Here is a 62,562-nt window from a genome sequence, read left to right on the forward strand (position 1 = left end):
CAGATGATCATTTTAGAAACATATAACTAACCAGCATTGTGCCAGGAGTCCGCAGAACAGAGGTGCGTGTCCAGATTCTCTGTCTGGTTCTATGCAAAGTTATTTAAAGTGATCTTCATGAACAAATATTTGAAGTCTTGGCTGAGATCATATAATTTCCATACACTAACATTCAGCTCAACAGGGAATGAAGTCCGTTTTGGTTTAAGCCGGGTTAAACCAAACCAAATTTACTTGACATTTAAACATAGAGGTGGAGCCGTGGAGGAAAGTGTATCCTCAATGTCATATGTAGTCTGTACAGTAGTGGCATTAACAAGTGTCTATGTGTATGTAATGATGAATACTAAAGGTCTACGTTGCACAGATAGATGATAGATAGATAGATAGATAGATAGATAGATAGATAGATAGATAGATAGATAGATAGATAGATAGATAGATAGATAGATAGATATGAGATAGATAGATGATAGATAGATAGATAGATAGATAGATATGAGATAGATAGATATGGGATAGATAGATAGATAGATAGATAGATAGATAGATAGATAGATAGATAGATAGATAGATAGATAGATAGATAGATAGATATGAGATAGATAGATATGGGATAGATAGATAGATAGATAGATATGAGATAGATAGATAGATAGATATGAGATAGATAGATAGATAGATAGATAGATAGATAGATAGATAGATATGAGATAGATAGATAGATAGATAGATAGATAGATAGATAGATAGATAGATAGATAGATAGATAGATAGATAGATAGACAGACAGACAGACAGACAGACAGACAGACTGTGATATAGCCAGTGGTGCCATATTTGCTTTAGTGATGCAATTTTTTGTGAATATGTAGAAAACTGCTGGCCCTAGAGTGCTGGAATCCAATGTAAAACCTTCAAAAGTGCCTGATTTACTTATGTGCCAAATTTGGTACAGATTGGTCAAGTCATTTGGTCATCCATAAAGAACAGACAGATAAAACATTTGCACATGATGATGACATATGAGGAGAAAATACTGTACACTTAATATCTTTTATCTTTAACTTTTATTCAAGTTATTTTACATATAAGTGAGGGTAGAGGAGCTTGTACGGTGCGTGTTACACAGTTATCATCATTTCTTCTTCTTTATGGAGGCCGTCTTGCTGGGGGCTTCAGAAGAGGACATTGTGGTTGTGTTTGTAGATGTTGACTGTTAAACAAAAATATATTAATCTTCTCATACAAGTTATGCTCTGTACTACAGCAACAGTCCAATAGTCAAGCATCCATAGAATTAGCCTTCAGCTTTTCTGGAATATTGGTCATCTGGTTAACGTCTATCTAATAACCCAGGATTTTTTTGTTTGACTAGTGGTTCAACTGTAAGGGGCTGTGCAGGATTACAGAAACATGGCTGCTTGTTTCCAAAAATAGCGCCACACCAGTCCACAGGTTGTGTTCGGTATTGCAGCTCAGTCCCATTTACTTAAGTGGAACTGATATGCAATACCAGACACAACCCATGGATAGGTGTGGTGCTGTTTTTGGAAGAAAGCAGAAATGTTTTTTTTAATCCTGTTCAATTCCTCCCATTAATCCCTTTAAGACCACACAAAATTCTTCATCTTTGCATTCTGGAATTTACAACTTTTTTTGTATGAGTTCTTCTATTCTGGGGTACATATAGGTTAGTGTTCAGTCTAAATGGCATTTTTTGGGGGGATAAGCACAAAATTATGTTGTTTGGGTCTTTACGTGGTTTTTCCAATGAAACTGGTCATGTTCTGTACCTAAGATGGTAACTCATGTTTTTACAATCTGTGGGATATGTTAGAGCAAGCAAAAGGAAATAAATGTTGTGATCAGACTTGCTGGCAAACAGGACCACCATCAGGGCAGGATAAGTAATACTACCATCATGGTCCCAGCTATTTAATCTACAGATGGGGTTTATTTGTCTCTACGCTCCTCTTTAGGAGAAGCTTTACAAATGTCCCCCATAACATGTCTTTATAGAGGGAGAATCCAGCCCTATGTATCTGAAGAAAAGGGAGAGCCTGCAGCTCACACACAGTGAGGAAAAGCAGGAGAGGGGAGAGTTCAGTCCTATATAACTCAAGAAGAGGGAGAGCCTGCAGCTTACACACAGTGAGAGGATGACAAGGAGAGGTGGGTGAGTGCCCAGCCCTATATAACTGAAGAAGAGGGAGAGTCCACTGTTTACACACAGTGAGAGGATGAGCAGGAGAGGGGAGAACCCAGCCCCTTATAACTGAAGAAGAGGGAGAGCCCACTGCTTACACACAGTGAGAGGATCAGCAGGAGAGGGGAGAGCCCAGCCCCTTATAACTGAAGAAGAGGGAGAGTCCACTGCTTACACACAGTGAGAGGTTTAGCAGGAGAGGGGAGAGCCCAGCCCCTTATAACAGAAGAAGAGGGAGAGTCCACTGCTTACACACAGTGAGAGGATCAGCAGGAGAGCGGAGAGCCCAGCCCCTTATAACAGAAGAAGAGGGAGAGTCCACTGCTTACACACAGTGAGAGGATCAGCAGGAGAGCGGAACACCCAGCCCTTTATAATTGAAGAGGAGGGAGAGTCCACTGCTTACACACAGTGAGAGGATGAGCAGGAGATGAGCATGAGCAGGAGCCCAGCCCCTTATAACAGAAGAAGAGGGAGAGTCCACTGCTTACACACAGTGAGAGGATCAGCAGGAGAGCGAAGAGCCCAGCCCTATATAACTGAAGAGGAGGGAGAGTCCACTGCTTACACACAGTGAAAGGATGAGCAGGAGAGCCCAGCCCTATATAACTGAAGAAGAGGGAGAGCCTGGAGCCTGCAGCTTACACAGAGTGAGAGGATAAGCAGGAGAGGGGAGAGCTCCATGCTGTATATGAACAGTGCTGTATGAAGGCTCTCTCTTCCTCTAAGTAAATTGCTGGCTCTCCTGTGTGTTTCTTACTGCGTGAGTCTATTCACACTACAAACTGTGTTTCTGAATAAAAGCTTCTTCTCTACTTCTTTACTGACAAGTAGAGAAGACATTTTCTATTGGCTAGTGGCAACTGGAAAGTAGAACTGAGCACGTGCGTCCTCCCTCATTGAGCTCAATAGGAGCACGTGCATATTACTATACAGATTAAACACTAGCGGGCACCATTAAAATGAAGTAAAGGGAATAACTTGCAAATGGAGCATTCGTGTAACATAAGGTAAATTACGAAACGAATACATTTTTAACGCAGAATTATATTGCAGTAACATTTAATACTGGGATACCCCTTTTAAAGCACCCCAAAACTTGACCTGACAGGAGATGATCATGTCCTTTCACCAATCAACATAATGATTATTTTAAGTAAATATATAAACTTATATAACACCATCCTAATAATAATAATAATAATAATAATAATAAAAAATAAAATAATTATAATAAAGCATGAGACTCACAGATGAAGATCGCTTGTTTAGGAGCACATCCCGCACCTATATGTAGATTGAAAACAAATACATTTTAGTAAAAAATATTTTTACTTTTTGAGATACAGCTGCTTTGTATCCTGTATACAGAGCAGCTGTATCTAGCACTGAAATCTGTATCCGTCAGGTCTGTGGGACTGACGGGTTCAGTGTCAGCGGGTCACGCAGGATCGAGCTATTATCGATCACATCTTAGTTCATAACTTGGGTGTGATGGATAACAGGTGGATACCACTTGTCAGAGACATGCAGGACTCGCTGACGCTGAACCCGTTAGTTCCGCGGACCTGACGGATTCAGATTTGAGATACAATGTAGCTGTATCTCAAAAAGTAAAAATCATTTTTTATTAAATGTAATTACAAAGTTCCACCAAATACACACTGATAGAAATTTTTATTTAAAAAAACAAAACTTTTTCAAAGGTGTACATAGCCTCTAAGTATAGGACTGTTTGATTAAGTGCAAGAATGGGACAGAGATTATAAGATGTTAAAAGAAAAGCAGATTTCCAGATCTGGAGGGCATGTCCACTTCTGAAGACTTGTCTTTGCCTGTACGTTGATTCTTTCTTGATCTTATGCCAGGACACATCTGCCTAATGGTTCTGGGAGATAAGTCCGGCCATACAGTATATAGCTATTTATCTCAAACCCTGGAGGGGAGCAACTCTATTGTTTCACCCCTGCACTCCCTTTATACAGCCCATCCCCACTATTTACAGCATACTTTCTGGTGGACTAATTGTACAAAATCTGTAAAACGTTGTTTATTTATATATATTAAGCTTACCTTTCTTTCTGTGATGCACGTTAGTAGGATAAAGAAGCCCTGCCAAAAGATACATACAAATGAAATGATTAAACTATGACAAATGTATAAAATTATATATATATATATATGAGACTTGGTTTACACCTGCATGGGATAGCATGCAGCGCTATTCTTCCAGTCAAAACGGCATTATGGAAGCCGACTGACCCCATTATAAGTCAATGGGGTCCTACCGTTATACTGTAAATGGAAACCATGATGCAGATTTGAATAGGGGCCTAATAGATACCTTATCAACAAAATAAGCTGCAATACTAGACACAGCCCATAGATAACTGGGGCGCTGTTTCCGGAAAAATAAACCAAGGCCTTTTTGTCTAATTTCATACAAGCCACTTAAGCCTTTGACTAGTAATTTTTAATCTAGATATCGCAATACTACAATTTGGTACCAGAGTCACAAGCAGTTAACGCTAGGGTAAGAGACATAGCTCTCAGGCCTTATTCACACGGACGTGTCTATTTTGCGCGCGCAAAAGGTCCGTGTGTCATCAGCATATGGTGCGTGGCTGCGTGATTTTCGCACAGCCGGCATCATTATGACACTCTGGTTTTCTGTTTTCATCCATTTCTTTTACTGCTGTTGCGCGAATCACGCGCGGCACCCGGAAGTGCTTCCGTGTGCCGAGTGCGTTTTGCACGCACCCATTGACTTCAATGGGTGCGTGCTGCGCGAAACACGGGCAAATATAGGACATGTCATGAGTTTCACGCAGCGCACATACGCTCCGTGAAATTCACTGACAGTCTGAACGGCCCCATTCATTAACATAGGTCTGTGCGACGCACGTGATTTCCACGCGCGTAGCACGGACGTATTATACGTTCGTGTGAATAAGGCCTTAATCATATCTTTAACCACGCGTGGTTCATTTTGGCCCTCAGGATGCAGCATATTTCTCTGTTTTTGCCTCACCATATTCTAAGAGTCATACCTTTTATATGTTTTCAGGGATGTTGCTGTGTGAGGTCTTGTTTTTTACTTTTGAGGTGTATTTTCCGGTACACTAACCCCTTAACGACCTATGATGTAACTGTACGACAATGGCTGTGAAGGGGAGTATGGAGTGGGCACTACAGTTCACTGTAAGGCTATGTTCACACGCAGTGACCAAAAACGTCTGAAAATACAGAGCTGTTTTCAGGCGAAAACAGCTCCTGATTTTCAGATGTTTTTGTAGCAACTCACGTTTTTCGCAGCGTAATTTACGGCTGTTATTGGAGCTGTTTTTCAATGGAGTCAATGAAAAACAGCTCCAAAAACGTCCCAAGAAGTGACCTGCACTTCTTTTTTGCGGGCGTCTTTTTACGCGCCGTATTTTGACAGCGACGTGTAAAATTACAACTCGTGTGAACAGAACACCGTAAAACCCATTGCAAGCAATGGGCAGATGTTTGTAGGCGTAATGGAGTCGTTTTTTCAGGCATAATTCGAGGCGTAAAACGGCCGAATTACGTCTGAAAATACTGCGTGTGAACATACCCTAACTGCTGGGATCGGAGTTAAGTCTGATCCTGGTGTTTAACCACTTAGATGCCGTGGTCAATAGCGACCACAGTATCTTAGTCGTTAGAAAGAAGGGGCCACCCGATGGCGATGCAGATGTTTGTCATTATGTAGGCCCCCAGGTCAGCCATCTTTATGTTGCTATTAAGTCCTATCAGAGTTGTTAACTTCCTATGAAATTCGGCCTAGCATGGGAGAAAAAATTCAGTTTTAATGCCCAGGGGCCAATGTGAGAAAATCCAAAATGGGGTTAATATTATGAAATACATTGGAGCTTTGAATACTCAGGATTCCTCCCACATTTGAGAAAAGTTGTAATTCCCAAAAGGGACGAGGCCAATGTGAGAGAACCCATTATGTGGACAGTAGAATGAAATTAATTGGAGCTATATAATAGGTAGTAGATACTGTAAGCAAAATATTCCATACCATTGTATATTAATTATCATTATATGCCTTCATTTAGTTCTGTTACCTGGAAAGCATTCATTGCGGCAAATCCATATGTGAATATCTGTTTGGTCAAGAAATCAAGTTCTGTCAAAAGAGCAAATCCAAAGGACCAAGTCAATCCAAAAACAGGAGTTAGAACCAGGATGGCCTTCAAGATGCTCTTCGCTGTATCCCTGTCTTCTGGATGGTTTTTATCAGAAACAGAAGGACGGGATAACATGGCGATGACGACCAGAAGAGTAAGAAAGTTAAAGACGATGATGGATCCAGCTGGTATGGCGAATGCATAGATGGCACCACTTGCTGGATTTAACCAACACAGTTTTTCATGACAATATCTATCTTTGGGGTGAAAATACAAAAATGTACCGGCAGCTATGATAGCTGGGATCAAATATCCAACGAGAAATGACAGTGAAACGTAAACTCTCTTCCTCAGATGATGGAAGACGAAAAGCAATTGATGCAAGAGCATCACACTCTGGGCAAAGGTCCAGAAGAATAGGGCTAAGTAGAAGAAATGGTTTAAATAGGTTATCGAGAGGCAGATGAGTTTTTTGGTGATGACTGATGGAAATGCTGAAGACAAGAAGCAAATATCCGCACATAGTAGAGACATTGCAATGTTGACCAAGGAGATGTGCCGAAAATATGAAATATTTGTCCTCACTACGGATTTCCATACATACCACTCAACCAAAATACATATACAGAGAGAAAGTATGGAGACACCAAGTCCTGCATAGGTTAATTCCTCGATAAGAGCCAAAGGTTCCACATCTATAGACATAAGTACCGCAAACGAGGTCAAGTGGCTGCAACTACAGTAGGTTATATTATCTTCCACCCTTGAAGTGCAGCCAACATCCGACCAAGCCCCAGAACCTGATAGAGAGAAGTCCCAGAAAACACAATGTTGAGAATACATTGTATCTGACATGTTTGTCTTGAAAGACATTAAGATATTAGAAGAAGCAGAGATTGAATCCGATAGCCGTATAGATGTAGATTGCACAAAGCTATTTAATTGTGAGTCTTTAAACTTCTCTGTTGAATTTGGTAAGAGGCTACCGATGGTGTTGAAGGCTATACTGGTGATCTTGACCTTGTCTTTTTGCAGAAGTGAAGATATAGTGTGCTGATCAATTGACACGCTCATACCAAGTTTGTCAAAGTTCTTCTCATAGTCTTGCCCAGCTTTGCCCATTTCATAAGCATTGCCTTTTAATTGGATATTTTCTAGTTCAATTTCAAAGGAGCCGTTGTCTGCACGTAGAAGCTGGCCAAACCGCTCTACTGCTTGAAGCACTATAGAAGCCGGTAGACATTTGCCGGTACTCCATAGAGGTGTATAGCTGGGGTCTGTGAGATTGTTGGCAACTCTCAGGAAATCCTAGAAGCAAAAGAAGACAGGTCACTGGAGTTGAATAAGGCTTAGATAATCGGGTACATGTAGAGTACACAATGTTGCAGAAGAAAACGTCCCCTGATGGAACCCTACCTGCCCCCTCTAGAATCCCAAATCAACATATAAGTTATTTACAAAGCTATTCTCATTTCTGTGTTAGGGAATTGTTCCAACCTTGTGACCGCTGCAGTGGAAGAGTTGGTGGATGGCTAGTGTTTGCATTGGATGTGGTGACACTTTGAGGTCTCCACAAGAGGATAGAGATCTGCTTGTGTCATCTGCAGACAGTGACTTGCTTGCCGTCTGGACCATATTTTGGAGCCTGAAAGACTCCCTAAAGAAGTACAGTGGAGACCACCCAAAAGTATGTCCCTGAAAGTATCTAAAAGTCTATCCCTGTGGGGGGGCATTATTTATTGAAATGCCTTATAGACAGTTCTGTAAGGACATACTGTACTTCATGTATTTCAACAGGACATCTACCTAATACTTATTCTGTAAAAGTTTATTGGGTATACCAGATCCAGAGGACTACTAAGAAGAGAACATTTCTACAGAATTTGTGAATACAATATTTGGTTTGGTGTCTCATGTGGAGAAGCAAAAATACTACCGAGCCTCCTGAAGGCTCCAACTAGCAGATAAGTCTGATATACTGTACTTTCTCCTGCTCTAATTTCATCCATTGTTTAATGTGATAATCAATATTAACCCCTTCCTGCTTTGGCCACTTTTGACCTTCCTGACAGAGCCTCATTTTTCAAATCTGACATGTTTTACTTTATGTGGTAATAACTTCGGACTGCTTTCACCTATCCAAGCGATTCTGACATTCTTTTCTCGTGAAACATTGGACTTTATGTTACTGGAAAAATTGCAAAATTTTTTCGAAATTTAAGTGTATCTGCTTGTAAGACAGGCAGTTATACCACACAAAATTGTTGCTAATTAAGATCCCCCATATCTCTACTTTAGATTGGCATCATTTTTTGAATATCGTTTTATTTTTCTAGGACGTTACAAGGCTTAGAACTTTATCTGCAATTTCTCACATTTTCAAGAAAATTTCAAAAGGCTATTTTTACAGGGGGCAGTTCAGTTGTGAAGTGGCTTTGAGGGCTTTATATATTAGAAACCCCAAATAAATCACCTCATTTTAAAAACTTCAACCCTCAAAGAATTCAAAACAGCATTTATAACGTTTCTTAACCCTTTAGATGTTTCACAGGAATTAAAGCAAAGTAGAGGTGAAATTTACAAATTTCCTTTTTTTTTGCAGAAATGGATTTTTAATCCATTTTTTTTTAACACAGAAGGTTTTACCAGAGAAACGCAACTCAATTTTTATTGCCCAAATTCTGTAGTTGTTAGAAATAACCCACATGTGGCTCTAGTGTGCTAATGGACTGAAGGCCAGAAGCAAAGAAGCACCTAGTGGATCTTGGGGCCTCCTTTTTATTAGAAAATATTTTAGGCACCATGTCAGGTTCGAGGGCTCTTGCGGTGCCAAAACAGTGGAAGTCCCCCAAAAGTGACCCCATTTGGGAAACTAGACCCCTGAAGGAAATTATCTAGGGGTATAGTGAGCATTTTGACACCACAGGTTTATTGCAGAAATTATTGGAAGTAGGTCGTGAAAATTAAAATCTACATTCTTTCAAAGAAAATTTAGGTTTAGAAAAAAAATTCTCATTTCCACAAGGACTAAAGGAGAAAAAGCACAACAACATTTGTAAAGCAATTTCTCCCGATTAAAACAACACCCCACATGCAGTCCTAAATGTCTGTTTGGACACACGGCAGGACTTAGAAGGTAATGAGCGCCATTTGGCTTTTGGAGCTCAAATTTAGCAGGAATGGTTTGCGGAGGCCATGTGACATTTGCAAAGCCCCCGAAGGGACAAAACTGTAGAAACCCCCCACAAGTGACCCCATTTTGGAAACTACACCCCTTGAGGAATTGATCTACGGGTGTAGTGAGCATTTTGACCCCACAGGGGTTTTATAGATTTTTTTAGAATTGGGCAGTGAAAATAAAAAAGATCCTTTTTCTTCAATAAGATGTAGCTTTATCTCAAAATTTTTCATTTTCTCAATAAATAAAAGAAAAAAAGAACCATAAAGTTTGTAAAGCAATTTCTCCTGAGTACGGCAATACCCAATATGTGGTCATAAACTGCTGTTTGGTCACAGAATAGGGCTCAGAAGGGAAGGAGCGCCATTTGGCTTTTGGAGTACAGATTTTGCTGGATTGGTTTCTGGTTGCTATGTTGCATTTGCAAAGCCCCTGTGGGACTAAAAAAGTGGAAACCCCCCACAAGTGACCCCATTTTGGAAACTACACCCCTCAAGGTATTCACCTAGGGGTGTAGTGATCTTTTTGACCCCACAGATGTTTCATAGATTTTATTAGGATTGGGCAGTGAAAATAAAAAAAATCCTTTTTCTTCAATAAAATGTAGCTTTAGCTCAAATGATTTCATTTTCTCAATAAATAAAGGAAAAAAAGAACCACAGCGTTTGTAAAGCAATTTCTCCAGAGTGCGGCAATACCTGGTATGTAGTCATAAACTGCTGTTTGGGCACACGGCAGGGCTCAGGAGGGAAGGAGCGCCATTTGGCTTTTGGAGTGCAGATTTTGCTGGATTGGTTTTTGGGCACTATGTCGCATTTGCAAAGCCCTTGTGGGACCAAAACAGTGGAAACCCCCCACAAGTGACCCCATTTTGGAAACTAGACCCCTCAAGGTATTCACCTAGGGGTGTAGCAAGCATTTTAACCCTGCAGGTGTTTTTCAGAAATTAGTGTGCACTCGATGTTGCAGAGTGAAAATTGTATTTTTTCCATAGATATGCCAATATGTGGTGCCCAGCTTGTGCCACCATAACAAGACAGCTCTCTAATTATTATGCTGTGTTTCCCGGTTTTAGAAACACCCTACATGTGGCCCTAATCTTTTGCCTGGACTATCGACAGGGCTCAGGAGTGAGATAGTACCATGCGAAATTGAGGCCTAATTTTGCAACTTACACAGTATTGGTTCACAATTGCAGAGGCTCTGATGTGAAATAATAAAAGAAACCGCAGAGATGTGACCCCATTTTGGAAACGACACCCCTCAAGGCATTTATTAAGGGGTGTAGTGAGCATTTTCACCCAACAGATGTTTTCCATAAATTATTGCGCTGCTGATGGTGCAAAGTAAAAATATTTTTTTTTCCCTAGATGTGACATTTCAGTGGGAAATTGGTCATGCCCAGCTTGGGCCACTAGAGACACACACCCAAAAAAATTGTTAAAAGGGTTCTCCCAGGTATGATGATGCTATATATGTGGAAGTAAACTGCTGTTTGGGCACGCTGTAGGGCTCAGAACGGAAGGAGCGCCATTTAGCTTTTGGAGAGCGGATTTTGCTTGGTAGTAGTTTTGTTTGAGTATTGCCGGTGTTTCCATTTATAATGTGGGTGCACATGTAAGCTGGGCAGAGTATATTAGGGGCATAGTCAGGTGGTATAATAATGGGGTAAACAATAAAATGATTCATAGATGTGTATTACGCGGTGACACAATCCTTTCTGCACAGGCCACGGTCGCACTGATAAATGGTGTCTTTACTTATCCCCCATTTGGTCCACAATTGGCATCTTTGCAGTTCTTGGAATTTTGCTGGGAAGTGTTGTCCTGGTATAATACGGGCCCCCCTCGCTTCCAGCAGATATGTTTGGGCCCTCCCCTTCCTGGTTCCCTAATTTTTGGGCCTTGATAAATCGCCACTTGAAACAGAAGAAATGTTCCCCTCGGGCCGGCACAACTGCATATTTTTCTTTTCTGACTTATTGGAGCCTTAACTTATTTTATTTTTTCATAGATGTAGTGATATGAGGGCTGTTTTTTTGCGGGACGAGCTGTAGTTTTTATTGGTACCATTTTGGGGTACATGCGACTTTTTGATCACTTGTTATCCTTTTTTTTGGGAGGCAGGGTGATCAAAAAACAGCAATTCTGCAGTTTTTTTGGTTTCTTTTATACAGCGTTCACCACGCGTCATAAATTACATGTTAACTTTATTCTGCGGGTCAGTCAGATTCCAGCGATACCTAATTTATAGAACTTTTTTTATGTTTTACAACTTTTTGCACAATAAAATTACTTTCGTAAAAAGAATGTATTTTTTCTGTCGCCAAGTTGTAAGAGCCATAACTTTTTACATTTTTCGTCGACAGAGCTGTATGGGGCTAGTTCTTTGCAAGACCAGCTATAGTTTTTATTGGTACCATTTTTTTGATACATGCGACTTTTTGATAATTTTTTATTTCAATTTTTGGAAGACAAAGTGACCCAAAAAAAAAGCAATTCTGGCATTATTTTTTAGATTGTTTTTTATGGCGTTCACTGCGAGGGGCAAATAACAAAATATTTTTATAGTTCAGATAGTTACGGACGCGGCGATACCAAATATGTATGGTTTTATTGTTTTTTTTCAATTATAAATGACTTGATAAGGGAAAAAGGGCGATAGTGTTTTGTGTTATTACTTGAAACGTTTATTTTATTTTTTACAACTTTTATTTTAACTTTTGTAACACTTTTTTTTTACACTTTTCTTTAGTCCCACTAAGGGAACTTGAACGTCCAACTGTTTGATTGATGTTCTAATACATTGCACTACCTATGTAGTACAATGTATTAGAACTGTCAGTAATTCACTGACAGCAAGCCGATCAGGCTCCGGTCGGGGCCTAATCGGCTTCCATAATGGCAGACAAGAGGCCATTGTTAGGCCTCCTGTTGCCATAATAGCAGTTGGCAGCCTTGCCATCGCATGGCAAGCTGACGATTTGCTACAAACCACTTTGATACAGCGATCGCATTGTATCGGTGCATCGAAGGGGTTAATGACAGGAATCGGAGATAGCTCCGCTTCCTGCCAATACATTTGGGTGTCCGCTGTAACATCTTGCTGATGGTACCGGAAGCCTTTTAGGCCCCGCCGCCAAGCGTAATCGATTGCGCTATTCATTCCGTCAAAACTACGGATCCCTTAAACAACGGCGACAAACGGAAACCATTTGCAACGGAACCGTCACCATTAAAATCAATGATTAGTTCTGTTCATGGGATCTTCTGACGGAAAGCTCCGACGAAACCCATGAACGGAACTCTGACGCGGATGTGAACGAAGCCTTAGTTTTGAGAGCCAGATTTATTATTTCACAATCTCTTGTATCTTTGCATAAACACAGCATTATAGATGGTAAAAAAGTATTTAGGTTCTAAAAAGGGCCATGAAGGACAGAGTAAAATTCTGAAATCTTCTCACATGTAAAATGAGAGCTCCTTTCTCCACTCCTGCTTGAAGTGTCAAGGGAAGTGCCAACTGTGCCAACTTTAGTCACAAAATATTTAGTGGTTATATAATATATATAGTGGTCGTCACTGTGAAATATAAAGTATAAAGAAAATAATTTCAAAACTTACTGTAATAACATCAGAATCAAATGTATTTTTGAGGACAAATGCTATTCTGGAGATGGTTCCCAGTATGGTGGCCATCGCAGACACCTCCGCTGTGTTGTTAATCAATGTCCCGTTACTATTGGACATCTGTTGGATTATTTCCGGAACTTTTATTTGAGAGCTCCCCAGACCTTCCTCCAATGCCTGCAAAAAAAAAAAAAAAAACATAAAACACTGATTAGTCTATACAGTCTAGTGGAAGAATGTATAGAACTACAACTAGGGATCACTGAGGTCTACAAGGCCCATATCATACAAATGTGGTAAAAGAAAGTTTCGATTTACACATAGCAAAAGTTTTTTTTTTTTAGCATTGCGTTACTTCCAAATTAGAAGAACTGGGGCAAGCCATATATTAAAGTCATCTTAAGTTTTGACCAGTTTAGACAGGGAAGGGCACAGTCTCAATAAATTGGATTCCAGTCTTTTTACCCAACTGTATGATATTCACAGTAGCACAGAACATTTCAGAAGATTTGTACTAGTCTTTTATGAAAAAGTGATCTTTCCACCTGCCTTCCTATTTTAATGGGAACAGATTTGTGAGTGTAAAAAACTCTAATCCCTATATTGTGCGATTAGTGGTCTTTAAATCCCTTCTTGTTAGAATGGCCCCCTAAAAGAAACTGATCACAGGCAGTCCTGATGCTGGGACCCCCTGTGATCTGATTTAATCTGTGAGGGAACCTGGCAGCAAGTGTTCAATTTCCCTGCAGTGCCACCACAGGGAAAATGAAGAATTACACATGTCCCATTGAAATTATTGGCTGTCCATTTAATGCATGGACATGCTTGGTTCTCCAGAAAGATGGTTGCTCTTTGTACAGTAGCTATTGAACATGTTTTTTTATTTTACAAATGTAAGTAAAACTCAATATAGTTATTTGTTATATAAAAGCAGAGCAAGAAATATAGGTCATCCACATGATCTAGTATGTAAGGTAATAATGAGTGGGGTACCTGTGCATTATTTAGAGCCGTCTGTAAAATTTGGTTTATACAATTGTCCTGTACCATCAGCCACACTCCACCTGCTGAACAATTCCGGGTCAGATAGCCAAATTTCCCAGAAGGGCAGGTTGCAGTAACTGACATGTCAGCTTTTGTCAAATTCCAGGTCACCCCATTGGTTATGTCAATGCCACAATACGTGTCACCCACTATGAAGAAAATATTAATTGTAAGAAATATTCATTGTATTTATTGTAAATCTCTTAAAATGTTCCAGAAATCTAATTCTAAAAGGATTCCACATCAACGGAAATGTAACATGAAACTAATGGTCCCTCATACGAATATATATAATGTCCAATGCACAATGAACCTGTCTCTGGTTTTGAGGCAGGGAGACCATTGGGCCCCATTCGACATCTAGGCCCAGGTGTGCAAATAATTTTGAACCATAGACTTCAGACCTCACTATGACGCAGCTTTTCTGTTCTCCCAATAGGCATCATGATGCCTAGGCCCGTGACGCAAGGAAGTCATTGCCAGCCCCAATATCCTAGTGACACAGTTGGATAACAAGGGCAAGATTGATTATTTTAATTTGGCAGTGCAGCTCGCAGGAGAACTCCTCGTATCCGAGACTATCACGGACATTCAGGTATGGTGTACACACCCGGTGGAATCCAGGTTTGGTGTTAGCAAAGCAGTGTGTGTCAAACCAGTCTGTTACATCACTGGACAATCCCAAACCATGTGTAGAAATGTGACCCTCCACCAACTGATACACATATCACTTGTCAGCTTACGCATCTCCATCAGGTGGACCAGTGTTAGTCTCTATGGAGCCACAAACTGATCCTAAGCGCTAACCACAGTTGTTCTTCAAGAGGATGATAGTCCATCTTTGCCTCAATTCTCTAGGTCTAGTTCATCTTCCTGGTATCTATCAAAGGCCTTCTCCAGAGGAGACCAGAGCAGAAACATGAGGGTTCTATAGAAAGGGGAGTACGGCTTGGTCAAATTGACCAGATGGGCAACGGTCTTCAGGGGTCTCAGTGCCATGGTGGTTACTACTTGAAGCTCTTTTGTGGTCATATACATAGTCCCTATATATTCCCTTATGAAGATATTTTTGATGGAACTTCTGTAGGTAAAATCCCTAACTGCACTTATTGGCCTCTGAAAGGTCTCAATTACCACACGCAAAGGTTCCTTCCGATTATTTTTGGCATTACAATAAGACTTTGCTCTCCCATTAACTAGCTTGTGCCCTTATCTCGGACATGCATAGCCTGTGCACATCTCTACTTACTGGTTGTCCCGTCTGGCCAGGACCACCTCTCAATACAGCCGCTCTACTAGTTTCCTCAATATCCTAGATCCAGAGTACGTACCTTGGATCACCGTCACTGGGATAGAAGACTCTTTCTGCTGTCCAGCTTTATTGGTGAACGTACAGATGTAAATAGTGTCATTATAGGGACGTGGAGGAGACAACGAGTAACACTTCAAGTCTGTCCTTTTACCTGTCAAAATAAAAGATTTCTTTTTATACATGTCTGAAGCAATAAATCCCTATCACTGGTATTATTTTGGTGGGAAAATTTTTGGAATTTGCTCCAAAAACTAAATACAAATTTCATTTTTTATCTTTTCACATTTAAAAAATATATATATTGTGCTTCTAAGAAGCCATTTGCCCCCTAATATCTTTTTGGATGGAAGGCTGAGCAGTAAGATCTGAAAATACAAAAATGTGCATTTGTCTATCCATAATTCCTAGAGAGAGGCTAAAAGGGGTTGTCTCATGAAGACATCCCCTAAAAAGAAGTTGATGGTCCATCTTCGCTCACCCCTGTTTATCAGATGTTATCATCCGGGGAAACTGTGGCTAGCCACACATTTACCCTGCAGTGCCCGCTACAGGGGAAATGTAGCATTTTGGGCATTAAAATGAATGGCTGTCCATGTAATGCATAAATGCGCTAGACGGGAGCTGCTCTTTCAGTCTGCTCTGTCATTCAATGTTACTTTTAGTTGATCAAAAACTGTCCGGGTCATGTGCTGGACGCATTGGTGCAGGATTTGTTACAGTACAGTTATCAGAGCTCTGTCTTGTAACGAGTCCTGCAGCTCTGTATCCATCACATGACCAGGACTGATTTTTTTTCCCACTGGTAGTAAACAATAAGAGTTCCCCAAACCTTTCTAGGTTGCAAACCACACTGCTTACTTAAGGCCCTCGTCACACAGAGTTTTTTTGCCGGCGGAAAAATCTGCCTCCAAATTCCTCTAGGAATTTTGAGGCAGATTTTGACCTGCCTGCACTCTCTTTGCCATGTTTCTCGCTGCGTTTTTCGGCCGTGGCCATTGTATGTCTGTGACAACACCTGCCCATATGCCCTATGAATCATATGAGCATTATAGAGGGAATTCCCCTGCTCAGAACCCCCCTATGTCCAAGAATGGAGAGATGCTCTGTAAGGGCTTATTCACACGAATTGGACAACCGGCCATGTGACGGACGTTTTTTTAACGGCTGTCAGACGGCTGCATTAAAATCAATGCACTTCTACGGGTCAATTCACATGGCCGTTTTTTTAATGGACCATGTAAATGGCACGTGAAAAATGAGTACATGTCCTATTTTTGCCTGTTTTCATGGATCCCTCAATAGACTGAAGTCTATAAGGGATCTGTGAACTCAGGTCCCACATGGGTGCAAATCGGCCGTGAAAAGTGATGTTTTTCACGGCTGACTTGACACCTGTTTGTGTGTCAAGGTAGTAATACCTTGACAACCCTGGTGCCACTGGTACACAATATGGTTGGCACCCTTAACTGGAAAGCCACATGAAGAGTGCCTGAGAAATACATAATAAAACTCTTTTGGAGCTCCCAGGAGTCCATGATTTTATTGATAAGAATTGCAAATTCTCCTGCTACAGACAAGGATGACTACTGGCTGGAAAAGCCCAGGTAAAATATTTTATGAGCCAATGAAACATCGGCAATTCAAGCTTTTGGTTTTGGGCTGGCTTTGCCTTTAATATAACCAATGAATGGTAAGTGGACGAGTATTTGCTGTGGATTCGAGTTAGAGGATAACCTACGACTGCACCAAACTAGTGACCATAATATGGTGAGTGTCACAACACATTTCCAAAAAATGATGGTGTTCAAATATTATTCCCCCGGGTGCGGCTATATCTTAGGAGACATGTTACATTTTGACCCCAGATCAACAGTACCGAGGTCCATAGAGTGGAGAAGATAGAATCTTCTAGATGCCCTTCTGGGACCTGTTTCTTAACAGCTGTCCTTCTGAATGCACCAATAGGCTATAGAATATGTAGAACAGATTTTTTGGGGCTGATTTTGGATTATTGAGAACTTTGTTTTATGCAAACACAAAACATGGGATGTTATATGCTCACCAGGCTGTACTTGTAGTGTAATATTGCTGTAAGTCCAGGTTACATTGTATTTTTCACCGTCAAATGGCACACAACAGTCCAACAAGAGCTGGGAAGTGTCCTGTGCGGTCAAAGTCTTCTGGATTGGGTTGACAATGATCTCAGCTGGGAGTAGGATAACATTGACGTCTGCAAATGCTTCATGTACTAGGGTTTCATTGTAGAATTGGCAAATATATGTCCCTAGAACAAGCCAGAATTTTATTTCTTGTATTTTGGAAGTCTAAACATTTTTAAAGAACACAAAACCAAAGAAATGCAACTACAGAAGTTCAGAAATGTCAAAAACATATTTAACAATCCATGAATCATAAGCGTTAATTTCTAATGCTAATCTGATTTCCCTTACGTCCTAAGATCAGCACAATAATGGGGTAATCCTGCCCCTGTGAACTGGTAGGGGAGATGGAACTTTTAATAAATGTAAATATTTAAGTGACTGAGACGTCCCCCTATACTATATAGACCTAGACAGTCCCACCCACAGTGCGTTTATTATAAACAACTACAGACACTCACTATAGGGTGGGAAGCAGTGGCGTAACTACTGCTATAGCAGCCGTAGCGGCTGCTACGGGGCCCGCAGCATGAGGGGGCCCATGCCACCCACCGGCACGGGCCCCCACATGGCCGGAGGGCCCGCATGAAGCTGCTGCGGCTGCTACAGTGCGACGCCACTGAAGGGGTTGTTCCTACAAAAGACATGCATCCCCTATCCACACAATAGGGGATACATGTGGGATCGCTGGGATGCCCAGCGATAAGGAGAACAGGGGACCGGAAGTCCCCTGAAGTTCTCCATGACGAACCTCGGACTTCCGGGGTCTGTCGGCAGCTCCATAGGAATGACTTGTGCACCGGTCGCGCTTGTGCGCATGTGTGACCAGCGCTCCTTTCATTTTTATTGAACTGCGCAGACCCCGGAAGTCCAAGGTTTGTCATAGAGAAGTTCGAGGGACTTTCGGTCCCCCGTTCTCCTTATCCCTGCCAGCGATCACACATGTTGTCCCTTGTAGGACAAACTATAGGCCGTTTTTTTGTGTGTGGGGGGGGGGGGGGCTGTGTGGCGTTATCTACAGGGGGGTCTGTCTGGCGTTATCTACAGGGGGGGCTGTCTGGCATTATCTACAGGGGGGCTGTATGGCGTTATCTACGGGGGGCTGTATGGCGTTATCTACAGGGGGTCTGTATGGTGTAATCTACAGGGGGGCTGTATGGCGTTATCTACAGGGGGGCTGTATGGCGTCATCTACAGGGGTGATTTGGGGCTGTATGGCGTTATCTATGGGGGGCTGTATGGCATTATCTACAGGGGGCTGTATGGCGTTATCTATGGGGTGCTGTATGGCGTTATCTACGGGGGGGCTGTATGGCGTTATCTACAGGGGGCTGTATGGCGTTATCTACAGTGGAGGGCTGTATGGCGTTATCTACAGGGGCTGTTTGGCGTTATCTACAGGGGGCTGTATGGCGTTATCTACAGGGGGCTGTATGGCGTTATCTACAGGGGGCTGTATGGCGTTATCTACAGGGGGGCTGTATGGCGTTATCTACAGGGGGCTGCAAGGCGCTATCTACAGGGGGCTGTATGGTGCTATCTACAGGGGGCTGTATGGTGCTATCTACAGGGGGCTGTATGGTGCTATCTATAGGGGGCTGTAAGGTGTTATCTACAGGGGACTGAATGGTGCTAACTACAGGGGGCTGTATGGCGCTATCTACAGGGGGCTGTATGGTGCTATGTATAGGGGGGCGCTGTGTGGCGGAATCTATAGGGATATAGGGAGGCACTATCTATTGGGGGGGGGGGGGTTTGTGTGATACCCAGGGTAGGGGGGGCCCCAGTCAAAAGTTTGCTATGGGGCCCAGTTTTTCCTAGTTGCGCCCCTGGTGGGAAGTTTATGCTGCTGTTAGGACTAAGAAAAAACAAATTAGCGTTAGAAATCAATGCTTCCCTTACGTCCTAACAGCAGCACAATAATGGGGGACTAGCAAGGAGTAAATCCCATTAGGATTCCCGGAGTACAGAACTCCGAAGGCTGTTTCCTCTGCCATCCGGGAATTCAACCTATAGTGGTTGATGAATGTATGGTGTGAGCTCCACGAGTCTACACTATAGATCTGATTCAAAGGAATCAGATTCTTCTCAGCCCAGGAGGTAGAGACTGCCCGGGTCGAGAGAGCCTTAACAAAGGCAGGTGGATCTAACCCTTGAGACATAAAAAGCTATCCTAATAGCTTCTCTAACCCACTACTGAGGGTTGATTTGGAAGCTTTTAGACCCTTACTTTTTCCTGCAAAAAGAATTAACAGGTTTTCCTCTTTCCTTATGTCACGGGACCTATCCAGATAAATTCTCAAACATCTGGAAATATCCAGAGAATTCAATTTAACTTCCTCATCCGAGGAAGGATTAGGATAGAAAACCGGCAGAGAAGTGACCTGGTTAATATTCTCAAAACCTGGTACCTTTGGAGAGAAGGTCGGCAAAAATCTTAATAGGACTCTGTCCAGAAGGAAGATAATATATGGCTCCATTGCAGACAGAGCTTGAAGCTCCCCTATTCTCTTGGCTGAGGTAACGGCCAACATAAAAATGATCTCAAAAGACAGATATTTATGATTAAACTCAGCCACAGGATCAAATGGTGAAGAGCATAGGCACGTAACAAAACTGGCAAGTCCAACTGAGGAACACGATGGAAGGTGTCTATTTAACAGAACCTTTAAGAAATCTTTTCACTAAGGGCTCCTGCGACAACTGTCTGTCAAGGAATGCTGACATAGCAGTAACTTGAACCTTTGGGGTTAAGGGACTGAGCCCTTTGTCTAGACCGTCTTGAGGGAAATCCATAATCTTTGGTGTGTCCACTTCCATCTCTAGATACCAGAAAATCCTTCTGATTTTGGAGTAGACCTTCTTAGTGGCACCCAACCTTGACTGTGATAATGTCCATAGGACCGTCTCAGAAAGTCCACTAGCTTGTATTAAGGACTGGTCAACCTTCAAGGCAGTCAGGTTGAATCTGCTAGATCTGGGTAGAGCTCTAACATATAGTTTAGGGGAGACCCGGAATCAATATCCCTCTGGAGTTGAAGGATCCATTTCTGGAGACTCTTTGAAACCTCATCAGAGGCTATAGCGACTGAACACTGGGCTGCTGTAGTAGAGTAACCCCTCCTGAGGGCACAGTCTGCGTGCCGATCCATAGGCTCTTGCAAATTCGCACCATCTCCTGAAGGTAGGATGGTATGACAAGAAAGTTTTGGCAATTGCCATACCCCCATTCGTCATTTTGTTCCTCCAGTATAAGGAAACATGTTCCTAATCTTCTTGAGAAATCTTGACCTTTATCAGGTTTTTCCATTCAGCCATCATAAACTTATATAAAGTCTAATCCACTTTGAAGGCTGTAAGCCCCCTAGAGGTGGACTCTGGAGCTTCCCCTGATAAACATCCTGGTCGCATGACCAGATGGATTTCATGAATTTTTGGATCTTCACAATACGAAAAGAAAAGGTCTTTCGGTTTCCTCTTCCTCCTCAAACTCTGATGATGATGAATGGGCTTCTTCAACAACTTTAAATTCATCTTCAGGTTGACGAAACGATCTTGAGCGTTTAGCACGCAGAGTAGACTCCTTAGACATCTGTGCAAAACATTCCTTCATCTGCTTCATGTATTCTTGCACATAATCCTTCACCCAGATTATGACGTTTTGCAGGGACGGTTCTACAGCCGGCACTTGCGGGTGGCAATTCTGACATCTATTAAACACATAACTGTCAGGTAAAGGAACTTCGCATTCAACACAGGATAGATGTTTGCATTTGGAAGTCGCATTCCTACCACTTGCAACGCAGTCACCTGACCCTGCGGAGGACATCTTAAAGACAACAATGAAAAATTAATCTGGGGTACAGGAATAAATTGGAAAAGGAACTGGAAAGGAAAAAAAACGCCTTGAAAGAAGCAAAACATTTCATAGAACTCTCAATCCCACACAACATTTCTCTGCACTGGACCAAAGATACCAGCGGACAAGGCTAGGGAACACCCTAATTTAATTATGAGAACTCAGGATCTTTCAGAAGGGAGTTAAGGCTTCGTTCACATCTGCGCTAGGGCTCCGTTCCGACGTTCCGTCTGAGCTTTCCATCAGAACGGAGCCCTGACAGACACAAACGGAAACCATAGGTTTCCGTTTCCATCACCATTGATTTCAATGATGACGGATCCGGTGCCATTGGTTTCCGTTTGCCTCAGTTTTGCAAGGGTTCCGTTATTTTGACTGAATCAATAGTGTAGTCGACTACAGTATTGATTCTGTCAAAATGACAGATCCCTTGCACAACTGAGACAAACGGAAACCATTGGCACTGGATCAGTCACCATTGAAATAAATGGTGATGGAAACGGAAAACTATGGGTTACGTTTGAATCTGTCAGGGCTCCGTTCCGACAAAAAGCTCTGTCGGAACGGAGCCCTAGCGCAGATGTGAACGAAGCCTAACCCTTTAAGTGACTAAGTCAGGCCGAGCTTCCTATTGAAACTCTGTGCTAAAAAGCTAAGAAATACAAACTAAACCACCCCCAATAAAATATGGGGGGGGGGGGGGCGGAAGTGATATTACAACAAAAAGAAGCAGAGACGCTAGCCAGTTCCCTGATACAGAAGGGAACGGCTGGAGGAAAAAACTCTACTACTATGGGGTGAGATGTCAAACCAGCACCTCACTACAAACCATCTGCCCCATGTCCACAGGACAGAAAAAAACGCACTGTGTGTGGGGCTGTCTAGGCCTATATAGTATAGGGGGAGTTTTCAGACACTTAAGTATTTAAACTTATTAAAAGGTTCCATCCGTCCTACTAGTTCACAGGGGCAGGATTACCCCATTATTGTGCTGCTGTTAGGACGTAAGGGAAACACTGGTATACTTTGGCTCATATTCGGATAGGGGGTAAAAAATGTAGTGGGGTCAATGCTCAGAGCTACTAACCTTCCCAATAGACATCTGCCTTGTTGATGAGGAGAACAGAGATGGTTTTATCTGACTGAACCTGTGTTAAGATGTTCACATTATTTCCACCACTGTAAATTATGTTTGTGATGTTATTGGTGGTCAAAAACCAGTTCACATAATTTATCGTTTCATTAATTTCACAGGTCAGCTGGATAGGGTCCCAGTATTTCACTTCCAGCTCCATAGGCCCAATATATGCCACTCCTGCAAAAAAAAAAAAAAAGCGCATAAGTTACTTGTAGTCAAATTTGTCAGAGATCTTAAGGGGCAGTATTATAGTAGTTATATTCTTGGATATAGGAGCAGTATTATAGTAGTTATATTCTTGTATATAGGCAGCAGTATTATAGTAGTTATATTCTTGTATATAGGGGGCAGTATTATAGTAGTTATATTCTTGTATATAGGGGGCAGTATTATAGTAGTTATATTCTTGTATATAGGGGCAGTATTACAGTAGTTATATTCTTGTATATAGGGGCAGTATTATAGTAGTTATATTCTTGTATATAGGAGCAGTATTATAGTAGTTATGTTCTTGTATATAGGAGCAGTATTATAGTAATTATATTCTTGTATATAGGGGCAGTATTATAGTAGTTCTATTCTTGTACATAGAGGCAGTATTATAGTAGTTATATTCTTGTATATATGGGCAGTATTATAGTAGTTATATTCTTGTATATAGGGACAGTATTATAGTAGTTATATTCCTGTACATAGGAACAGTATTATAGTAGTTATATTCTTGTATATAGAGGGCAGTATTATAGTAGTTATATTCTTGTATATAGGGAGCAGTATTATAGTAGTTATATTCTTGTATATAGGAGTAGTATTATAGTAGTTATATTCTTGTATATAGGGAGCAGTATTATAGTAGTTATATTCTTGTATATAGGGAGCAGTATTATAGTAGTTATATTCTTGTATATAGGAGCAGTATTATAGTAGTTATATTCTTGTATATAGGCAGCAGTATTATAGTAGTTATATTCTTGTATATAGGGGCAGTATTATAGTAGTTATATTCTTGTATATAGGAGCAGTATTATAGTAGTTATATTCTTGTATATAGGAGCAGTATTATAGTAGTTATATTCTTGTATATAGGGGGCAGTATTATAGTAGTTATATTCTTGTATATAGGAGCAGTATTATAGTAGTTATATTCTTGTATATAGGGGCAGTATTATAGTAGTTATATTCTTGTATATAGGGACAGTATTATAGTGGTTATATTCTTGTATATAAGAGCAGTATTATAGTAGTTATATTCTTGTATATAGGAGCAGTAATATATTAGTTATATTCTTGTACATAGGGGCAGTATTATAGTAGTTATATTCTTGTATATAGGAGGCAGTATTATAGTAGTTTTATTCTTGTATATAGAGGGCAGTATTATAGTAGTTATATTCTTGTATATAGGAGCAGTATTATAGTAGTTATATTCTTGTATATAGGAGGCAGTATTATTGTAGTTATATTCTTGTATATAGGGGCAGTATTATAGTAGTTATATTCTTGTATATAGGGGCAGTATTATAGTAGTTATATTCTTGTATATAGGGGGCAGTATTATAGTAGTTATATTCTTGTATATAGGGGGCAGTATTATAGTAGTTATATACTTGTACATAGGGGGCAGTATTATAGTAGTTATATTCTTGTACAGGGGGGCAGTATTATAGTAGTTATATTCTTGTATATAGGGGGCAGTATTATAGTAGTTATATTCTTGTACATAGGGGACAGTATTATAGTAGTTATATTTTTGTATATAGGGGGCAGTATTATAGTAGTTATATTCTTGTATATAGGGGGCAGTATTATAGTAGTTATATTCTTGTACAGGGGGGCAGTATTATAGTAGTTATATTCTTGTATATAGGGGGCAGTATTATAGTAGTTATATACTTGTACATAGGGGGCAGTATTATAGTAGTTATATTCTTGTACAGGGGGGCAGTATTATAGTAGTTATATTCTTGTATATAGGGGGCAGTATTATAGTAGTTATATTCTTGTATATAGGGGCAGTATTATAGTAGTTATATTCTTGTATATAGGGGGCAGTATTATAGTAGTTATATTCTTGTATATAGGGGGCAGTATTATAGTAGTTATATTCTTGTATATAGGGGGCAGTATTATAGTAGTTATATTCTTGTATATAGGAGCAGTATTATAGTAGTTATGTTCTTGTATATAGGGGCAGTATTATAGTAGTTATATTCTTGTATATAGGGACAGTATTATAGTGGTTATATTCTTGTATATAGGGGCAGTATTATAGTAGTTATATTCTTGTACATAGAGGCAGTATTATAGTAGTTATATTCTTGTATATAGGAGCAGTATTATAGTAGTTATATTCTTGTATATAGGGGCAGTATTATAGTAGTTATATTCTTGTATATAGGGGGCAGTATTATAGTAGTTATATTCTTGTATATAGGGGCAGTATTATAGTAGTTATATTCTTGTATATAGGGGGCAGTATTATAGTAGTTACATTCTTGTGTATAGGGGCGTTATTAAAGTAGTTATATTCTTGTATATAGGGGCAGTATTATAGTAGTTATATTCTTGTATATAGGGGCAGTATTATAGTAGTTATATTCTTGTATATAGGAGCAGTATTATAGTAGTTATATTCTTGTATATAGGAGCAGTATTATAGTAGTCATATTCTTGTATATTGGGGGCAGTATTATAGTAGTTATATTCTTGTATATAGGAGCAGTATTATAGTAGTTATATTCTTGTATATAGGAGCAGTATTATAGTAGTCATATTCTTGTATATTGGGGGCAGTATTATAGTAGTTATATTCTTGTATATAGGGGGCAGTATTATAGTAGTTATATTCTTGTACATAGGGGGCAGTATTATAGTAGTTATATTATTGTATATAGGAGCAGTATAATAGTAGTTATATTCTTGTATATAGGGGCAGTATTATAGTAGTTATATTCTTGTATATAGGGGGCAGTATTATAGTAGTTATATTCTTGTATATAGGGGGCTGTATTATAGTAGTTATATTCTTGTATATAGGAGCAGTATTATAGTAGTTATATTCTTGTATATAGGTGCAGTATTATAGTAGTTATATTCTTGTATATATAGGAGCAGTATTATAGTAGTTATATTCTTGTATATAGGGGCAGTATTATAGTAGTTATATTCTTGTATATAGGAGCAGTATTATAGTAGTTATATTCTTGTATATAGGGGCAGTATTATAGTAGTTATATTCTTGTATATAGGAGCAGTATTATAGTAGTTATATTCTTGTATATTGGAGCAGTATTATAGTAGTTATATTCTTGTATATAGGAGGCAGTATTATAGTAGTTATATTTTTGTATATAGGAGGCAGTATTATAGTAGTTATATTCTTGTATATAGGGGCAGTATTATAGTAGTTATATTCTTGTATATAGGAGAAGTATTATAGTAGTTATATTCTTGTATATAGGGGCAGTATTATAGTAGTTATATTCTTGTATATAGGAGCAGTATTATAGTAGTTATATTCTTGTATATAGGAGGCAGTATTAGAGTAGTTATATTCTTGTATACAGGAGCAGTATTATAGTAGTTATACTCTTGTATATAGGGGCAGTATTATAGTAGTTATATTCTTGTACATAGGAGCAGTATTATAGTAGTTATTTCCTGATCGTCCTTGGCAGCACAACACATATGGGTTTTAGTCCCATAGGTACAATTAAGCAGAGACAGGTTAATTAGCAATAAGCATTAAGCAATGAAACAATTAACGACTTTCCCTATAAGTATGTACCGGTAACCGGGCCCCAGCGTATTTTTTCTTTCTCTCTAGGATTGGTTCGGAGACACCCTATCCTACCACTGAGGAAAAGATTTATTCCAGGCTGTATACAGGGCTGCGCCTCTGTCCCTCAGCCGCGAATGTGTACCAATATAGCGGACATTTCCTTGGTACACGGCGACGGGGAACCTTACCTCATCCAGGTAACGGTAGCAGGGGAGGAGGATTCCCTGTTGGAGCATCCCCTGTTCGTCTAGGTCCGAGGTGGATTGCTGGACCGATCGCCTGCACTCACCCGGTACCTGTAAGTGATGCTCGGCATTACAGAGGCATGGATGGGGGCGGAAGTGATGTCAGCTTTGCCCCGCCCCCGGATGTGACGCGTGGACGCAGCAGGCATAAAATGCCGGTGTCTCGTTTGAAAGATTGCGCGCTCTGCCTCTGGAGAGCCCTCTGCTTGCTAAGGTTAGTACGGCTGTTTACATTGATGGGTCCTGATGTGTCTCTATGCTGATGGCTATGCACATTTCCTACATACATTTGTTTCTGCTCTTCTCTAAAGGGCTGCTAGAAGAGAAGGTAGGAAAAGGACCCACAAATGCCTCCAGCCTCTGCTTGATGACACTGTGTCAGATTTATGTGTATCGTGCTCCAACTCAGTCGCCTCCCCTCCCAGGGAGAATTTCTAGGGGATTTATGCAATGGTTCAAACAACAGTTATCTGTAGCTTTTGAAGATGTCAAAACATCACACCATGCTAAAAGGGCCAGGCGCTCTTCCCCTCAATCTCCTCAGCAGGAGGTTCAGATTCAGAGGTGGTCTCTGACACCCCAGATTCTGACGACCCTGAAGAATATTATATCCTGAGTAAGGATAAGCTCCATGATCTCCTCAAAGCGGTGAAGGATACATTGGAGACAGGGAAAGAGGTTGAGCACAAACCTAAAAAGGACAGACTATTCTATTTTCCTATTTCCAAGTGGAAAAATTGTCCCAGCCATCCTGTCCTGACGGAATGGATGAAATGGGATTGGGAAAAGCCTGAAAGGAAGTCAGAACTGGGCTCTCGGTTCAAAAACCTTTACAGGCTGAATAAATCTGGCTCCAAAGAATGGGAACATGTACCAAAGGTGGATTTGCCAGTGGTTAAGTTGGCAAAGAAAGCTGTTTTTCTATCCGATGAATCAGCCCTGCTGAAAGACCCTATGGACCACAAATCGGATTTCCTTCTGAAGAAGGTGTATACTTCAGCAGTGGGCTCATGCAAAGCCTTCTTGTCTTCAGTACCGGTTTCTAGAGCAATCCAGGTCTGGCTAAGCCACCTATCGATGGATCTAGAGGAAGGAGTCCCAAAAGCAGAAATTCTCCAGTCCCTCCCAGTAATGAAGGCAGCCTCAGAGTTCCTCTGTAACTCCCAGCTGGATAACATCAGATGTGCATCTAGGGCCTTGTCCCTGTCGAATGCAGCCAGAAGGGCTCATTGGCTTAAATTATGGTCAGGGGATAATCTCTCTAAAAATTATTTTTGTAGCCTCCCTTTCCAACCAGAATCCCTTTTTGGTCCCCAACTTACGGACATCTTGAATTCCTTGAGGGAAGGCAAAGGGGCCAGATTTCCTGAACCTAAAAGGAGGGATACCAGGCGTTAATTTTTGGATCAGAAAAGAAGGTTCCCAAAGTTCAAAAGAAGGTTTCCAGACTGTCAGCGCACGTTTAAAACAAATCGAGAAAACCCTTCCTCCTTTTGGAAGAAAAACCCCAATCAAAATCCAAACGATTTATGACGCCAAGCCATTTCTACAAGTAGGAGCAAGGCTTCAGAGATTCTGCTCTCAGTGGTCGGTGACATCATCCGACGAGTGGGTGACGACAACCATCAAGAGAGGGTACTCGTTGGAGTTTAAAAAGCTCCCCCCCAGACCACTTTGTCCTCAACATGCATCACAATCAGATATCCCATCAGCTTTTACAGGTTTTCTTTCCAGAAAGCAGCCCTGGAAGATGTTCCAGTCTTAGAAAGGGGTCAAGGAGTTTACTCCAGAGTGTTCCCGGTGCCCAAATCAGATGGCAGTTGGAGACTGGTTATAGACCTGGCCTTCCTCAATCAATATCTGATGAGGAGAACTTTCAAGATGGAGAATATCCGGTCGGTGATGAACCTTCTGGAGAGGAACGATGTTCTTGCAAAGATCGACCTTAAGGATGCATACTTGCATGTCCCTATTCTGGCCGCTCACAAAAAGTTCCTTCGACTGGCGGTCCAGACGCAGGGTGGAATACAGCACTTCCAGTTCACCTGCCTATCCTTCGGGATTTCGTCGGCACCCCGTGCGTTCACGAAAAATGTTGTGGTCCTAACCACAGCGCTGAGGCTGAAGGGGATATATGTGGTGCCTTACTTCGACGACTGGCTAATAAAAGTGCCATCAAAGTCCCTGCTCCAAGAATATCTCCAAACCACTTTGGAATTTCTTCACTTTCACGGGTTCCTGGTGAACTTCAGAAAGTCACAGCTCTCGCCAACACAGAATTTGAAATTCTTAGGATTCATGGTGAATTCCCAGTCGATGATAGTCAAGTTGTCTCCAGAGAGAATTATTGCAATTCAGGGTTCAATAGAATGCCTTATTTGCCATCTGAATATATCGGTTTGAGGAGCTATGAAAGTCCTAGGTCTAATGACCTCATCTATAGATGCGGTCCCTTGGGCCAAAGCCCACATGAGATATTTACAGCTCGACATCCTTAGATCCCTGGACAAAAATTTCAGAAATCTTGATGCTTTCTTCAAAGTCTCCAACATCACCCTTCAAGACCCCAACTGGTGGTTAATCCCAGACACTCTCCGGTCCGGCAAGTCCCTTGTTCCCCACCACAGAAAGTCCTCACAACAAATGCCTCCTCCTGGGGCTGGGGTGCCCATGTAGATCACCTATGTGTTCAGAACAAATGGGGTCAGAAGGAATTGTCACCATCCTCCAACATGAAAGAACTCAGAGCAGTGAGATTGTCGCTAATGTCCTTTCAATCTCATCTGGAAAATGCCCAGATCCTGGTCCAGTTGGACAACCTAGCAACTGTTTTCTACATAAACAAGCAAGGAGGAATGAGGAGTGCCTCAATGTCGACCGAATGCAGACGACTTAGGAGTTGGGCAGAAGAACATTCGTTAGGAATTTCAGCAGTTCACATCAGGGGCTCGATGAACCACCCTGCAGATTTCCTCAGCTGCAATATCCTCCATCCGGGGGAATGGAGTCTCAACTCTCAGGTTTTCACATGGGGAATGCCAGAATTGGATGTGATGGCATCGGAAGAGAACAACAAAGTCCTCAGCTTCTGTTCTCTGTAACACACACACACACACACACACACACACACACACACACACACACACACACACACACACTATGCAGTAGCATTAGACGGCCTGTCTGTCAGCTGGAGGGAAAAATTAATCTATATTTTTCCTCCCGTCCCCTTAATACCCAGGGTATTGAGAAAAGTTTCGGACGAAAGAGCGGAAGCCATTGCAATCCTGCCATTTTGGCCCCGCAGGATCTGGTTCTCCCTAGCGTTGTCTCTCTCGAAAGGCAGGTTCCTGAAACTACTGGTGTCACCGGACCTCCTGTCCCAGAAAGGGGTGTATCACCCGAATCCTCGCAGTCTACATCTCAAGGCCTGGAGACTGACCGGGAGAATCTGACGGAAATGGGGCTCTCGTCTGAAGTCTTTAACACCTTGCTGTCAGCCAGACGTCCCTCAACGGTCAAAATATATAACAGAGTTTGGACCCTGTTCACCTCCTGGTGCTCTAAGAATTCAGCAAACACAATTTCTCTGAATACTATTCTGCAATATCTTCAGGAGGGCTTCAATAAAGGGTTGAAGTTAAATACCCTTAAGGTGCAGTTCACGGCAATTAATGCCCAACTGCAAAATCGTTTCTCTAACCAACAGTTGGTGAAGACCTTCTTCAAGGCTTTAAGAAACCTTAGCCCAGTCTCTCAGGTACCCCCTCCTTCCTGGGACCTTTCAGTAGTGGTGTCGGCTCTAACAAAGCCACCGTTTGAACCCATGCAAGAGTCGTCCATCAGATTTCTCTCCTTCAAGGCCTTCTTCCTGGTGGCAATCACGTCGACAAGGCACATAAGCGAGCTGCAGGCCCCTTCCTTCAAAGAACCCTATTTGAGAGACCTGGGAGATTGTCTTCTACTATGTACTATGTCTGGGTTCTTGCCTAAAATTCCCTCTTTTAGGAATATAAATAAAGAAATATTATTGCCAGTTCTTTTTCCTCATCCACAAGGTGAAGATTAGGAAAATTCGCATACACTGGACGTGAGAAGAGCAGTTCTCACCTATATTCAAAGGACAAAGGCTTTTAGGAAAGCAGAAAATCTGTTCCTTCAACATGCCGGCCCTAATAAGGGGCCAAAAGCAAATAAAGCCACCCTAGCCAGGTGGATTAGGCCAACTATTGAAAAATGTTATCATCAGTGACCTTCAATCTCCTCTGCAGATCAGGGCACATTCCACACGCTCTACAGCTACCTCATGGGCAGAAGTTGGGCATATTCCCCTTGATCATATCTGCAGGGCTGCTACGTGGGCATCCACATCAACCTTTGTCAAGCACTACAGGCTCGACTCGCTGGCATCAGAAGGTTCTCTATTTGGCAAAAGAGTGCTTGAAATGGCAACTGCTATCCCGCCCATACAGCCCATATGTGTTGTGCTGCCAAGGACGATCAGGAAAACGAAAATTTACTTACCGAAATTTTTATTTCCTGGAGTCCGTAGGCAGCACAAGTTTCCCTCTTTGGCAGAACTTATGGCTATTGCTTCGTAAAAATACGCTGGGGCCCGGTTACCGGTACATACTTATAGGGGATGTCCTTAATTGTTTAATTGCTTATTGCTAATTAACCTGTCTGCTTAATTGTACCTAGGGGACTAAAAGCCATATGTGTTGTGCTGCCTACGGACTCCAGGAAATAAAAATTTGGGTGAGTAAATTTTCGTTATTCTTGTACATAGGAGGCAGTATTATAGTAGTTATAATCTTGTACCTATGGGGCAGTATTATAGTAGTTATATTCTTGTACATAGGAGGCAGTATTATAGTAGTTATATTCTTGTATATAGGGGGAGTATTATAGTAGTTATATTATTGTACATAGGAGGCAGTATTATAGTAGATATATTCTTGTACATAGGAGGCAGTATTATAGAAATTATTTTCTTGTACATAGGGGGCAGTATTATAGTAGTTATATTCTTGTACACAGGGGCAGTATTATAGTAGTTATATTCTTGTATATAGGGGACAGTATTATAGTAGTAATATTCTTGTATATAAGGGACAGTATTATAGTAGTTATATTCTTGTACATGGGGACAGTATTATAGTAGTTATATTACTGTATATAGGGGCAGTATTATAGTAGTTATATTCTTGCATATAGGGGCAGTGTTACGTCCATGGCCGGGGATCGCCGTTCTGACTCACCCCCTGACGATCCCGGCCATGGACGCCTCTCTGCTCGGCGTCCTCCTCCCTCTGGCAGTCGCCGGCGCTGTCTTCCGGGTCCTCGCGCCGTTCCCCGCAGGGCGCGCGCGCCCGCGCGTGCACGGTCTTAAAGGGCCAGTACGCGTCCAGCTGCCTGTAATCAGGTATTAGCCCAAATGGCTGCTGGACTATAAAAGGAGCTCTGCCCACTGGTTCCTTGCCAGAGTGTTGTTGTATTCCCTAGTCTGTCTTGCTAAAGGTCTCCCAGTGTTTTCCAGTTCCCAGTGTTGCCCGTTCCTGCTGCCTGTACCCTGTATCCCGGTCTACCGTTACCAGCTGTAAAAGCCAAGTCGTGTCTTCCGCCGCATCCGCGGCGTTACCTGCTGTGAAAGCCAAGTCGTGTCTTCCGCCGCATCCGCGGCGTCACCTGCTGTGAAAGCCAAGTCGTGTCTTCCGCCGCATCCGCGGCGTCACCTGCTGTGAAAGCCAAGTCGTGTCTTCCGCCGCATCCGCGGCGTCACCTGCTGTGAAAGCCAAGTCGTGATCCTGCCACTGTCTACTATTGCCTCAGGTACCCGTTTTGAACTATAGACATTGTTTTGTACCTAGTTGGCCAGCTGCTACCCCGCTACGCAGTACGGCCCAGTGGGTCCACACCCCGCCTCGTGACAGTACACTCAGGCCATGGACCCCGCTGGCCAAGTCAAGAGTCTGTCATCCTCCCAAGCCATGCAGGCCGACCTGCAGGATCTGCAAGCGCGACAGGATCAACTCATTGTGGCAGTAGACTCCATGGCGCAGCATCTTGGTGCACTAGTTTCTTCCGTCATCGCTCCAAGTGAGACTCCTCCGACCAACCCTCCAGCTACACCTCCTGGCAGCTCCAGTTCGGACTCTCGGTTCTCGCTGCCATTGCCACCACGGTTTCATGGAGATGCAAGTTCGTGCAGGGGGTTCCTAAACCAATGCCAAATCGATTTCACTCTGCACGCCCAAGTATTTTCTTCGGACGGAGCCAGGATCGTCTTTATTGTATCCCTACTCGCCAGCAAGGCCCTGGCGTGGGCGAATCCAATCTGAGAACGACAGGGACCCGTGACCAGAGACTTCCTGGGGTTTGTGCGGTTGTTCCGTTCCGTATTTGAGGAGCCTGGACGAGCCTCATCGGCTGCTACAGCTATTTTTAACCTGCGTCAGGAGGACGTCTCCGTGGGCGAATACTCCATCCAGTTCCGGACCCTGGCAGGAGAATTGTCTTGGAATAATGAGGCCTTGGTAGCATCCTTCTGGCATGGCCTATCGCCTGAGATCAAAGACGAACTGGCTGCTCGAGATCTCCCAGCTGCCCTGGATGATCTGATGCAGCTGGCTAGCCGCGTGGACATAAGGCTCAGAGAGAGATCCCAAGAGATTCTTCAGGAGAGACGGCTTTCTAGACTGGCGCCCAACTTCCAGCAACCCCTCTTGCCCTGTTCTTCTGCTGCGCCCGAGGTCCCGATGCAGGTGGATCGGCTTAAACTGTCTGATCAGGAGAAACAGCGCAGGCGCACCTCTGGACTCTGTCTGTATTGCGGCCTCGCTGGCCATGTCGTGCGTCTGTGTCCCCAGAGGCCTAAGAAACCCCAATGTCTGGGATTGGTTGGAGAGACAACCCTGGGCGCTACTGCACTTGATAGAGAATTCTCGTCCAAGCTGTTCATTCCTGTGACCATTGTCGCTGGCGGGAGACCTCATCCAGTCTCTGCCTACCTGGACTCTGGCTCCGCAGCCAATTTCATCTGTCAAGACCTTGTGGATCTCCTTCAGTTGCCCACTGTTTTGCTGGAGAGACCATTGATCGTTGCCTCGGTAGATGGACTGCCTTTGCCTGACCCAGTATTGTCTGTGACCAAGCCGTTGAGACTCCAGGTGGGAGCTCTTCATTCCGAGCTGATCTCTCTGTATGTCCTGTCCAAGGCCGTCAACCCCGTGCTGCTGGGCTTGCCTTGGCTCCGTCTTCACGCCCCAGTCCTGAATTGGAACTCTGGAGAGGTTCTTCAGTGGGGCCCCAAGTGTCTAGACCGCTGTCTGGGTCATGTCCTTCCATCCCAGCCTTCTTCGCCTCAATCTTTGTCTGGGCTACCTCCTTGTTACTCTCAGTTCGCTGAGGTCTTTGACAAAAAGGAGGCAGAGATATTGGCACCACATCGAGAATACGACTGTCCTATCGACTTGGTTCCTGACTCTTCTCCTCCTCGCGGTAGAGTATACCCTCTTTCCTTGCCAGAGACACAGTCTATGTCGGCCTACATTAAAGAGAATCTAGAGAGGGGCTTCATACGAAAGTCTTCATCCCCGGCCGGAGCCGGGTTTTTCTTTGTCAAAAAGAAGGATGGATCCCTTCGACCCTGCATTGACTACCGGGGTCTCAATCAGATCACGGTGAAGAACAGGTACCCCTTGCCGTTGATTTCTGAGCTCTTTGATCGTATACGGGGGGCGAAAAAAAATTCCAAGCTTGACCTGCGGGGGGCCTACAATCTAATCCGGATCCGTCAGGGAGACGAATGGAAGACCGCCTTTAACACACGTGATGGACACTACGAATATTTGGTCATGCCCTTCGGCCTGTGTAACGCTCCCGCAGTATTTCAAGAATTTGTGAATGACATATTTCGTGACCTTCTCTATGTCTGTGTTGTGGTGTACCTCGATGATATCTTGATTTTTTCCCCAGATCTTGTGACTCATCAGGGCCATGTCCGCCAGGTGTTGCTTAGATTAAGAGAGAATCATCTCTACACCAAGTTGGAGAAGTGTGTGTTCCAAGAAAAGTCTCTTCCCTTCCTGGGCTACATTATCTCTGATCAGGGTCTCAAGATGGATCCTGAGAAGGTCAAGGCTGTCCTGGAGTGGCCACGTCCCCAAGGCTTAAGGGCCATACAACACTTCCTGGGATTCGCCAACTTCTACAGACTATTCATCCCCAACTTCTCTTCTCTGACAGCTCCTATCTCCACCCTTACTAAAAAGGGCATGAATGCCAAAGTATGGACTCCAGAGGCGGAGATCGCATAAGAAACCTTAAAGAAAGCCTTCACGTCTGCCTCCATTCTGCACCATCCTGATGTGTCTCTGCAGTTTTCGTTAGAGGTGGACGCCTCCTCTATTGGTGCCGGGGCTCTATTGTACCAGAGGGGTTTGAAAGGCAAGATGATGGTATGTGGTTACTACTCCAAGCTGTTTTCTTCTGCAGAGCGCAACTACTCGATTGGGGACCGGGAGTTACTGGCCATCAAGATGGCTCTGCAGGAATGGAGACACCTACTGGAAGGCGCAGCTCATCCTATCCTGGTCTTCACGGACCACAAGAACTTGACCTATCTACAGACGGCTCAACGACTGAATCCTCGTCAAGCGAGATGGTCATTGTTTTTTGCACGGTTCCAGTTCGAACTCCACTACCGACCTGCCGATAAGAATGTGAGGGCCGATGCCTTGTCTAGGTCTTTTGAAACAGAGGACACTGTGGAGCCCCCACAGAATATTATCGATCCCTCCTGCATCTACCCTGTCAACCCTCTGCAGGTTTGAGGCATTCCCCCAGGAAAACCTTTCATACGGCTGGCAGACAGAGGAAGAATCCTTCGCTGGGGTCACTGTTCCAAGCTGGCAGGACATGCGGGTGTCCGTAAGACCCGAGACCTGATTGCCAGTCAGTTCTGGTGGCCCACGCTGCCCAAAGACGTCATAGACTTCGTCTCCTCCTGTACGGTGTGTGCAGCCAACAAGGGTTCTCACTCCAGACCAGCCGGTCTGCTCCAACCGAGGTCCCCTGGCGGCATATTGCTATGGATTTTGTTACGGATCTGCCTCCCTCTGCAGGATGCAGTGTGATCTGGGTAGTGGTGGATCGTTTTTCAAAGATGGCTCATTTTGTTCCCCTGACTGGCCTGCCTTCTGCCGCTCGACTGGCTGACCTCTTCATGCAACACATCTTCCGTCTGCATTGATTACCTCTGCATATTGTCTCGGATCGAGGGGTCCAGTTCACCTCTAAGTTCTGGAGAGCACTCTGTGGCCTACTCGGGGTAAAGTTGGACTTCTCCTCAGCTTATCACCCTCAGTCCAATGGGCAAGTTGAGAGGATTAATCAAATTATGGAGAACTACCTACGGCACTTTGTTTCCAGAAGACATGATGACTGGGTGCAGCTGCTTCTGTGGGCGGAGTTCTCTTATAATAACCATACCAGTGAGTCCACCACTTCCAGTCCGTTCTTTATAGTCTATGGCCAACATCCTCGAATACCCCTGCCCGGCTCTACTATGTCTCAGGTGCCTGCAGCCGATTCTACCTTCAGGAACTTTCTGCAAATATGGCAGTAGACACAGTCTTCTATTCTGCTGGCAGTGGACCGCATGAAGAGAAAGGCAGACACTAGAAGACGAGAACCTCCCCAGTTTCTTCCAGGTACAAAGGTCTGGCTGTCTTCCAGGAATATCCGGCTGAGGGTACCATCTTGCAAGTTTGCCCCCAGGTTCCTTGGACCCTTCGAGATTCTGCTGAAGATCAATCCTGTGTCGTACAAGCTTCGACTGCCTCCTACCCTCAAGATCCCTAATTCCTTCCACGTCTCCTTGCTAAAACCCGTGGTTCTAAACCGCTACTCCAGGACTCCTAGTTCCGCAGTGGATCCTGGCAGTTCATCCGGAACTTTTGAAGTGAGGGAGATCCTGGCCACCAAGAAAGTAGGAGGCAGGACATTTTACTTGGTGGATTGGAGGGGATTTGGTCCAGAGGAAAGGTCTTGGGAGACAGAGGAGAAAATCGATGCCCCGGTCCTCGTGAAGAAATTTCTTTCCCGCTCTGGAGGGGGCATAAGAGGGGGGATACTGTTACGTCCATTGCCGGGGATCGCCGTTCTGACTCACCCCCTGACGATCCCGGCCATGGACGCCTCTCTGCTTGGCGTCCTCCTCCCTCTGGCAGTCGCCGGCGCTGTCTTCCGGGTCACCTGCTGTGAAAGCAAAGTCGTGTCTTCCGCCGCATCCGCGGCGTCACCTGCTGTGAAAGCCAAGTCGTGATCCTGCCACTGTCTACTATTGCCTCAGGCAATGTTTTGTACCTAGTTGGCCAGCTGCTACCCCGCTACGCGGTACGGCCCAGTGGGTCCACACCCCGCCTCGTGACAGGCAGTATTATAGTAGTTATATTCTTGTACATGGGGGACAGTATTATAGTAGTTATATTCCTGTATATAGGGAGCAGTATTATAGTAGTTACATTCTCGTATATAGGGGCAGTATTATAGTAGTTATATTCTTGTATATAGGAGCAGTATTATAGTAGTTATATTCTTGTATATAGGCAGCAGTATTATAGTAGTTATAGTCTTGTACATAGGAGGCAGTATTATAGTAGTTATATTCTTGTATATAGGGGCAGTATTATAGTAGTTATATTCTTGTATATAGAAGCAGTATTATAGTAGTTATATTCTTGTACATAGAGGCAGTATTATAGTAGTTATATTCTTGTATATAGGGGGCAGTATTAAAGTAGTTATATTCTTGTACATAGGGGGCAGTATTATAGTAGTTATATTCTTGTATATAGGGGGCAGTATTATAGTAGTTATATTCTTGTATATAGGGGGCAGTATTATAGTAGTTATATTCTTGTACATAGGAGCAGTATTATAGTAGTTATATTCTTGTATATAGGAGGAGTATTATAGTAGCTATATTCTTGTATATAGGAGCAGTATTATAGTAGTTATATTCTTGTATATAGGAGCACTATTATAGTAGTTATATTCTTGTACATAGGGGGCAGTATTATAGTAGTTATATTCTTGTACATAGGAGGCAGTATTATAGTAGTTATATTCTTGTACATAGGGGCAGTATTATAGTAGTTATATTCTTGTACATAGAGGCAGTATTATAGTAGTTATATTCTTGTATATAGGAGCAGTATTATAGTAGTTATATTCTTGTACATAGGGGGCAGTATTATAGTAGTTATATTCTTGTACATAGGAGGCAGTATTATAGTAGTTATATTCTTGTACATAGGGGCAGTATTATAGTAGTTATATTCTTGTACATAGAGGCAGTATTATAGTAGTTATATTCTTGTACATAGGGGGCAGTATTATAGTAGTTATATTCTTGTACATAGGTGCAGTATTATAGTAGTTATATTCTTGTACATAGAGGCAGTATTATAGTAGTTATATTCTTGTACATAGGGGGCAGTATTATAGTAGTTATATTCTTGTACATAGGAGGCAGTATTATAGTAGTTATATTCTTGTACATATGGGCAGTATTATAGTAGTTATATTCTTGTACATAGAGGCAGTATTATAGTAGTTATATTATTGTATATAGGAGCAGTATTATAGTAGTTATATTCTTGTACATAGGGGCAGTATTATAGTAGTTATATTATTGTATATAGGAGGCAGTATTATAGTAGTTATATTCTTGTACATAGGGGCAGTATTATAGTAGTTATATTCTTGTACATAGGGGCAGTATTTTAGTAGTTATATTCTTGTACATAGAGGGCAGTATTATAGTAGTTATATTCTTGTATATGGGGACAGTATTATAGTCGTTTTTATCTTATATATAGGAGGAGTATTGTAGTAGTTATACTCTTGTTTATAAGAGCAGTATTATAGTAGTTATATATTTTTTTTTACATAGGGGGCAGTATTATAGTAGCTTTTTTCTTGTTCTAGGGGGCAGTTTTATATAAGTTAGATTCTTGTACATAGGAATGGTATTACAATAGTTTTATTCTTGTTTATAGGGGGCAATATCATAGTTGTTCTAATGTTATATATAGTATCTAATATTCTTTAATAAATGGTCTTGAAGTAACTTTTGTGAACCAATAACGAGAGTTCAGAGGGCTTTGCACTTTACTTTCCTCAATACCTTTGCAGATAAAGCATGGTATGTTTCTAAGCGTCTGGCACCACTGAGCATAGGAAAAAATTAACTAAAAGTAAAGTATTTAGAGTATTAAATATGGCCTTTATCTTGAGGGAGGATGTGAGAGGCAGACGCCATGATACCTTGACTTTAATAAGTAGAGTGGGGTTCACAAGTATATATATATACCAAAGCGGTTGAAATTTGCAGTTGTGATGAGTCTTCTCTAACATTTTATGTGACAATGCCGTCATGTAAAGTATTATAGAAAGCAACATCACTTCTTGAAGAGAGTCTATTAAACCTGTGCGTTCACTGGGGGATATGATGGTTTTATCAGTATCAGTCTATTTTATAGGTGTAGTCCTTCTCCATCTGCGTTCATTACCTATTGTTAAGAGCTGGGATGAAATGGCGCTGGAAATTGACTGTACGACCATGGTGTTGCTTGACAAGATCTGGGAGGCAGACAGTTGGCCCGAAACCACCATAATATACTTTGCAGCCACGCTTCCTGAACTTGGGTCAATAGAAATAAGTGTCTCTAATTAACAGTAACCAACTTTGTATGGCATTTCGTTTTTAGTTTTTATTTTATTTTTACCTGAACCCAAACACTGACACTCTCAGAGGATTGCAGTTCTTTGTATAGACATTAAGGAGCTGCAAGGAAAATCGGAGATTTTTTCATAATTTAGCATTTGTACAACCATTGGGCCTTTTAGACCCCATCCTCAAGTTAACTGATTCTTACGCTAGATCAAATGTGTAATAATAACCAACATATAAGGATATTGTTGTATGAACTGTAAGATTTTTGCAATAAATTTTAACCATTTTTGTGTCCCATCTAGAATATTTTTGACCGGATAAGTCATCAGTACATGATCTGTGGGGGTCCGATACCTGGACCCAACACCGTTAAGGTGCTCCGGCTGCCTCCGAGCACCGGACGTACATGCCGGAAGCAGTTGGCTCCAGCCACTGAATAGCGGCTGAGCTGCAGTACTGGGGTATTCAAGTGAATAGGAGCAGAGCAGCAATTCGGTAGCACGGCAACTATGCTATGTACGGAGCCAACTGTTTCCGGCTCCGTACATCGCATAATGGGCTATAACATCCGGCGCGGCTTAACGTGCGGGATCCGGATGTCGGACCCGCACCGATGATATACTGATGACCTATCCGGTGAATAGGTCATCATTTGATCAGTGGTGGACAAGACAACCCCTTTAAATAATTTAATCACGATTAGCATTGGCAACCTGAATTTTTCAAAGCGGTCATTTTATATTTTTGGACTCGTTATACCATTTTTTTTTATAGATCTAGATTGTAATGTGTTATTATTGCACATGCAGAACATATTATTAATAAGATCGAATACGTTATTTATGAATGAATTCAGAAGTAATAGACCGTAGTGGCCAGGGGCGTAACTAGGAAAGACTGGGCCCCATAATAAACTTTTGACTGGGGCCCCCCCTCCTCCCCTGGGTGTCACACAACCCCCCCTTGTAGATAGTGCCTTTTTTACATCCCCCCCTGTAGATAACACCATACAGCCCCCCTGTAGATAACGCCATACAGCCCCCTTTGTAGATATCTACAGAGGGGGCTATATGGCGTTATCTACAGGGGGGACTGTATGTCGTTATCTACAGGGGGACAGTATGGCTTTATCTACAGGGGGGACTATGGCGTTATCTACAGGGGGGACTGTGTGGCGTTATCTACAGGGGGGCTGTGTGGCGTTATCTACAGGGGGTGTCTGTATGCCGTTATCTACAGGGGGGACTGTATGGCGTTATCTACAGGGGGTGTCTGTATGCCGTTATCTACAGGGGGGACTGTATGGCGTTATCTACATGGGGGACTGTATGGCGTTATCTACAGGGGGGACTGTATGGCGTTATCTACAGGGGGGACTGTATGGCGTTATCTACAGGGGGGACTGTATGGCGTTATCTACAGGGGGACTGTATGGCGTTCCCTACAGGTGGGGACTGTATGGCGTTATCTACAGGGGGGACTGTATGGCGTTATCTACAGGGGGGACTGTATGGCGTTATCTACAGGGGGGACTGTATGGTGTTATCTACAGGGGGGACTGTATGGCGTTATCTACAGGGGGGACTGTGTGGCGTTATCTACAGGGAGGACTGTGTGGCGTTATCTACAGGGGGGACTGTATGGCGTTCTCTACAGAGGGGGCTGTATGGCGCTAACGCCATACAGCCCCCACTGTAGAGAACGCCATACAGCCCCCACTGTAGAGAACGCCATACAGCCCCCCCTGTAGGGAACGCCATACAGCCCCCCTGTAGGGAACGCCATACAGCCCCCCTGTAGGGAACGCCATACAGCCCCCCTGTAGGGAACGCCATACAGCCCCCCTGTAGGGAACGCCGTACAGCCCCCCCTGTAGGGAACGCCATACAGCCCCCCATGTAGGGAACGCCATACAGCCCCCCCTGCAGGGAACGCCATACAGCGCCCCCCCCTGCAGGGAACGCCATACAGCGCCCCCCCTGCAGGGAACGCCATACAGCGCCCCCCCTGCAGGGAACGCCATACAGCGCCCCCCTGCAGGGAACGCCATACAGCGCCGCCCCTGCAGGGAACGCCATACAGCGCCCCCCCTGCAGGGAACGCCATACAGCGCCCCCCCTGCAGGGAACGCCATACAGCGCCCCCCCTGCAGGGAACGCCATACTGTGCCCCCTGCAGGGAACGCCATACAGCGCCCCCCCTGCAGGGAACGCCATACAGCCCCCCCAGCAGGGAACGCCATACAGCCCCCCCTGCAGGGAACGCCATACAGCCCCCACTGTATGGAACGCCATACAGCCCCCCCTGTATGGAACGCCATACAGCCCCCCCTGTAGGGAACGCCATACAGCCCCCCCCTGTATGGAACGCCATACAGCCCCCCCTGCAGGGAATGCCATACAGCCCCCCCTGTAGGGAACGCCATACAGCGTCCCCAACCCCCTTACAGTGTGTCCTACAAATAACATGCATCCCCTATCCACAGGATAGGGGATACATGTACGATCGCTGGCATTGATGACTAACCTCTGACTTCCGGCGTCTGTGTCGGCAGCTCAATAAAAATGAAAGGAGCGCTGGTCACGCATGCGCACAAGCGCGACCGGCGCTCCATTCATTTCTACGGAAAAGCCGACACAGACCCCGGAAGTCCGAGTTTTGTGATGGAGAACTTCAGGGGACTTTCAGTCCCCCGTTCTCCCTATCACTGCCAGCGATCACACATGTATCCCCTCTCCTGTGGAGAGGGGATACATGTCTTTTGTTTAATGGCAGAGCGGGGAGATACCTCCCTGCTCTGCCGTAGTGTTCAGTGGCGTCCCGCTGTAGCAGCCATAGCGGCTGCTAGTGGAGCCTGCGGCCATGGTGGGGGCCCGTGCCGGCGGGCGTCACGTGCCCCCTCATGCCGCGGCCCCGTAGCAGCTGCTGCGGCTGCTACGGCGGTAGTTACGCCACTGGTAGTGGCAAGTGATTGGCTCCAAAGTCAGCCCCAGAGCAGTTCTCTTCTGCTGGACTCCCGGACGCTTTTGTATTAGGGATCTGCTATTGTTCCAGTCCCAGGGCCCACTTGTGGATCCTTTGGTACTTTGGTGCGCCAGTCCAACCCTGCAGTGAAATATACTGTAACAGTGCACAAGGTCTTGATGGGTCATTTGAGGACCACAAGATCCTCCGGTGGGCCGAGCCTCTGATACAATAACCAGGCCAGCCACAATGAGCCAATGAGGCCCAGTAGAAGACAACCTACTCTTAATCTGATCTTGTAGAAGATCATATGCCACTGGGGTTTATCAATTTTATCATTCCTTATAGGTTATTCTCGTGTTTGTGACCTTCACATTTTCTACATAGCTGAAGAGAGGGCCCTCCGAATTTTTCTCTGGTATCTGCAAGGTATTCCAGAATGAGAAGGATAATGCATAAATAAGTCCATTGTGGTTTCTATGGCAACCCACCCACTTTGATGACGTCACACCTGGTGGAAGTTTAAAAGGAGATTCAACGTTGAATCATTTGCCTGCGTATTAAGATTAATTTCCTTGTTACTATCCTGTGTCTGTTCTTTGTTCTGTCCGGATAACTGACTTTTGCTTTTTATTTTTATTTTCGCTTTCGTCCTTCTCTCACTGGTTTTGTTGCCTGGTACTTACCGCTCGACTGGCTCATTTTCTAGTTATGTCTTCGGCTACTCCTCTGGTTATGCCGCTACGCTAATTGCTTTCTTACTATCGACTTCTGGCTTAGTTTTTTACTTTTCCATCTGCTTCCGACGTTCCTAGCAATGCACCTGCTGCCAGTGTGACTACTCTGGGGACCGCGACCTGGGAATACAACCGGGTAAGCTTATACACCCTGGGTGAAGAATCCTCAGACTTTACACCACCGCCAAACCCACTTCAGTTCAAGGATTAACTTGTCTGGTAAGAGTCGTAACCCAAGTGCAGACGTCTGTCACATTTACTCCCATTGAAATAAAAAACCCATAATAATTTCCCTATTTGTTTTTGTAAAAACAAGTTCCAGTATTAGGACAAGGTTGGGTGGTACTTACGACAAGAGTTATATTGGATTGCAGAGCCTGGTAATTTACTGAGGTTGGGTCTAGGAGATCTGTTGTAAAGGTTTCATTTAGGGTAATTGACCCGTACATAATAACTGGAGAGGGAAACACACAAGTTGATGCATCAACAAGTTATTGAAAAAGTTCCAAGGTGAATCTGTACCAATGTTCATTGAGGCGGCCATTTTTTAGGCCATTTATAAATCTGTCTATCAATGGTATCGCGACCCAAGCATGTTTTATGGTGGAAAGTATTATGGGGATCTGCTGTGTTAGAGACTGCACAGCAAGAGCAGGGGAGGAGGAGAAATTTGTTTATGACCGTCCTGGATCTTCTGGCCACAAATGTCTAATTTGTTGCCCACTCACTTGAGAGAGCCCCTTTTAAACCTAAACAAAAACTTTATTATTTTATCTAAGTTCATTTCCATGTTTTATTGTATTTCCATGGTCAGCAAGAGGAGGAAGCCCTGTAGCCTTCAGTACAGGTAGTTAAATCACTTCACAGGAAGTTAACCTATCGCTGCTCTAGACCACCAGGTATGTTACCATTACAAGTTTATTGTCTTAGATCACAAGGGATGTTATCATTAACGCATTTACTGCCCTAGATTACCAATAATATTATCATTATCCCATTTACTGCCATAGACCACCTGGAATATTATCATTATTCTTTACACTACTCTAGACCACCAGGGATGTTATCATTATCCTTTTCACTGCCCTAGACCACCAAGGAAGTTACCATTAACCCCTCACTGTCCTAGACCACCAGAGATGTTATCATTATCCTCTTCACTGCCCTAGACCACCAGGGATGTTGGCAATATCCCCTTCACTGCCCTAGACCACCAGGGATGTTACCATTTACACCTTTACTGTTCTAGATCACAAGGAATCTTACCATTAACCCCTTTACTGCCCTAGACCACCAGGGATATTATCATTCTCCTCTTCAGTGTCCTACGCCACAAATATTTTATCATTATCCTCTACACTGCCATAAACCACCAGGGATGTTATCATTATCCTCTTCACTGCCCTACACCACCAGGGATAGTATCATTATTCTCTACACTACTATAGACCACCAGAGATGTTATCATTATCCAATACAATGCCCTAGACCACCAGGGAAGTTACCATTAACCCCTCACTGCCCTAGACCACCAGGAATGTTATCATTATCCTCTACACTACCCTAGACCACCAGGGATATTATAATTATTCTCTTCACTACACTAGACCACCAGGGATGTTATTATTATCCTCTGCACTGCCCTAGACTACCAGGGATGTTATCATTATTATCTTCACTACTCTAAACCACCAGGGATGTTATAATTATTCTCTTCACTACATTAGAACACCAGGGATGTTATCATTATCCTCCTCACTGCCCTAGACTACCAGGGATGTTATCATTATCCTCTTCACTACCCTAGACCACAAGGGATGTTATCATTATCCTCTACACTACTCTAAACCACCAGGGATGTTATTATTATTCTCTACACGACTCTAGACCACCAGGGATATTACAATTAACACCTTCACTCTACTAGACTACTAGGAATGAAACCTGTAATGCCCTAGATCACAAGGAACGTTACCATTAAACCCTTCACTACTCTAGACAACCAGCAAAAAACTATTTATTTTACAGTCATCATTTATTTTAAAAAAGAGAAGAGGTAAGTGGCATGAATGCTTGTCGTAGGGGTATTCACATACTGTTATTACACTTGGGCACTTAATTGTCTGTGTCCAACCCTCATTGAAATATAATAGTCAACTTACCTTCAAAAGTGCCTTATCTAGTATATACAATGGTTTTTCAAATCCAGGTATAGCCTGCCTACAATTCTAATTGCTGGCAAGACCATCACCAAAAAATTAAACTTTAGACAAAAAGTAACTACGGAAGTAGCAATCTTTAACTTTATTTTTAATGCGCTAATTACACAGTGGCAAGAAACATTATCTTTTTCATTGGTTTTCAATGGCTTAAATGATAAGTTATCGCGTTGCAGCAAGTTATCAGAGTCTAGATAAGGATTTCTACATCTGTATTGTTTCCTTTCCTGATTGTAATAGTACAGTACACAGTGATACTGACTTACCTCTGTGGTGAGAAATGTTGTGGGGACTCTCACAGTAGGGGATATTGTTATCCAGTATAAGCAGACAGGAGCAGAAAGAGGAGGAATTGCTACAGGGACGATAAGTGTAGCATACAGTGATATTCCATATATATCCGTCATTACAGGCACACATCTTCCCAGTATCAGTCACGTTACACTCTAGAATAAGAGACAATCATATTGCTGGAGATGGAATGATCCAATCCTATTCCATATTACTGAAACCTTTACATTGTTCTGACACCTCCACTGTTGGTACATACAGTACCATCCTGCAACTTTTACTTATTTTCAAGATTTTTTTAAAGCTTTGATGATATTGCCCTATGATTAAACTCCACTGCCTATCACACTTGGATTGAATACAATTCATTTACTAGGGTTTTGTTGTCTATGCACGTAGAGATCTCTGCTTGCTGTTAGTGAATGGGAATATTCTTGTTTATAGCCAGAAGTTGAAAACCTAAAAATACCTAATACTTCTTGGAGTTGAGGGTTTGCTACTATTCTATCCAGTCTAGACATTTCTCTATGAGCTATACATCCTGGACTCAAGCTGATACATTTTAGCTGCACTGATACATTGTAACAAATTTGGGTAGGAGATATATTTACAGAACATAGGGTTGTCTACACTAGATTCGATTGTAGCAAACTCTCAGCTATGAGAAGTTAGATTTGTATGGGTTTTTATCCTCTGGATGTAAATCAGAATATTTTATCCATTGACAACAAGCAGAGATCAGATGATCAGCTGATTTGACTGGGTCCAGCTGATACAACTAGGGAAAGCCACTGACACTGGCCATGCATTTCGTTCGCAGTGGCCACTGATGGGGAACTTAGTATTACATGCCGAAAACGCAAATGAAGTCACGTAATTAGTGTAATAAGGTCCCCTGTGTGCATGGCCGGCCTTAGGTTGGATGGCGCCCTGTGCGGGACTCTCTATTGCCGCCCCCTACACAAACCAAAAATTAACCACATATATAGACACGCACGTACTGGAACATATATACTGTACATACATAAAGACAGATATTTAGACATACAGGCAAATATACATACACACATCTGGAATATATACATACATACATACGTACATACAGGTAAATATATAGATGTACAGACACATATACACACACACACCGGCAGATAAATACACAGACCGGAACATATACAAATACAAAAAAGGCACAAATATACAAGCACAAAGACACATTTACAAACAGACCCATATATACCCAGTACAGATAATGTCGTAGATTTCACGTGCAGCCCTATGTAACACTACAGATAACTCACAGTAATAACGGAATAAAGATAATGTAGTAGATGCTACCTGCAGTCCTATGTAACACCACAGACAACACAGTGATAACTTTCTAAGTACAGATAATGTAGTAGTGTTACCTGCAGACCTATGTAACACCGCTGATAACACAGTGATAACTCTCTGAGTACAGATAATGTCGTAGATGATAACTATACCCACAGACACATATAAACACACACACACAGGCATATATATAAGGGCAGCAGAGTATATATAGGGGCAGCAGGATATATAGGGGCAGCAGAGTATATAGGGGCAGCAGGGTATATAGGAGGCAGCAGGTTATATAGGGGCAGCAGGTTATATAGGGGCGGCAGGGTATATAGGAGGCAGCAGGGTATATAGGAGGCAGCACAGATATCTTTGTTTTATCTGTTCTACTTTAATATTGAACACACACTTTTACAAAGAGACATAAACACATGCAGACACACACACACACACACACACACACACACACACACACACACACACACACACATTGTGAAACATACACATACAAACACAGACACATACTGTATACCCACTACACACACACACACACACACACACAAACATAGACACATACTGTATACACAGAGACACACACTGTATACACACAGAGACACACACACACACACACACACACACACTGTAGCATATACACATACAAACACAGACACACATACTATATACACGCACACAGGCACACATACTGTATACACACACAGACACACACACACACAGATACACACACCATGTCTCCTTGCTGACAGGATCACAGGCTTCGTGCAGGATGGGCTGTGGGCGGAGCTTCCTCCTCTGCTCCTCGGCTCTTATTTACACCGTGCGTGTAACTAAGAACAGAGCGCAGAGTAGAGGCAGAGCCCAGTGGCACCCCCTACATGCTTGGAGGGGGCGGCACCCTGTGCGCTCGCACACCCCTAAGGTCGGCCCTGCCTATGTGCAATCAAAGTGTCACATGATCAGTCATTTGATTTCAGTATAAATTCACCTGTTCTGAAAGAGGCTACAACATCACTAAGAAACATGAAGTTGTGGATAAGTAGAGACCAGGGTTGGGTTTTTAAAAAAATTGTGGTGCACAAACATCTTTTTGATGCATTCTTGTAATAAATATGTCTAAAACAAAATGCAACACTGTGCACAAAAGTGTGCCACACTTGGGTGCAAAATACAGTTCCGCAAAAAACATCCGTAGCCACAATAGTAAAACTGTGTTTACCGCTTCCCTGACCAAAGCCTCCCCTCTGTAATATATTATTGTCCTCATCTCTGTCATGCTGGTTTTAGCCATAAAGTGTGTTGAAACAGTAGGAAACAATAATGGCGGCACCCTGCTGGCACTGGTAATAGGGTCACTCTGATGGCATTCTTAATGAAGCCACGTTGACTTATGGGCGTGGTCTATACATGTGGGCAGGGTTTACATCGAAAAAAATTAAAGACTCCCAAAAATGATTCTTAAAAGTGGTGCGTAATGCTTAGGAAACCATTAAAACGTTTTTTTTTTTGTCTGTGGAGGGAAAGTAAAAGACCATAGATACTCCTACCGTCCACAGCCCAGTGTTACTATATTGTTCCACTACAGTGTATAATATTCAACCAATGGCTGACTGTTCAATAGAGATAATGTATGAAAGTCTTACCTGTTGTGATTGCAATCTGTGCAAAGGTCACATTTAAGGTGGAATTGATGAGTACTGTGTATGGTACTATTGATTGACTTGCTATAGAGGCTTCAGCCACGTCACTGGCATAGCCTTCCAGAGTGATGTCCGTGTAATACACGTACTGATATACATTCTGTTCGGCTGCAAAAGACATCAATCTAATTAGTGATGGTGCATAGATTCAACATTGAATCGGTTGTCTCATAAAGACAACACCTTTTCAGATTGAAGATCCCATGGCGATCAGATGATCACTGCAGGTCTGGCTTCTCGCACCCTCGGCATACAGCTGATTTTTTTACGGGGAATTTGCTGTCCGCTATACATTTCTTAATAGCCGCCACTATAAGGGAAATGTAGTATTACATGCAACTATTCATATGAATTCCAAAATAGAAGATATGGGCAGCACAGCAGAACAAGATAAGCCTCCAGGGCCCAACTGGGTGCCGACCTCCAGGGAACTGACTTGTAGATCCCACAATGACCAAACGAGAAATAGAAATTAATTCATATGAATGACACTGTGTTTAAGTGGCTCCTGCTTTGACTTATATAGGGGGCTCCATGACATTCAGATGCCCCAAAAGGGAACATTGTCTTTTAACCCCTTGAATTTTTGTTTAGCATTGTTTTTTAATTATTTGCTTTAAAGGATCTGCTTGCCTTGGATACCCCTTTTCCTACATGCCCTTTTAGGATGCATGGGGGAAAGAGGTGGACCATTGATTAGGTCCGAGCAGAGAACTGCTGCACAGGACGGCCTGCATTTTGGGAAGATGCTGGTGTCTGTGCATTCAATGGTTACCCAAAAAATTCAATGGGTGCTCTTTAGGAATTTTCCCACCAAGGCAACCTCTTCCCTAAAACGGTAGCTGATCAATGTGGGTCTAGCTCCTGGAACAGCCCGGGAAGCTGCAGGGGAAATCTAGAATTACATGTCGTAATGAGTAGGCAACTAGGTAATACATGGCCAGGCTGCGAGATCGGCAGTCACACTTATTTAGCAGCTTTTGGTTTTGGCTCATAGAAAGGGTTCAGAGTGAGGGACCCCACATGACATCCATAAGTCCTAATAGGGGCTATCTTCTTGAGATAACCTATGTAATGCTTTACTTTCCCAGGACTAGCCCGGCAACTTGGGAGCTGAAAAAGTAGACATTCCCTTTCATTAATTTTTAGTGATCCATTCTGTACTGCAGGACCTCTAACACCCTGTGTAAGGAGCTCGTTCATCGACTGATTGTATCATTTACTCAGCCTATAATATTATCGTTGTCGGCAGCACAACATGACAGAAATGTATGGGAATGAACAATCGGAGTAACGAACGCTCATCCCTATACATTTCTGATCATAGATCCCTGTGAAAGGAGCAAACGAGCGCCGATCAACCAGCTGTCTTGTTGATCGACGCTCATTTACACTACCCTCATCGGGCCGTGTAATAGGACCTTAAATGCTATGTACACCTTTGAAAGGGTTTTTTTTTTTTTTTTTTAATAAACAGGTCAGTCAGTGTGTTTGGAGAAACGTTATAATTAATTTTTATTAAAAAATTATTTTTACTTTTTGACATACAGCGGCTCTGTATCCTGTTGCACCAAACACACTGACTGACCTGTTTATTAAAACAAAAAAATCCCTTTCAAAGGTGCACATAGTGTAGGGAAGACACATATACTGAGATACTTACGGGGCAGCTGCCTCTTAACTCTTTCTATACCGAATTCCTCCTCCTGTTTGGAAAAAAATATCTAAAGATTAATAAAACGGTCTGCTTGTTCGTATTGTTGCCTTTTGTGAGTTCTGACAAAATTCAGCTTAGCGACATACACACTCACCGATGTTTTGGCCACCATGGTATTTTAAGATGGCCAGTATTACAGTCAGGGTCGGTTTTAGGGGGTGGCAAACTGGGTAACGGGAGCAAAGAAAAAAACACCCAGTATAATTTAGGAATTGTAGTATTATGTGGGTACCATTTGGCAGTATTATGTGGGCACTTTAAGGGAGTATTATTTGGATACTGCATACTATTTGCCCATTTTATGTTGGTACTATGGGGCTGTATATGGCAGTATTCACTTGGTACTATATGGCAGTATTATAGGAGATGAAATGAAGAGATAAAATGTCTAAACATAGCACAGCTTAATTGCTGCCCAGTGCGCCATTTTTCATAAACTGGCCCTGATAACCGTAAAATTCTATTTATTCAGCAACCGAGGGGTCAGAATTGAACTAAACCGTCCCATGTCGGGCGAGAAATATTTGACCTCATAGTTCGCTGCTTGAACCCTTTTTAATGGTGGACCACAGTGTCTCCAAGCTGTCCAGCAGCTCCACAGCGGATGTTCTGGTGCAACAACATTAGTGATGGCACATTTACATCCGTGTGTTAACATTTCAGATTCGGGTAAATGGGCAGTTCCACATCAACCATGTAAACCAACGTTCTCCAACCTGCGGCATTACAACTGTTGCGAAACTACAATTCCTAACATTCCTTAATGGCGTAAAGCTATCAAAGCATGTTAGGAGTTATCTTCTTACAACATCTGAAGAGCCACAGGTTGGAGATTGCAGGTTGGTAAGCCAAGAATTAATGTGGGTCTTCTCTTCAGCCATGGGGAGCAGGTATATCTATCAAGATATATGTCCAATGGTCTAGGATTTATGATATACTTGCTCTTGGGTAGACCAGAGGATGCCGGATTATCTTAGTACTATCATTTTACATAACATTCGTTAAAAGTTCTTCTAAGAAATAAACTTTTCTTAGATTTTCTGAATTTCTCTAGCACCGGACAGTTATTTGATCATAAAGCAATTTTTTCTGTTTCTTTGACAAATTCACTTTCATAAAGCAGAGGAAAATTCTCTCCATTTAGTAAACGAAAATTTTGCAGAGTTTATGAATTTAAGACTTCCATAAATAGTAATAGAACATAGGATCCCAATACTTCAATATTTCACAACAATTCATCTATAACAGAACTTGTAGGGTTTTCCAAATCCATAGTATTTATTTTAATACACCTATAGGGAATACACTTTTAATATATATTTACATTACATAATGTGTGTTAGTTTAATGCCTTACCAGCTCGTGGGTTGGTAGACTTTGCCGTTTCTCATGACCCTGGCTCGTTCCAATCATCAGGTACAGGAATAATGCTGAAAACGTGTTTCTCATCCTGAATTACAGCATAAAGTAGTCACAATAATGTTATCTCAGGTAACACTGACATAAAAAGAGCTAAAGTGCCTTGAGTGACACCCACAAACTGATTAAATTGTGTACCCCCATAAAGAGCATTAGCCAAGTGCTCCTCATAAAGTGCCAGAAGAGTGTGTTCCTATAAACTGTTCCAAGTACTCCCAATGAACAGAACTGCAAGCAGAGTAACCCCAATTAACGGTGCCAGCATCAACAATAGCCCCCAACTGCCCCCATAAACAACTCTGCCAACACAGTGCCCCAATAAAGCATACCTACCAGCAGACTGCCCTTGAGAACTGTGTAATATTTCATTTCTCCTGTGGTGGCGCTGCAGGGGAATTGAACACTTGCTGCCAGGTTCCCCACAGATTGAAGAGCTGATTGTTTTAGGCGTCAGCGGTGAGTTACTCTTTGAGCAACTTATTATTGGAAACCCTTTCAACAAAAGGGGATTGTCCGAAAATCCCTAACAAACTGAGACTGTCTACTTAGGGCACATCCGGTGGAATAACCAGTGTGCAGGGCTGGGGACTACATGGAAGTCATCGGGACACCTTAAGACTGGGAGAGGTACTTAAAAACACATATCTGTGTTCATTATGAGACAGTACTGCTGCTGCAAAAAAAGAATTCCAGACCCCCCCCCCCACTCGTCTCTGCAAGTCCTGAAATCCCATTGATGCTAACCAAACCGGTATATCTAGCTCCTGTCCACCATTTTACAGTTTACATATGGAAACAATCTACATACGTTTTGTAACTTTATAAAGACAGTGCATTACTTATCATTTACTGATCCTGAGTAGCAGTCTGTACTCCAGAGCTGCATTCACAATTCTGCTGGTTTTCATTGAAAACAGTCAATACCTTAGCTTACAAGTAGCAGTGTTGCCCAATAGGAAAAACACAGTGTCCAGATGTCCAAAGCCTTTGAAAACATGCCCTATTAGTTTTCCAAGTGACTTCAATGTAGATTGAATGCGGCATTGAAAACCACAGGTAGAAACTGCAATCAGTGGGTAGGGGGCTTTTTATGATGTAAGAAGTGATAATCATTCTTTAAGATCATGCAACCTCCAATGAATGACGAGGGGTGCATCCAAGATGTGTTAAATAATGCCAACAGTGAGTAATACTTTGCCCACATTGCGCCAAACAGTGCCCATATTGTGCAGAACAGTGTCTAGAAAGTGCTATACATAAATAAATTGTGGATTATAATGTCCAATTAGCACCTACAGTGCCCACACAGCGCCCGCAGTCCCCAATCACAGAGCAGCCACCACATCCCTTGTGATCTCAAGCTGCCCTAAATCCTCCTGCACTATGCTGGCAAGTGATGCTGCACTCTGCTGGCAGCTGTTGGTAAAGCTAGTAATGTCTGGTTGACATTATTAGACTTTGTTCACATTGCATTCTGGCTTTCCATTGTTTTGCCCTCTCATAGGAGCAGAACAACAAAAAATTTGAAGCGGCGGATCTGTTGCATGTCGCAATCCATTGACTTTAATGGTTTCCACCATGGTGTCTGACATTTTACCAGATAAAATAACGCAGCATGCAGTGGTATTTTGTCTGGTATTTTTCACTGGATCTGTGACGGAGGCTCCTAACGGTACCTCACAATTCTGTACATGGCCTAAGTTTTAAAGTAGAGCTGAGTCCCAAACGTCCTCCCAGTTGTCGGAGGAGGGGGCCCTTGGAAGGCATGAAGCAATTTTTTCTCTTTCTTTGACATATTTGCTTTCATAAAGTAGAGGAAAATTATCTCCATTTAGTAAATGAGAAAACTTTGCAGACTTTATACATTTAATATTTCCATAAAAAGAAATAGAACATAGGATCTCAATCCTTCAACATTTCAGAACAATTTATCTAAAACAGAACTCGTAGGGTTTTCCAAATCCATAATTATACCAATATCTACGGCCAATATCACTAAGTGATTATCCTAGCTGAATTGCTTTTCTACTGGGGAGAGCTGCGTAATAATACAATTTTGCAAAGTTATTCTTAGAAATCTGGGGCAGATTTACTGCATAAAAGTTGGGCCTCATGCACATGACCGTAGACATGGCTGGGTCCATTATTTTCTATGAGCCTGGAAACCACGGTCGTGTGCATGGGCCCATAGAAATTAATGGACCCGTAATTCTCCTGTGGATTTTCGGGGGAATTGCGGCCGCAAAAGCACGTTCGTGTGCATGGGGCCTTAGTATAGATTGGACCTTTACCAAAAGAAGCATAAGTAAAGCAAGGCCAGGATCTACAGATAGACCTATGCCAAAAAATACAATGCCGTTTCATCATGACCAATAGAAAAACATTGATTTGCAGAGGTGTAACTTGAAGTTCCTTGGGTCCTAATGCACAATCTGTAACAAACCTACTATACCTACCATGTGCCATTTATAATACAGGTGTTTTCTTGTATAGCAGAGTGGTCTTTGCGCCCCCTGAAGCATCAGTACCTGAGTGCAACCGCTATCTCTGTACCCCCTGTAGCTATGAACCTGTTGGTTTGCACTAAAAGTGAGAAACAGTGGGACCATGTGACAAAAGTTTTGCTCTGTGCTATGACTTTTTGCAATTCTCGGCTGATACAATAACAATCATACCCCATAGAAAGTAATGGAAATTGATGTGACCATTGAAACGCCGGATTAACAAGTAGCGTAAATACTGCGGATTTTCCACAACAAATTTTGTAGCAGAAGATCCGCAGCATAATACAGTAGCAGCAGAGTGGATGAGTTGAACAAATCTCATCCACATGCTTTTTTGTTTCTGGTTTTCCTTATTGAATTCAATAGGGAGGTAAGACCCGCGACAAATAGCAAATCTTGTGATTTTTGTGGCGGAAAAATCGAAATTCAGAAAAAAAAATAATCTTGTACTTTCCCAGAATTCTGTGCTTCTTCGTCCAGGCCAGCCTCCTGGGAAGACGTTTCAACCCATGTAACCGCTGCAGCCAATCACAGGCTGCAGTGGTCACATGAGATTACGTTTTATCCCAGGAGGTCAAGCTGCAGGATGGCAGAGGGACGCTTCGCCGTGGCTACGAGTAAGTACGTTTTCTGCAGCGACTAAAAAACAGTTTGGTGCGGTTTTCGACTGGAATTCCTTTTGGCGACCAGGGTGTATACACTGTGTGCTTTTACGCAGCTTATCTTCCCTGTGTGAATATACCCAAAAGGTTATGAAAATAGAAGCCTAAAATTTCAAGACTTGATGGAAAACATCAACATTAGGGGTTTCTGTTGCAGATTCCGGCAAAAATGCTGGAAACACTAGCGCAGCATGCTGTGATACTGTTTCCGGTAAATCCATGGACACCCCGACGGAAACCTGATGGAACCCATTAAAGTCAATGCGTTTCCGACGGGCGCCGGTTGTTTAATGGTGTCAATGCTTCTGCCATTTTCGTTGAGAGGGAGACCACATGTTGTACGGTGATGGAAATGGGATAGTGTGACATGAACTCAGAGGAGCAAATGCTTTCATGGGGCATAAGACTATTAATTTTGCATAACCAAAACATTTTGCGTTTCCTGAGTCATTGGTAACAGTTAGGAACATCCTTTGGTACCTGTTCTATAGGAAATACGTTAAATGCGCAAATAGTGCAATTCTGTATCAGTGAAGCATGTTTGGACACACTATGTTTAAGGTGGACATTTGTTACATTTTACCTGTGTTTATTAATTCTTGCACGACGGCTTCAATGTTATGCCCTATGTATTGTCACCTACATGTGCATTCCACTAGGCATATCACGTATGTTGACGAGTAGGTTAAGAACAAACTGATATAACGTTTTTCTCCCGTCGTATTGCTCTAAAATATATTCAGATTGATTGTTCTTAAAATTCATAAAACATTTACATCTCTTTTGCTTGCATATGAAACTGCACCTCAGGTTGGGGAATAAGGTGGTGGGCTCGTCCCTCAGAGGTGGTTTCTATTTGTTCCTAAGTTTGTTTGGTGGTAATACCTTTTTTAGCGTTTTGGCTCTCTGGTAGGTTATACATGGTTTATGGGGGATAGAGTTTTACAAAAAGTGTTCAGTTTTTAAGTATATACCAGTATTTTTGTAAGATGTTATTGATGTGATTGTGCCCACTATTATAAAAAGTAATAAAATGTGTATCAAACCATGTTGTCTCTTTACTCTCTCTTATTGCCTCCTTATGCCTCATGCACACGACCGTTGTGCCACTCGGGCCGTTTTTGACGGCATCCGAGTGGCACCCAATAGTCTTCACGGACACATTTACTTTAGCGGGTGAATCAGGTTCATGACAAATGGTCCGAGTCTCCGATCCGAGGAAAGATAGGTCAGATTTTTATGCTCTTTTGAAAGCTATCTGATCTACACTCCTAGGGTATCCTTTGGATTTAAATCTAGCTTATAAGATCAAGCTTTGGGCCTTGAGTTCTTATCACTTGTACTTTTCGTATGGTGTGTGCTTTTGAAGTCAAGATAGATATTGCTATGAACTTTCTTGAAATAGGTTATGATCTTGATTTGATTATCCCCTTTATGAATTTTGAGGTCCAAGTACTCAAAGTGCATTTGGGCGTGCATTTCAGTAAATACCGTGCCCCAATCTTTATAGTTCATGAAAGAGACAAAATCTAAAAGCTCTATTTCGGTGCAATCCAAGATAATAATAAGGTCATCTGTATAACATTTAAACAATGTGATGACTTTGATTCATGATTATTGTAAATGAACTGATCTTCAAACAGCCCTCTGTACAGATTGGCAAAACTTGGGGCAAATTATGTGCCCATTGCGGTACCCTTCAGTTTGCATATACATTTTCCAGTTAAAGGTAATAATACATTTTATACCATGTAGGATAAAATCCCTCAGGACTGTGGGCATAGTTCTATCATTTCCCAAATAAGGGGCTATTGTGTTGTTACCCTGTTCACATGAGATTAGAATATATGGACGTCACATCCAGTGAAAAACATATACAGGTTTCCTTCCAAGTGATTTCTCTTAGGATAGTGATAAGACCTGCTGAATCTTTAGGCAAGGATTTCAGTTTCAATACCTATCCTGGTAATATTACATCTACATAATGGGGGAGATTACATGTGAAGGAGGAACTATCTGATAATTTGGTCAGCCTGGTGGATCAATTAGTCTTTTATGCTCTTTGTGTAAGCATTGAAATATGGACAACACTGGATATTTTATAGCAATGCACTCTTTTTCTTTTTAGTAATCACTTCATATTTTACCGCTTGATTAAATAAAGATTTGACTTCATTGGAATGACTATTAGTTGGATCACGGTCTACTGTTTCATAGTAACCCATTTCTGACAGTAGTAAAATTTGGCTTCTTTGATATAATCTGATTTATCCTACTCCGCCCCACCCCCCCCATTTGTCTGTACTTCTAATGACGATTTATCGTACTTGCTTGAGGTTGTGGAGTGAGTGTATCTGAGTTGTAGGCCCTTATTAATTAGCCTAAAGTCTTTCAATACTAGAGATTTTTTTTTTAATGTGACTGCCTTTACTGTGTAAAGGATAAAATAAATTGATTGAGGTTTCTAATCAGTAGTAATGGGGTGTGGGGTAGGCAGAAAGTCATCGCTGGGATTTGTGGAATCATGCTTCGGGGAAACTGGTTTGCAGGCAAGGCAAGTCAGATTTTTAATTAGAGAGTTAAAGTCGAGGAAAAAATCAAATTAATTGAATTTACTAACTGGACAGAAAAATAATCCCTTGGTCAAAAGGAATAATTTGTCCATTGTACCACAATCGGGGATGTTTAAATTGAGAGAGGATTTCTGTCCGAAAAATCTTGCTTGTGTCAGTTTCCATAGCCACAGAATCATGAAGGGAGGGCTGTCATTTAGTGAGTAGGACCGCCTACTGGACTCCTAAGCCCAAAATGAGCAATGGTTTAAATTAAAAAATTATAAATTATACAGAATATTTTCCCACAGAACTATATATCAATCTGCTCATCTCCTCCTTCTCAATAATATGATGCCTTGAGATTGGACTGCATTTTCAACATGACATGTTCCCTTTAGGAACGACACAAAGGTTTTGTTTTTTCCTCCCTGTATTCACTTTTCTATTTTTATGTTTATTTTAGCCTTTTGAGATCTTCTTTTTTTAGGATTAGTTGGAGATTTTTTAGGGGATCATTTATACATTTTCAATAATGTCAAAATGCATGAAAAAATTATTTCTGCAAATTTTTTAATTACATTTTTATAACGTTTACCGTTGACTGCAATTGACATGATATAGGTATTGTTAGAAATCCGAGAATATCATATGGGTCCATGTTTTTTTTTACTGTCCAATAACATTTATTCAATCAAAGTTATTCATTTGTAAAAAATCATGTTTATTAAAAAAAATTATTTTACGTCCTTCAATTTAGTTAACATAAACTCAAATAATTTTTTTATTTTTTTTAATCCATAATAAAACTATAATGCAATGTCATAATTTTAGAAGTCATTATATTACTATCTGCGCATATAAACTGCACAGGCATCTATTACGGCATACCTAAGATATTCCCTAGCATGCATTATTTCAGGAAAGCCCTGGAGGTCTTTGTTGGGCCCCAGGCTGTCCATATAAAACCATCAGACCTTGCAAACCCAATGCTGGGGCTGGCGGACAAGAGACAAAAGGAAGCCCCCTTTGTTGGTCAGCACCATGAGATCAGCTTTTCAAAGGGTTAATCATGGCGATCACATGCCGGTAACCAAGTCTCTTGACTCGTCTATTACTGGGCAAGTGCCAAAGCAGCAAATCGACAGGGAGAAAGGGGAGCACTAGAACGCTGTGCGAGGAGGAATATTTATTTAATTCTTTGTGGACAATGGAACAGAATATTGGGAGGTCAATAGTCAGTGATGTGACGGGAAACGGTGAAGAATTGTCCTATAGCAAACTTTGAAAATGCAAGATTATCGTAAAGCCCCATTAGATATTGTCACACAATTATTATCACTTACCTCCTAGTATCCAGACTCCTTAATGTCCATGTATAAAGGTCAGGTCTTGCCATTATCTGGGTCTGTTCGCTGACTGCATGATTGCTCTATTGTCCCAGACGCAGCGCACGCAACGATGACACCACCCTGCTTTTAATAAATATTAGAAGCAAATGAATTATAATTCTTTGTTAAACATTGCTGGGCTCTGCTAGTTTGTCAAGGATGTGTGATGTTGTATTGTTAAATGCAACTGTATACACAGTATTTCCATACTTATTTGAATGGTAGACGTGTTTTACTGTGGGAAGGGAGGGTCTGTTAGACCAATGCTATAGGTACTGTGGGTAGAGGACTCCATGAGTGAGATTGTGGGGGCCCTGGGGAAATCATGTGGGGGGTCCCACTCCCATATTTTGTATGGAGGATGATAGAGTAACATTGCCTGCCATATTATTGTCAAAAATATGTCCATGCCTAAATAGCAGCATACATTGCTGAGAAACTGTACAGTGCACAAATAATGCTAACATACAATGCTTAATACTGACATACCGTGCCAAAAAAGTAGTCCAACTTTTTTATAAATAGTACTACCATACAGTGACAAATAACTTTATCATATAGTGAACATACAGTAAGCACATCATCATGCCATACAATGACCCAGAAACAGTTTTATATATCTGAAAAATAATATCACCAAATAGTTCCTAAATAATGCCACCAAACAGTAGCAAATAACATAACCAGATAGTTATATATGACTGCCACACAGGTCGCACATAATAGTTCCATACAGTGCCCCATAAATAGTTCTATATGACTGCCGTACAGTAAAAAAATAACAATACCAGATAGTTATATATATAACTGCCATACAGTAAGAACATAATTGTGCCATACAGTGCCCCAGAAATAGTTCTATATACTGTATCTCCCAAATAATATCACAAAATAGTACCTAAATAATACCACCAGATAGTAACAAATAGCATAACCAGATGGTTATATACATGACTCTCATAGAGTATGCACATAATAGTGCCATACTGTGCCCCATAAATAGTTCTATATATCTCCCAAATAGTGTGACTAAATAATGCCACCAAACAATAACAAATAACATAACCAGATAACATGACTGCCGTATAGTAAAAAAATAACAATACCAGATAGTTATATACATGACTGCCATATAGTAAGAAAGAACAATACCAGATAGTTATAAAGATGATTGCCATACAGTAAGCACATAATAGTGCTATTCATTTTCCCAATAAGAAATCTATATATTGCTGAAATAATACCACCAAATAGTGCATAATAATACTACAGACGAGGCTATCAGATATGTGTATGGCAAGTTGCCAGTGATAAAGATTAGAGTGGGAATGATGGGTTGGTAAAAACACTAAATTGTGTTGGCCTCAGTTGGTCATGATATAATCGGGTTCTACTTACAGACTGTAGTTATCTTCACAATGAGGAAGCCGAGAAAAGAGGAAACTATTCTTAGGACCCAACCTCAAACTATATAGATAGCTAACACACAGGTCATCTCATCAATGAGGGCTAATAGGGTTTTTTTGTGATTTATTATTGGGGTCTATATTTAAAAGATCTGTATTTATTTAGGCGGTCAGGGGGTCTGTATTTATATGGGGTCTGGTTTGTGGTCTGTATTTATTTTGGGGTCTGGTCTGAAATTTGTATTTATTTGGAAGGGGCTGGTCTGGTGTTTGTAATAGTTTAAGGGGTCTGGCGACTGCACAATTTAAGGGGCCTGGTCTGGGGTCTGTACTTGTTTTAAGGACCTAGTCTGTAATTTGTATTTGTTTAGGGGTGGAGTCAGAATTAGTTGAGGGGGCCTAGTCTGAGTACAGTATTCGTTTAGGTGGACTGGTATGGGTTCAGTATTAGTTTAGGGAGCCTGATCTGGGTTCAGTATTAGTTTAGGGGGCTTGGTATAGGTTCAGTATTCGTTTAGGGCGCCTGGTCTGGTTTCAGTATTAGTTTAGGGGGCCTGGTCTGGGTTCAGTATTAGTTTAGAGGGCCTGGTCTTGGTACAGTATTAGTTTAGGGGGACTGGTCTGGATTCAGTATTAGTGTAGGGGGCCTGGTCTGGGTTCAGTATTAGTTTAGGGGGCCTGGTCTGGGTACAGTATTAGTTTAGGGGGCCTGGTTTGGGTTCAGTATTAGTTTAGGGGGCCTCATCTGGGTTCAGTATTAGTTTAGGGGGCCTGGTCTGGGTTCAGTTTTAGTTTAGGTGGCCTGGTCTGTGTACAGTATTAGTTTAGGGGGACTGGTCTGGGTTCAGTATTAGTTTAGGGGGACTGGTCTGGGTTCAGTATTAGTTTAGGGGGCCTGGTCTGGGTACAGTATTAGTTTAGGGGGCCTGGTCTTGGTTCAGAATTAGTTTAGGGGGCCTGGTCTGGGTTCAGTATAAGTTTAAGGGAGCCTGGTCTGGGTTCAGTATAATTTTAGGGGGCCTGGTCTGGGTTCAGTATTAGTTCAGGGGGCCTGGTCTGGGTTCAGTATTAGTTTAGGGGGCCTGGTCTGGGTTCAGTATTAGTTTAGGGGGCCTGTTTGGGCTCAGTATGTTTAGTTGGCCTGGTCTGGGTTCAGTATTAGTTTAGGGGGCCTGGTCTGGGTTCAGTATTAGTTTAGGGGGCCGGGTCTGGGGTCTATATTCCCTCTGGGGTGTAACAAAGGAGGGTGCACTATTTTTTATTCAAATGCCATAGGTTAGGGGCGCATTCTTTATAAATAAGTGGGGATAAGGGGAAAAACATTTGCACTCCATGATTCACTACTTTCCAGAATCTCCCTTATGTCCCTTCTCAAAAGTTGGCAAGAATGCATTAGATGCAGGGACATTCAACACATTTGCTTTGGATTTTCCATCTATACAGTGAGTTTTACAGTAACATGGTAGACTGCACTGTGTAGATTTTAGATGGTTTTCACTCCTTTTTATAGGCTCCAGCTTTGTCTCTAGGTGATATTATGGAGATACAATGCTGCCGACATACTCCACACTAGGTCTAATGACTGTACGCTGACGTTGGTCATGTGCAAATATTTGCAGAACATGAAATACATTTGTTCCACATTTACAAGTGAACTGCACAAGTTTGGGAATGATGTGCACTTTGTTGACCTGAACATCATCATAATACACAAGTGTCATGCACCCAGGCCTCAGCTGATGATGCAGGCTGACCTAGTAATAAATATAAACTTCTATGTTCCCATATTTTTCAGACTATACAATGAACCCAAATTTAGACAGAAACAAAAGATTTATTTTTTTCAAAGAACACTCCAGGATAAACCCTATGCACTATGTTATGTCTAGTGAAGATCCTCAGGGGAGGGGCATGACACAGGGATTCAAAGAACACAAAAGACAGAAGTTGTGCTCTGTCCCTTTAGCCCCTGCACTAAGCTTTTTTTTCAATCTAAACTTTACAAAGCAAGCAGATACCACCCAGGACTATGCTGTATAAACTTCATGCTATGCAAATTGTAATATTGTTTTTTATTTTGTTTTTATCGATTCAGTTCTTTTTTTTATCAAAAGTGACCCAAGCTACACCTTATTACTTTATTACTTTACTTTTGGTTTACCTTGACAGCCAGTTTTTATTTTTATCTCAAGTTACACAGGTATGG

The 62,562-nt window shown here is 42.2% G+C and overlaps 1 protein-coding gene across 1 annotated transcript; it reads right to left on the reverse strand.

Moving 5' to 3' along the window:
- Positions 1-3,928: 3,928 nt before the first annotated feature.
- LOC142760373 (adhesion G-protein coupled receptor F3-like) lies at positions 3,929-58,958 on the reverse strand. Its single transcript, XM_075863556.1, has 17 exons — positions 58,906-58,958; positions 51,779-51,872; positions 50,369-50,411; positions 48,649-48,813; positions 45,643-45,822; positions 43,508-43,611; positions 39,509-39,567; positions 28,009-28,086; positions 27,589-27,917; positions 22,638-22,865; positions 17,595-17,816; positions 15,552-15,683; positions 14,170-14,369; positions 13,171-13,353; positions 6,307-7,677; positions 4,283-4,321; positions 3,929-3,940 (listed from the first exon to the last, which is right to left on the reverse strand). The coding sequence occupies exons 1-17, from the start codon at positions 58,956-58,958 to the stop codon at positions 3,929-3,931; spliced, it is 3,492 nt and encodes a 1,163-aa protein (XP_075719671.1).
- Positions 58,959-62,562: the final 3,604 nt, after the last annotated feature.

This window comes from Rhinoderma darwinii, chromosome 4 (assembly GCF_050947455.1).
Source record: "Rhinoderma darwinii isolate aRhiDar2 chromosome 4, aRhiDar2.hap1, whole genome shotgun sequence".
In the NCBI taxonomy this organism is placed as follows: domain Eukaryota; kingdom Metazoa; phylum Chordata; class Amphibia; order Anura; family Rhinodermatidae; genus Rhinoderma; species Rhinoderma darwinii.

Excerpts from the sequence above, each read along its gene's own strand:
- LOC142760373 (XM_075863556.1), bottom strand. The coding sequence starts at position 58,958 with ATGGCAAGACCTGACCTTTATACATGGACATTAAGGAGTCTGGATACT. Across the intron at positions 51,873-58,905 it reads AGGAGTCTGGATACTAGGAG|GATGAGAAACACGTTTTCAG; the intron begins GTAAGTGATAAT and ends GCTGTAATTCAG. Across the intron at positions 28,087-39,508 it reads GTGTCAGTGTTTGGGTTCAG|GTTCAGGAAATCTGGCCCCT; the intron begins GTAAAAATAAAA and ends CCCTCCTTTTAG.